Below are 72,089 nucleotides of genomic sequence, written 5' to 3' on the forward strand. Positions count from 1 at the left end.
CCCACCCCCCCAAAAAAACGGCATTAAGGGACCAGTGGATGGAGTTTATTTTTACAGAGCATCAACGGAGCTGTGCAAGTGTTTTTGTTTGTTCCCTGCATTTCGAAGATGCTTGTTTTACAAACAAGGCCCAGTTTGACACCAGATTTGCATATCGTTTATTTCTTAAGGATAATGCAGTCCCAACGAAAAAGGGTCACGATCGTGAGTTGGAACCGCAGGCGGTGAGTAAAACTGCTTCAAATATCTCTGTGTTGTTAACTTAGCTATCGGCGCGTAAGCACATCAAGTAAACAACATGTGATGTTGGCATAAAACTGCACTTTCCGAATGTACACCTTAAAAAAAAAAAAAAAAAAGACGACATAAAGTGGAACTTAGTCATTTTCCAAAACCACTAAGCAAATATATACAGTTTCAATACATACTACATAGAGACGTCCTGCTGTAGTCGTTGATGCTGCTGCTCTTGTTCAATTTCAGCCTCGGGATCTGATTCTGGATCATAAATATGCGCTGAATCTGACTGTTAGCCATGGTTTGTTTTGGATGATGTTTTTTTCCTCACGGTAATATCACAGTTTCCACATGCTCTCAACACAAAAGCCTACTCGCGCTCGTAATTCTTTAGATCCGCCCACACGTCACGCCTCCAGTAGCACGGGTTTTTCCGGGAAAAAAATGGTACAGACTACTTTCTCTTATAAATATAATAAAACTAAAGACTTTTTGGAGTTATGAAGGATGCAGTACTACTCTATAGGTACTCAAGATTAACAGGATATTGAGTGAAAACGAGCATTTCACCCCCCCCCCCCCTTTAATAAAAGACGTAGTCAGCAAGACGATGAACATTATTAATATTATTCATTAATAATTATTATATGATGCAGTCACACTTGTAGGTCAGCATCATCTCTTCTCAGGTGTTCTGGATCCAGACTGGAGCTTGTGTAAATCCTAGTTACATCCCGTGGCAAAACATAGAAACAAAATAGAGACATCATTAGCATAGCTGCTGATCCAACCAAGAAAAATTAGTTTAACCCAAGCTAATGAATAAGAATGCACATTTGCGCAGTGCGTTGCACAGTGCGTTTTTCTCAGATGCAACTACACTCACAATTTAAAGAGATACATTATTCGAATGCTTGGTGAAAGTGGTGCATTTTTTATCTAGATTTAAACAGAGATAGTGTGTCTGAACCCCGAACATTATCAGGAAGGCTATTCCAGAGTTTGGGAGCCAAATGTGAGAAAGATCTACCTCCTTTAGTGGACTTTGCTATCAAAGTCAAAGTCACCTTTATTTATATAGCGCTTTAAACAAAATACATTGCGTCAAAGCAACTGAACAGCATTCATTAGGAAAACAGTGTGTCAATAATGCAAAATAATAGTTAAAGGCAGTTCCCTATCTGTCGGTCACTACGAGTTATGTCGACCGACAAATGGGGTCTCACTTGGGAGGCCAATCATCTCTGATTTTAAGAGAAAACGCCAATGAAATTGGCAAGTGGATTAACACACCTGAGCCACTCCCCGTGCCAACGGGTATAAATAGGGCGACAGGTGCATCCACTCATTAGATTTTTGCTTCGGAGCCGAGTAGTCGATGAAGAAAATCACTACAAAGCCATCATCTTTGTTTTTGCTTAAACTGTTCCTGGTCGGTGTGACGGCGCGTTACAGCGGTGTCCCTGCGAGACGGCGATTCCCCTGGGCGCTTCGGCTAAAAGAGACAGTTCTAAAAGAGCAAATCACAGACGATTCGCGTCTTTTTCAAGATGCCGTTTCGTCCGTGTCCTTCTGGATGCGGTCGTTTCCTGTCTTCGGTTGACGGTCACGAGCGTTGTCTGCAGTGTCTGGGCGTCCAACACGCTGAGGCTGTGCTCGTGGATGATTCATGCGTCTACTGTGGGCGTATGAACATGGCAGAGCTGCGATCGCGTCTCTCACTCCTCAAGGGGAGTGTAGCAGACCCCTCTGTCGCCACCCGTCCCGGTCTCTCTGGCTCGAGCAGAGGGCCGCCGGCTGGCGCTCTGGGAGATCTGAGGATCAAAGTGAGAGCTTCTCCGCCGGGCCACGCCCCACGGACCTCTCACTCCTCACGCAGCGACTGTCCCGTGCAGCTGCCGATTGATTCTGCTGGGCCGTCTAATAGCGGTCCCAGCGTGTCTTTCGGTGCGCCGCCCGAAGACCAGATGTCGATTGCTGCATCGGGGGATGGGTTATCGACCTCTGAGGATGAAGGTTCGGCGGGGCTGCCCCCCTCGGGTGTTGTCGCTGCTGCCGAATCGGACTTGGAGTTGTCGGCCATGCTTGCCCGGGCAGCCGTGAGTATCGGACTGGAGGTGACTACACCGCCCAGTCCCGAGCCCTCACGGCTGGATGATTGGTTTCTCGGTGCGGGACGCGGCTCACAACCTCGTTCTGCTCCGGTGCCTTTCTTCCCGGAGGTGCATGAAGAGGTGACGAAGTCGTGGACGGCCCCTTTCACGGCCAGAAGCCGCTCTTCTCCCTCTTCCATCCTCACCACCCTCGATGGCGGGGCAGCCAGGGGGTACGTAGAGGTTCCCCAGGTGGAGAGGGCGGTTGCGGTGCACTTGTGCCCACAAAACGCCGCCACTTGGAGGAATCGTCCGCGTCTCCCGTCCAAGGCCTGTAAGCTGACGGCCGCACTCGCTGCCAAGGCTTACAGTGCTGCGGGCCAAGCTGCCTCTGCCCTGCATGCCATGGCTATCCTGCAGGTACACCAAGCCAAGGCACTCAAAGCCATGCACGAGGGTGGTACCGACCCGGGGTTGATGCAGGAGCTGCGCACGGCGACTGACTTCGCCTTACGGGCAACGAAGGTCACGGCGCGGTCCCTCGGGAAGGCGATGTCCACGCTGGTGGTCCAGGAGCGGCATCTCTGGCTGAACCTGGCTGAGATGAGGGACATGGACAAAGCGCGCTTTCTCGACGCCCCCATCTCCCAGGCAGGCCTGTTCGGCGACACTGTCGAGGACTTTGCCCAGCAGTTCTCGGCGGTACAGAAGCAGACTGAGGCCATTCAGCACATCCTGCCCCGACGTGTCTCTCCGGCTGCCACCGTTCCGTCGCGGGTAGCGCCTCAGCCTGCTCGTCGCCGTGGGCGTCCCCCTGCGTCCTCTACGCCAGCTCCGCCCCGTGCTGAGAGTTCTTCGAGGGCGGTGCATCGAGCCCCGCGCAGGAGAGCGGCGCCCCCCGTGTCACTCCCGGCTGCAAAGTCCTCGAAGAAGTCGACCAAGCGGCCCTGACACGGGCAACTCGGAGATGCGGAGAACTGCTCTTCAGGAGATGGCGAAGACAGCGCCACTCCTTCCCACGGAGGAGGGCCGGGTGGAGAATCTTCAGTTTCTGTTTTGTTCTGTTCCGCCACTGGCCGGAACAATAATTTTCAATAAAAGAGCAAATTCTCCTTCCTCCGAGTTTGTAAGGCTCGTGGGTTGACAATGAGCGACGCACAGCTTCCTCACTCTCACCCACGACGCCCCCTTTCGCCAGCGGCCAAGAGGTCGCGGTTCGGAGACGCAACGCCTCTCCACGCGTCTCTGGCCAGTTCCTCCGGGAACACGGGGAGTGTGGTTGCGATGACCCAGGACGCAGTGCCTTCTGGGCCTTCCGGCACGACTCCCCATCGCTGCACCACTGCGGGTATGTCGACTGTCCCTTTGGTGCCACTTGTACGGTATCTGGGTACGCTGGCTCATCCGGACGGTTCGACTCGGCTATGCGATTCAGTTCGCCCGCCGACCCCCCAAGTTCAATGGCGTTCTCGAGACTTCGGTGGCAGTCCAGGACGCCCCTGTCTTGCGCGAGGAGATTGCTGTCCTCCTGGCGAAGGATGCAATCGAGCCGGTCCCTCCAGCCGAGATGAGGACGGGGTTTTACAGCCCTTACTTCATCGTGCCCAAGAAAAGCGGTGGCCTTCGAGCTATCCTGGATCTGCAAGTCTTGAATCGGGCCCTACACAAGCTCCCGTTCAGGATGTTGACGCAGAAGTGCATTATCAAATGTGTCCAGCCCCAGGACTGGTTTGCAGCGATCGACCTGAAAGACGCGTACTTTCATGTCTCTATCCTCCCTCGTCACAGACCGTTCCTGCGCTTTGCTTTCGAGGGTCAGGCATGGCAGTACAAGGTCCTCCCCTTCGGGCTCTCCCTGTCCCCCCGTGTCTTCACGAAGGTCGCGGAGGGCGCCCTTGCCCCACTCTGGGAAGTGGGCATCAGGATCCTCAACTATCTCGACGACTGGCTCATTATGGCCCGGTCCCGAGAAGAGTTGTGCGATCACAGGGACTTGTCAACCGGGAGAAGAGCAAGCTCTCCCCTGTGCAGAGAATCTCTTATCTCGGCATGGAGTTAGACTCGGTGAGTATGACGGCACGTCTCACCAGCGAGCGTGCCCACTCAGTGCTGAACTGCCTGAGTACCTTCAGAGGCAGGACAGTGGTACCGCTGAAACACTTTCAGAGGCTCCTGGGGCATATGGCATCCGCAGCCGCAGTCACGCCGCTCGGGTTGCTTCATATGAGACCACTTCAGCACTGGTTACACTCCCGAGTCCCGAGATGGGCATGGCGCCACGGTACACATCGTGTCACCATCACACTGATGTGTCGCCGCCTATTCAGTCCTTGGTCGGACCTTGCTTTTCTACGGGCCGGCGTGCCCTTAGAGCAAGTGTCCCGGCACGTTGTTGTCACAACAGATGCCTCCAACTCGGGCTGGGGCGCGACATGCAACGGGCAGGCAGCTTCAGGGTCCTGGACAGGACCTCGACTGCTTTGGCACATCAACTGCCTGGAGTTGCTGGCAGTGCATCTAGCTTTGCGACGGTTTCGTCCGCTAGTGCTGGACAAGCACGTGTTGGTCCGCACGGACAACACTGCGGCTGTTTCGTACATCAACCGACAAGGTGGTTTACGATCACGTCGCATGTCTCAACTCGCCCGTCATCTCCTCCTCTGGAGTCAGACGTGGCTCAAGTCGCTGCGCGCTGTCCACATCCCGGGGGAGCTCAATCGTGCGGCCGACGCGCTCTCACGACAGCTCACTTTCCTCGGGGAATGGCGACTCCACCCCCAGACGGTCCAGCTGATCTGGAGTCGATTCGGGGAAGCCCAGGTAGACCTGTTTGCTTCCCACGAGTCCTCCCACTGCCAGCTGTACTATTCCCTGTCCCAGGCCCCCCTGGGCACAGATGCACTGGCACACAGCTGGCCTCGGGCTTTACGCAAGTATGTGTTTCCCCCAGTGAGCCTGCTCGCACAGACACTGTGCAAGGTCAGGGAGGACGAGGAACAGGTCCTGTTGGTTGCGCCTTACTGGCCCACCCGGACCTGGTTTTCGGAACTCATGCTCCTCGTGACAGCCCCTCCCTGAAGCATCCCCCTGAGGAGAGACCTTCTCTCTCAGGGGCTTGGCACCATTTGGCACCCGCGTCCAGATCTCTGGAACCTCCATGTGTGGCTTCTAGACGGGACGCGGCAGACCTAAGTGATCTGCCCCCAGCGGTGGTAGACACTATCACTCAGGCTAGAGCCCCTTCTACGAGGCAGGCCTATGCTCTGAAGTGGAGTCTGTTCACGAATTGGTGTTCTTCTCACCGAGAAGACCCCCGGAGATGCCCGGTCAAAGTCGTGCTTTCTTTCCTGCAAGGTAGGCTGGAGCGTGGGCTGTCACCCTCCACCCTGAAGGTGTATGTGGCTGCCATTGCAGCACATCACGATGCAGTGGACGGCCGGTCCCTGGGGAGGCATGACCTGATCGTTAGGTTCCTGAGGGGTGCCAGAAGGTTACATCCTCTCAGGACACCCTTGATTCCCTCCTGGGACCTCTCTATTGTCCTGGCGGGACTTCAGAGGGGTCCCTTTGAGCCGCTGGATTCGGTTGAGCTGAAGTTCCTGTCTCTCAAGACAGCGCTCCTGATCGCGCTCACTTCCATCAAGAGGGTCGGGGACCTCCAAGCATTTTCGGTAAGTGAAGAGTGCCTTGTGTTCGGGCCGGCCTACTCTCACGTTGTCCTGAGACCCCGGCCTGGATACGTGCCCAAGGTTCCACTCCCTTCCGAGACCAGGTGGTGAACCTGCAAGCACTGCCCCTGGAGGAGGCAGATCCAGCCTTGTCGTTGCTGTGTCCCGTAAGAGCGCTTCGCATATACGTGGACCGCACCCAGAGCTTCAGAAGCTCTGAGCAGCTCCTGGTCTGCTTTGGAGGTCAGCAGAAGGGGAAGGCTGTCTCTAAGCAGAGGTTGGCCCACTGGATAGTGGACGCCATCGCCTTGGCTTACCATTCCCAAGGCGAGCCGTGCCCCCTGGGGGTGAGGGCCCACTCCACACGGAGTGTGGCCTCTTCCTATGCGTTGGCGCACGGCGCCACTCTGGCAGACATTTGTCGAGCTGCGGGCTGGGCGACACCTAACACCTTTGCGAGGTTTTACAACCTCCGTGTAGAGCCAGTTTCCTCCCGTGTGTTGGGTAACAGGTAATTGGCGGGAAGGGCTGGCTGGGTGTCTCGCTTGCTGCACCATTCCCCCTAACACGGGGATGTGAGCGCCTTCTTCTCCCAGTAGAGTTCCCCGTTTGGCGTACCCTGGTCGAGCATCCTCCAGCACCCTCGGCGTCAGACTTGGCGGAGCAGTCTGTCGCCAGGCCCAGTACTGGCGTTAGCATGCCCGGAGCCGGTCAGCCCCTGTACTGGGCTAGGTGTCCATATGGCTGGGTTCCCTACGGGTAATCCCATGTGTGTATTCTTCCACGGTAAGGTTTCCCTCTTGGCAAACCCATGTCTTCCCTTGACAGATCGCTCTGTCAGTCTCTTCTGGCAGCCGTTCCATCCCTACTCCAAGGTAGGACCTGCCTCAGAGACCCTTTCCATATGTAGTACTGCCCCCTGGGCCAGTCCATATCGGTATTTCCACATGTCACCTCCCTACGGGTAGGATGTGGTCTCCGTAGCGACCTTTCCTAAAGGCTCGCTTCCCCATTGTCTTGCCAGCTGAAAGAACAAATGGGGAAGATTTGAAGCAATCTTTCACTGAAGGTTGGAATCCCTTCCATTTACTTTATGTGGGCGGAACAGCAGCATGGCCTTCTCCAGCAGCGATGTTGTCTCCCTTTGGCCCCTTCGGTACCAAGGTCAGTGAATTTGCGCTGGGGCTTTGGGAAGGTTATGACCTTAAGCGTAGCTTTTGTGGCACGCCAAGGCTTGTCAACAATTGCAGCGCCTCAGGGTTGTGACGAGGTTCAGGTTATGGCGTTTTCCATAGGACCCCATTTGTCGGTCGACATAACTCGTAGTGACCGACAGATAGGGAACGAGGGTTACGTACGTAACCGAGACGTTCATCATTGAATTCAGTGATGTCATCTCTGTTCAGTTAAATAGTGTATGATACGGTCTAAATACTGACTGGAAATCCTCACATATACCATTTTTCTCTAAGAAGGAATATAATTGTGAGGATACCACCTTTTCTAGTATCTTGGACAGAAAAGGGAGATTTGAGATTGGTCTATAATTAACTAGTTCTTTGGGGTCAAGTTGTGGTTTTATTATCCTAGGAACTACCAAAAGTTTTGTGACCTTAGGGAGCATGATGGATTGTAACGTGGTAGAAGGCTAGTTAGGTAAGCAGGAGCTAAACCATTTAGGGCCTTATAGGTAAGTAATGATAATTTGTAACTGATACGGAACTTAATAGGTAGCCAGTGCAGAGACTGTAAAATTGGGGTAATATGATCATATTTTCTTGACCTCGTAAGGATTCTAGCTGCTGCATTTTGGAGTACCTGTAGCTTGTTTATTGAAGAAGCAGGACAACCACCTAGGAGTGCATTACAATAGTCAAGTCTAGAGGTCATGAATGGAAACAGATAACATGTTTCTAAGATGGAAGAATGCAGTTTTTGTAACATAGGAAATATGATTTTCAAAAGACAAATTGCTGTCTAATATAACAACCAGATTTCTGCCTGTAGAGGAAGTAACAGTACATCCGTCTAGTTGCAGATTGTAATCTACAAGATTCTGTGTAGTGTTAATGACCAAATTTAATTGGAGAAAATTATTTGTCATCCAATCTTTTACATTTTTAACACACTCTGTTAGCTTAGATAATTGAGAAGTTTCATCTGGTCTTGTTGAGATATATAGCTGAGTATCATCAGCATAACAGTGGAAGCTAATTCCATATTTTCTAATAATATTACCAAGGGGCAACATGTATATTGAAAATAGAAGGTGACCTAGGATGGATCCTTGTGGCACTCCATATTTTACTGATGATAAATGAGATGACACCCCATTTAAGAAAACAAAATGGTAGCGATCGGACAGGTAGGATCTAAACCATCTTAGAGCCTGCCCTTGAATACCTGTATAGTTTTGTAATCGATCTATGAGTATGTCATGATCTATGGTGTTGAACGCAGCACTAAGATCAAGTAAGACTAGAAATGAGATGCAGCCTTGATCTGATACAAGGAGCAGGTCATTTGTAATTTTAACAAGTGCAGTTTCTGTGCTATGGTGGGGCCTGAAACCTAACTGAAATTCTTCATACAGATCATTTTTGTGCTCAATTGAGCAGACACAACTTTTTCTAAAATTTTAGACATACATGGAAGATTTGAAATAGGCCTATAATTTGCCAGTACACTAGGATCTAGTTTTGGTTTCTTAATAAGAGGCTTGATAACCACCAGCTTGAATGGTTTTGGGACGTGACCTAAAGATAATGACAAGTTAATGATATTGAGAAGCGGTTCTTGACTACAGGTAACAACTCTTTCAGTAATTTAGTGGGTACAGGATCTAATAAACATGTTGTTGGTTTAGATAAAGCACTGCAGTTTATCTTTGGGTGGGATGGATGAAACTGAAGTGTTAGACGCTGTAGAATCTACATTCACTATTGTATTTCTAATGTTACCTATTTTATCAATGAAGAAATTCATAAAGTCATTACTATTAAGCATTGGTGGCATATTTGAATCAGGTGGTGTCTTGTAATTTTTTAATTTAGCCACTGTGTTAAATAAAAACTTTGGATTGCTTTGGTTATTTTCAATGAGCTTGTGTATATGCTCTGCCCTAGCAGTTTTTAGAGACTGTATATAGCTGGAAATACTGTTTTTCCATGCAATTCTAAAAACTTCCAAGTTAGTTTTTCTCCATTTGCGTTCAAGACTACGAGTTACTTTCTTGAGAGAGTGAGTATTACTGTTATACCATGGCACAGTGCGTTTTTCTCTAACCTTTTTCAATTTGATAGGGGCAACAGCTTCTAATGTATAAGAGAAAATAGTGCCCATGTTGTCAGTCATTTCGTCTAACTCATGTGTATTTTTGGTACAAATAGCAGTTGAGATGGAGCAGGCAGGTTATTTGCGAATCTGTCTTTGGTGGCTGGAACAATAGTTCTGCCCAGACGGTAATGCTGAGACATATAGTTAATATCAGTGATATGCAACATGCACGACACAAGGAAATGGTCTGTAATATCATCACTTTGAGGTACAATATCTATAGCAGTAAGATCGATTCCATGAGATATAATTAAATCTAGTGTATGATTAAAACGATGAGTGGGCCCGGTGACATTTTGCTTGACTCCAAAAGAGTTTATTAGGTCAGTAAACGCAAGTCCTAATCTCCCATGATTAGCCCCTTATCAACTGTAACCAGAAGGTCTAAGAGGAAATCTACAAATTCTTTTAGGAATTCTGTATATGGCCCTGGTGGTCTATACACAGTAGCCAGAGCAAGAGATACGTTAGATTTCTTTTGCATATCTGAGAGTGTAACATTTAGCAGAAGTATTTCGAAAGAGTTAAACCTGTATCCTGTTTTCTGGGTAACATTGAGAATATCACTATATATTGTTGCAACACCTCCACCACGACCAGTCTGACGGGGCTCATGCTTATAGTAGTAGTTTGGTGGAGTAGACTCAGTTAGACCAAAATAATCATTTGGTTTTAGCCAGGTTTCAGTCAAGCAGAGTACATCAAAGCTATTATCTGTGATCATTTCATTTACAATAACTTCTTTGGGTGTGAGTGATCTAATATTTATGAGCCCAAACTTTAAAAATTGTTTTTGTTCATTTACTTTACATGTTTCTGGTTTAATCACGATAAGATTTTTCTAGATCCTACATTATATTTATATTTTGACCTCACTATTCGGGGGAACAGACACAGTCTTAATAGTTTTTACAGCGCAAGTACTTTTATCATTTCAATACCATGACTTAGGTGCCCTTGAGCAAGGCATCGAACCCCCAACTGCTCCCCGGGCGCCGCAGCATAAATGGCTGCCCACTGCTCTGGGTGTGTGTTCACAGTGTGTGTGTGTGTGTTCACTGCTCTGTGTTGTGTGCACTTCGGATGGGTTAAATGCAGAGCACGAATTCTGAGTATGGGTCACCATACTTGGCTGAATGTCACGTCACTTTAAGCGGGTGGAACAAAAGTCATCATAATAGTTATTTGAGAATTGTCTTACTAGTCACAAGGAGCGAAGTGTCCTGGAGATGTTGTCAGAGAGCAGCTCCGCTCCGACTCTGCTGGGGTGCAGGCCATCAGCGCAAAACAGCCTAGAACGCTCCCAGAGAAGATTCCAGTCATTAAAAAATAGCAGTTTCTGTTCTTTTACACCATGACAACAACCATTCATTTAAAGCAAAAAGTCTACTGAACCTTTCATGTCCTCGTCGATACGTGCGCAGTGGTCCTGACATGATGATCGTCGCCGCGGACGTCGTGCTGCGAACTGTCTCGATTAGGCTGCTGAAGTCCCTCTTCAGCGTCTCTATCTGCCGCAGTGTCATTAACCCCGGCGCTCTGGGGCTCTCGTCGGCCTTCAGGATCGCGGGTATCTGCACAGAAAGATCGAGAACACGAGCACCAGGGAAACAATGAGTGTGCACTTTACCTTCGATGATCACAGCGTCGCGTCCTGTCTCGCACAGGGGAGCGAAGCGGTTCCGGATGGAGATCTCGAAGACAGGAGGGGGAGAAATAGTCGCCCAGGGCCCAGCTTGCTTCCTCAGCTGTGGATGCACCCAGGGTCCGTTGTGTCCCAGCGCCGGGGTGAAGGACATCTGGGAAGTTTTAATCACTTTCATATTCTTAAAAAACATAGTATATTAAGATTTGAAAACATAATCTTATATTCTAATCTCTGTCTTTTGTTCAAGATAATAAATAGTAATGCAGTTGCTCCATTAAAAAGTTAATTTCACTGAGTTCAGAAATTACATCTCGAGCCACTCGGTCGACTGTTCGGGGCGAGTGTAGAATTCCTCAGTGTAAAACAGCATTTGACAGCTCAGCTTTCTCAATTGTGGCCATTAGACAGTGGAATAAGTTGCCAACAGAGTTGACCACATTTGAACATTTTAACACTTTTTCACATCGGGCCAAAAAGTGGATTCTTCTAAAGCAAACATGTTCACATAATGTATTGTAATTTATGTGTATGTGAGAGTGCATTTGTAAATGAATGTTTGAGGAATGAATGATGTGGTAGTTTAAATGCTTTTTAGGGGTAAATGTATTATTAACATGTGTATTCTATTTGTCATCAGCCTGCCCAGGGACTACAGGTGGAAATTAGCATAAATGCTACAACCTGGTATAATGCATCTCTCCTTTTTAAGGTTAATGTATATTTTATAGTGTCCCTGTTCAAATAAATAAATTAAATAAATATGATACCTCTTTGTTCACTGCTTTGAATAAATGGAAGTCATATAAGTACGATTTAAACCATGCTAATGCACTTCCATTAATGCCAACAAAGTGTTCTAGTCTATGCAAAAGAATGTTGTGGTCAATAGTTTCGAACGATACACTAAGATTCAATAAAACTAACAGAGAGATACAACCACGATAAGATGATAAGAGCAGGTCATTTGTAACTCTAAGGAGAGCAGTCTCAGTACTATGATATGGTCTAAATCCTAATGACAATGAGGAGTCAATAATAGAGATCGCTAATGTGTCATCATCATGACGTATTCCCAGTGGTGAACGCAAAGCATTTTGGGAATCCACGGCACAAACATTAGGTGCTAGACTTCTTTGCATGGAGGGAAGAATGCAGTGTTCAAGATGCCATCTACCTGCTGTGTTATAAACTGCAATAGTCATTCTCACAATAGAAGTGGCATAAAGCTTAAGAACGGAATATCCTTTAATCGTTTTCCAGCGTGGAAAAATAATAGTACAAGCCATGTTTCAGAGGTGACAAAAAGGCGACGAATGGCATAGCAGCGGTAAGGAGGCCAAGATTACCATCGATAGCACTGCACCACACATGATGTTGTGTTCAAAGCATTTTAACAAGTTACAATTACTCTCTGTAAATGTTAACTGTTGACTAGCATGAAATGGCTAGAAAATGAGCTTAAGTTACCAATGTACTAAAGCGTAACGTTAATCAGTTTTAAATGTTGTACATCTTGGCTACATTGCAATTTATTTGGTGACTGTGTTTGCAGTCAAACCTGCCTATGAAATGTTGGAGTGTGATCCTGCTTTGATTACAGGAATAAATTAGTTTCAAATATATTAAAATAGAAAAGTCATTTTAAATTGTCATAATATTTCACAATATTACGTTTGGTTTTTTTATTATTATTATTTTATCCAATAAATGCAGCTTTGGTGAACAGAAAATGCTTCTTTTAAGAAACATTTACAAATCTTACTGACCCCAAAGCTTTGAACGGTAGTGAACAGTATGTTGTGTGTATCCTGTGTATAGATAATCTGGATTCCTTAGGAATAGAGGTTGTGATATGACACAATTTCTTTATATTGTTACTGTCAGACACTACACCTGCACCTGAGATGGAAGGTCCTAAGAACCGGACACTGTCCATTTACATTTAATCATTTAGCAGACGCTTTTATCCAAAGCGACTTACAAATGAGAACAATAGAAGCAGTCAGGTCAACAAGAGAACAACAACAGAATTCAAGTGCCATGACAAGTCTCAGTTAGTCTAGTATAGAACGCATAGCCAGGTGTATATATATATATATATATATATATATATATTTTTTTTTTAATTAAATGAAAAAGACAAGAAAAGGAAAAGTACTGGTGTTAGTAGGTTAAGTGCAGGCGAAAAAGATGAGTCTTTAGATGTTTCTTGAAAATTAGTAAAGACTCCGCTGTACGAATTGAGATTGGGAGGTCATTCCACCAGCTGGGCACAGTCCAGGAAAAGGTCCGTGAGAGTGATTTTGAATGTCCACACCGGTCATGAGACTGAGCTGAAGACTTTGCTGGATAAAATTGTGGTTGTGTGCATTGCTTTGACCAATATGTGTCCAAGTATTGTCGTGAAGGCGTCATGTTAGAATTATACACCATGCTCACATCTAATATGAAAATGTTTTTTGTTTTCCAAAAGTTTTTGCTTTGTCTCTTCTCACATATAATGTTTTTTAGCCACGTCTGTAAATAAAATACACAAAGATTGAATGAAATTCTGCCTCCTTTGTCTGTATTAAGGAAGAATTGTGCAAAATCAGTGTTCTTTGGTTGCAAACAATTACAAATAAATAATAGTAACAACCAACTTAATTTCAGTTTCTTTACAGATGTAACATGTAAATACATTTAGATGAATACATTAACATGTAAATACATTTAGATGAATACATTTACATTTATAAAGATTCAATAGAAATGATGAGAAACTGAAAATGTCTGAGGTAGGTTGTGGGTGATAAGTCACAAAAAAACATGACTCTTCTCAGGCTGGTGCTGCCGAGTCCCACGCAGTCTAAATGGAACCAGTGTATAGGACAGTTCTGATTATCACAAGCAAACATGTCATCAAGCTCTTCAGGCTGTCTGCAAAAGCACCACAACACAGCCTTTTCACATGCCCTTCTTTTGGGCTGGAGGGTGTTACCTTGACCAGTCGCTCTGCTCGTAAGGATCGAGTCCTTTGATTCTCTTTATTTTCTTGTCATATCTCATCTTTGCATTAGGATTTAGTTTTAGGCGGTATGGTCTGACAATGTTTTCTTTAGCCTGCTGCATTTTGTAGGATTATATTCAGTTTTTCACGCAAATTTTTCATTATTTTCATGCCAGAACACTAGCCTGCTATGCCAGACCATGTTAACTGGCCAAAAAATAACCATAATCCTTTGTATTCTGATGACGTTGCCGCCCAGTTGGTCACATGTGTTAGCGATCTCTATAGTCAGAAAAGGATCTATGACTTCTGGAAGCACCTCTTTTAGGAGCTTAGATGGTATAGGGTCTAACATACATGTTGTTGGTTTAGATGATTTAACAAGTTTATGCAATTCTTCCTCTCCTATAGTAGAGAATGAGTGGAACTGTTCCTCAGGGGGTCTATAGTGCACTGTCTGATGTGATACTGTAGCTGACGGCTGAATGGTTGCAATTTTATCTCTAATAGTATCGATTTTAGAAGTAAAGTAATTCATAAAGGCATTACCTCTGTGATGATGGGCAATGTCCTCACAGGTTGATGCTTTATTCTTCGTAAATTTAGCCACTGTATTTAATAAATATCTGGGGTTATGTTTGTTTACTTCTAAAAGAGATGAAAAGTAATCAGATCTAGCAGTTTTTAATGCTTTTCTGTAGAATAGGTTACTTTCCAGGCAAGCAATACGAAATACCTCTAGTCTTGTTTTCCCCCAGCTGCGCTCCATTTTTCGGGCTGCTCTCTTTAGGGTGCGAGTATGCTCATTATACCATGGTGTCAAACTGTTTTCCTTAACCTTCCTTAAGCGTAAAGGAGCAACTGTATTTAAAGTGCTAGAAAAGAGAGAGTCCATAGTTTCTGTTACATCATCAAGTTGTTCTGAGGTTTTGGATATGCTAAGGAATTTGGATACATCAGGAAGATAACTTAAAAAGCAGTCTTTTGTGGTAGAAGTGATGGTTCGTCGATACTTGTAACAAGAAGTAGAATTTACAATTTTGGCTATATGAAGTTTGCACAGAACCAAAAAATGATCTGACATATCATCACTTGGCTGAATAATTTCAACACTATCAACATCAATTCCATGTGACAGTATTAAATCTACAGTATGATTTCTACAATGAGTAGGTCCTAAGACGTGTTGTTTAACCCCAATAGAGTTCAAAATGTCTATAAATGCTGATCCTATTGGGGAAGTCGTGGCCTAATGGTTAGAGAGTTGGACTCCCAATCGAAAGATTGTGAGTTCGAGTCCCGGGCTGGCAGGAATTGTGGGTGGGGGGAGTGCATGTACAGTTCTCCATCCACCTTCAATACCACGACTTAGGTGCCCTTGAGCAAGGCATCGAACCCCCAACTGCTCCCCGGGCGCCGCAGCATAAATGGCTGCCCACTGCTCCGGGTGTGTGTGTACACTGCTCTGTGTGTGTGCACTTCGGATGGGTTAAATGCAGAGCACAAATTCTGAGTATGGGTCACCATACTTGGCTGAATGTCACGTCACTTTCACTAATGCATCTTTTTCATTATCGACATGGATATTAAAATCACCAACTATTAAAACTTTATCTGCAGCCAGAACTAACTCGGATGTAAAATCACCAAACTCTTTAATAAAGTCTGTATGGTGGCCTGGTGGTCTGTGTACAGTAGCCAGTACAAACATAACAGGTGATTTATCATTAACATTTGTTTCTCTGGATAATGTTATATGTAGCACCATTACTTCAAACGAGTTATACTTGAAGCCTGCCCTCCTGAAATCCTGAAAACGTTGTTATAAATTGAAGCAACACGTCTACCTTTGCCTTTTAGACGTGGCTCATGTTTATAACAGTAATTTTGGGGGGTGGACTCATTTAAAATAATGTAATCATCAGGTTTTAGCCAAGTTTCTGTCAAACAGAGCACATCTATATTATGATCAGTATCAAGTCTTAGACAGTGTTCTACGTTATTACAAACTGATTTTTTGGGTCCTATAATTAACACCTCTGGATTTTCTGAATTTAGTAGTAAGAAATTACTCGTCATCCAGTTTTTTATATTGACTATGCATTCCATTAGTTTTTCAAATTGGTGTGTTTCACCGGGCCACGAAGAAATATAGAGCTGAGTATCATCAGCATAACAGTGAAAGCGATAACCATGTTTCCTGATGGTATCTCCCAAAGGTAACATATAAAGCGTCAAGAGTAGCGGCCCTAGTACTGAGCCTTGAGGTACTCCATACTGCACTTGTGATCGATATGATACATCTTCATTCACTGCTATGAACTGATGGCGGTCATATAAGTACGATTTAAACAATGCTAATGCACTTCCACTGATGCCAACAAAGTGTTCAAGTCTATGCAAAAGAATGCTGTGGTCAATTGTGTCAAATGCAGCACTAAGATCCAATAAAACTAATAGAGAGATACACCCACGATCAGATGATAAGAGTAGGTAATTTGTAACTCTAAGGAGAGCAGTCTCAGTACTATGATATGGTCTAAATCCTGACTGGAAATCCTCACATATACCATTTTTCTCTAAGAAGGAATATAATTGTGAGGATACCACCTTTTCTAGTATCTTTTACAGAAAAGGGAGATTCGAGATTGGTCTATAATTAACTAGTTCTTTGGGGTCAAGTTGTGGTTTTTTGATGAGAGGCTTAATAACAGCCAGTTTGAAGGTTTTGGGGACATATCCTAATGACAATGAGGAAATAATAATAGTCAGAAGAGGATCTGTGACTTCTGGAAGCACCTTTTTTAGGAGCTTAGATGGTATAGGGTCTAACATACATGTTGTTGGTTTAGATGATTTAACAAGTTTATACAATTCTTCCTCTCCTATAGTAGAGAATGAGTGGAATTGAGGCGATTTACCATTAACATTTGTTTCTCTGGATAATGTTATATGTAGCACCATTACTTCAAACGAGTTATACTTGAAGCCTGCCCTCCAAGCTTTATCATTTGTTTATCCATATTGAATTTGTTTTTTATTTGTTGAACCTCAATTAAATTGTTAACCTTAACTTGGTTTGGACGTTTTTGTAATTTCTAGTTCGGGGAACAGACACAGTCTCTATAGTGTGATATCTAGGTGAAAGAGTCTCTATGTGCTGAGAATTAACTGACCTCTGTGACAGGAGGCAGCTAGCAGACGGTCGGTTTAGCCAGTCTGCTTCCTGACCTGGGCCCCAGTTAGTCAAGTATGAACACTAAGACTATTTGCCATATTTCTAGAGAGAAGAGTGGCGCCACCCCAGGAGGGATGAAGACCATCTCTTTTCAGCAGGTCAGGTCTGCCCCAAAAGCTCATCCCATTGTCTATGAAACCTATGTTATTCTGCAGACACCACTTAGACATCCAGCCATTGAGTGATGACAATCTGCTATGCATCTCATCACCACGGTAAGCAGGGAGGGGACCAGAGCATATTACAGTGTCTGACATCGTGCTTGCAAGTTCACACACCTCTTTAATGTTATTTTTAGTGATCTCTGACTGGCGAAGACAAATATCATTAGCACCAGCATGAATAACAATCTTACTGTATTTACGTTTAGCATTAGCCAGCACTTTTAAATTTGCCAAGATGTCCGGCGCTCTGGCTCCCGGTAAACATTTGACTATGGTGGCTGGTGTCTCTATATTCACGTTCCGTACAATAGAATCACCAATAACTAGAGCACTTTCTTCAGGTTTCTCAGTGGGTGCATCACTGAGTGGGGAGAACCTGTTTAATGTTTTGATCGGAACAGAAGAGCGGTGTTTTGACCCACGACTATGCTGCCTCACCGTCACCCAGTTGCCCTGCTGCAGGGGCTCTGCTGGAACCGGACAATGTACAGGAGTCCCTGAGCTAGACGCATCCAAAGCCATATCTAGAGCCCTAACATTCTTACTGTCCTCAATTAAAGTTTTAATTCTAAAGTGGCCTGCTATTCTAGAGTTCTTACGTGGTAGTGATGGGATTTATGGCTCTTTGAGGGGATCCGGATCTTCGCGATCCGTTCCTTTCAAAGAGCCGTTCAAAAGAATGGCTCTTTTGGCTCTTTTTAAATATTTAGTCAGTTTTAAGAAGCCAGCTTGGGAGCATCTCAGTTTATCCTGGAAATAATCACTGGGAGGTATTATGAGGTGAGATTTGTAGTCAAATAATTAAAGCTCAGATATCACACACCAATATCTGAGTTTGAATTATTCTGAAATATTGATTATTACCTCATTTCTCATGTGTGGACTATATTCCATAGGGTTGCACAAATCCCTCTGCTTAGACAGTGACATCATTATTTTGATTTACCTTTAGTACAAAGTGTGTGTGTGTGTGTGTGTGTGTGTAAAACTACGTTGACTTATGTTATTCATACAATACCTACTCACAAATAAACATAAAAAACAAAGCCGGCTGCAATGAATTTCTGTGCAAAACAGCTTTTACTACAAACACTTCCACACAAGAACATTGTTATCACACAAGAACATTTTGATAGAAAACTAATTTTTTTTTTAAGTAGATAAAATTAGAATAAATAAAATGGAAATGTCTACATACTACATACTATTACTACTGTAAACTTTGCAAATAGGACATCAGCCCCTTCAAGTCAATGAACAATAACAAAGTGGGCTGCAATGAATGTCTGTGGAAAACAGCTTTTAGTGAAACATTTCTATACAAGTACAGTATCACAAAAGAACATTTTTAATGATTTTAAAATAAGTTTTAAATGAACACAAAATGCAATGTAAATGCATGCACAACTAATAACTAATATCATCACGCTATAAAGGGTTGGCCTGCGCTGGGTGCGCCCCACCCCCTATAACTGTTCTGTCTCCTGGAGGAGCTCATTTGTATGAATCTGTGTGAAACACGTATAGGAAAAAAGAACGATAGAAAGAACGGCTCCTCTCCAGTCGCGACTCGGCTCCCATCGTTCATGTTTATGAGCCGTTCAAAAGAATCGGTTCGTTCGCGAACGTCACAACTCTATTACGTGGCCTGCCTGAACTAACGAGATGCTCAATATATGTTAATCAAGAAACAAACAAAAAAAGACAGAAAATCGCGCACTGCTCTTGACTGAAAAACTTTAGTAGCCCTAAAGATTAACCTAAATCTATTTTTTGAAAGAATAAGAATATGGTAAACATGTTGCTATGTATGCTAAAGAATGCATAAGTAGTCTATATAACCATTGGTATTTCATTAAAAAGAAAACAATGTTCTTGTTCTTTATGAGAATTATAAGGCATGCTGTGTGTCACCGCAGTTAAATCAATGTCTATCATGGTAAAACCTTAATATCAAACCTACATAATATGTTTGGAAGTTTTAGATAAATGCTTAATAATGCACTGTAAAAAACCCATTCGATTTTAGCCGACTAAATTTATGATTGATTTAGTCTATTAAAATGTTATGATATTCAGTCAACTAAAACTAAAAGCAAATAAGGTGACTAAAATACTAAAACTAAATCAAAATTTGTTCTCAAAATTACCACTGCTCCACACTATTGTCTGCTCTGCAACTTTCATAGCCTGCTTGTATTCTGACTTGATTTTATTTGTATGAAGACAGTCTTTCACAATTTAATTGTACTCTAAAAAAAATTCCCTACACCTTGGATCAACACTACAAAAACTACCTTCAAGACAAATAAATTATTTTGTGGTTTGATGCTCCGTATTTGACTTGATGCACAGGACAGATTTGGTGTGATTACAAACAGTACCATATTCATATAGAAATGCATCTGGAAATGTAACTCACAATACTTGACCCAAATATGAATAAGTTCTACACCACATATTGACTGTTGTCTTTAAATTTATATTTAAATCAAGAAAATTAGGCTTGTGACTCTAACACAAAAAGTCAGTTAATAACCATCTATCACAATAGTATACTGCAGCAGCTAATAAATGTTAACATATAAAACATAAATCTAGAGAGTCTAGAGTGTCATAAACATTATAATTTTTTATTTATTTCAAAAGTACAGTAAATTGACAAAGCAATTTCTTCACTGTGGCCTGGATGTGTAACCTAAACTTAATAATACAAACAAGTGCTCACTGTGCTATATTTATGATTTGTCCATATATGAACATGCTGTTTATAACTTTGAGAGTTGTTATATGACCATGAAATAAGATCCGTATGTGCAGTGATCACTGAGGTTTAATTGCCGAAGAAAAGCCTGCCAGATATATGTATATATTTATTTCTTTATTTTATCACTTGGAAGGACTGTCACATTCCATCTTTGGTAATTAAAGAAGAAATAATATGAATGCTAAATGTTCAAAAACAAATAGTTATTGATATGACAGTTGCCCAGAACATAAGTCGTATATTACCATTTATCAAAAGTAAAAACTTTTAGTCATCATATTGTGCCAGTCTTGCTTTCACCTCTAAAATTAAATAGAAGTGACAGCTGACTGCTTCTTCACATCTGAACCAAGTTGCTCCTCTTTGCCAAGATTAAAATAAGATGCAACATTGAAATAAGACCTCAGTGACATCAAATTAAAGATTGTAAACAAACACATACACTCAGCATGAAAGCCTACATTAAAAAGAAGAGACACAACATAAGAAAAACATGGACTGTTAAACTTTTATATCCTATAAGTGTAGTATCCAAATGTCTATGATTAATATGTTATTGCTTTAAAATTAAAACATATCAACATCATGAATTTAAGTAAAGAAAGGCTGTTAAGTTGATCTAAACCATGAGAATAATTAAAATATCACATGCTCCAACAAACCAACGAAACAAAAGAAGGACAACGTGTTGCTATTTTCCACTAGGACTGAGATCCATCATCATAAACCATGTAGAATAACATTACCAAATCCAGCTGAACAGTTCAGCTGAGTCTTCAGTAAAGATACTATATAAATTACAACCTCTGATTGAGGCACAGTTGCCCATCAAAACTGGTGAGTCACTATCTATCCATCTATCTATCTATCTATCTATCTATCTATCTATCTATCTATCTATCTATCTATCTATCTATCTATCTATCTATCTATCTATATGTATGTCTATCAGTCTTTCTATCTATCTATCTATCTATCTATCTATCTATCTATCTATCTATCTATCTATATGTATGTCTATCAGTCTTTCTATCTATCTATCTATCTATCTATCTATCTATCTATCTATCTATCTATCTATCTATCTATCTATCTATCTATCTATATGTCTGTCTATCAGTCTGTCTATCTATATATCTATCTATCTATCTATATGTATGTCTATCAGTCTATCTATCTATCTATCTATCTATCTATCTATCTATCTATCTATCTATCTATATGTATGTCTATCAGTCTATCTATCTCTCTGTCTGTCTGTCTGTCTATCTATCTATCTATCTATCTACCTATATGTCTGTCTGTCTATATATACATATATATATATATATATATTACTAATTAGTATATAGTCTATAGTATATAATTGTTATTTTTCAGAATCCTGAACTTGACAGCTGAGATAAATACAAGGTAAAGAACTTCCCAACTGATGGTGACAATATGATTTGTTTGGCTGTTTGGTTTAACTGATTGGAATGTATTAGGAGAGTTAGAGTTGAAAGTAAGACAATGACAATCAAAAAGTGAATCTAATGAAGTATATCAGCATGGTGATGTCAGTTGTGCTCCACAGTGAAGTACAATCATGGGAGATGGTGAAATGGAGTGTTTCGGCCCGGCGGCCATTTACCTCCGGAAGCCAGAAAGAGAGAGACTCGAGGCTCAGACTGCTCAATTCGATGCCAAAACAGCATTCTTCGTGACAGATCCAGCTGAGATGTACTTGAAAGGTACTCTTGTTAGTATAGAGGCTGGCAAAGCTACTGTCAAAACTGACTGTGGGAAAGTAAGTATCAAATATAAAAAAATAATATTTCATATGTGACTGTGCTTGAGTCTTCAAAGCTTAAAAAAAAGTACATTACAGACTGTCACCGTAAAAGAAGATCAAATCTTCCCAAGGAATCCTCCCAAATTTGACAAAATGGAGGACATGGCCATGATGACCCACCTGAATGAGCCTTCTGTGCTGTTTAACCTCAAAGAGCGTTACGCAGCATGGATGATCTATGTAAGTAAATCATAATTTATTCCTGGAATAGGGCAGCAACATTGTAAAACTGGACGATCTCCATTTCAGACCTACTCTGGTTTGTTCTGTGCCACTGTCAATCCATACAAATGGCTCCCAGTGTACGACGCAATTGTTGTGGCTGGATACAGAGGCAAAAAGAGGATTGAAGCCCCACCTCACATCTTCTCCATCTCTGACAACGCCTACCAGTTCATGCTAACTGGTAAGTGGATTCCAGCAGTTTCAACATATAACAGTTAAAGAGACAATGAAAAATACACTTTATAATAACTAGCATGAAGTATTAGCCTATAATTCATTGTCTATAAATTGCTGTTGTGACAGAGTTCATAGAAAAGCTGAATTAACTCCAAATAGTATCTTTCCATCAAAGGTGACTGATGTTGTTTTTATCCTTAGTTAACAACTTCTTAATAAACGGTACCTAAATGAGGTTTTTAAGCTGAGGAATCTGAGTAGTACATTTCAAATGAATGTTCTATTAGTAAGTGTTTGATAACAACCATTATTTTGCATTATTTTATCTTCTATATGTACTTATATGAATAAATAACTGAAATGTTAACTTTAGGATATAGCCTATTAATCTAATAACACTGTCAAAAACAAACACTTAATAGCTTCAAGTTAATATAGAGTGCTACCTAATATATATTCTGTTAATATTTCACGGTTTAATTTCAGATCGTGAGAACCAGTCTGTCCTGATTACGTGAGTAAATATTCTTCTGCTGAATCTAAACCTGAAGCTTTTTTAGTTATAATTGTAAATCAGTAAAAGATTTATGACTAAATGATGAACTCATATAAATCTCCAGTGGAGAATCTGGAGCAGGAAAGACTGTGAACACAAAACGTGTCATTCAGTACTTTGCAACTGTTGCGATGGCTGGTCCAAAGAAGACAGACTCTGGCCCTGGAAAAATGCAGGTTAGTGAGTATCTATTCTAGACAGTGTTATTGAGGACAGTGTTTGTGATTCACCTCATGACTGCCCACTGTGCTACAATTACGTCTAGGGATCACTGGAGGACCAGATCATTGCAGCCAACCCTCTGCTGGAGGCTTATGGTAACGCCAAGACTATAAGGAACGACAACTCCTCTCGTTTTGTAAGTTGCACCTAAGAATCATCATTAATAACATCATAAATTGTCGATCACAAACAGTTGACCTTTTATCAATGATTTCAATCTAGGGTAAATTCATCAGGATTCACTTTTCGGGCACTGGTAAACTGGCCAAAGCAGATATTGAAACTTGTGAGTCAACACTGTTTTTAGCCAAATATTTTATTTGGAGTCTAAGATGTGGGTTGCTCAATTGAAAACAATGTCTTTTTTTACCACACTCTTCTTGTAAAGATCTGCTAGAAAAGTCAAGGGTAACATTCCAGCTGTCTGCTGAGAGGAGTTACCACATCTTCTACCAGCTCATGACTGGACACAAGCCAGAGCTGCTCGGTGAGAAATCTACAGGATTGTGTGTTTCAGTTATTTCTATGTTTGAGAGCACTGGAAACATTCTGCACATCAATTCTTTACAGAGGCCCTGCTCATCACCACCAACCCTTACGACTATCCGATGATCAGCCAGGGTGAAATCACTGTCAAGAGCATCGATGATGTGGAGGAGTTCATTGCCACAGATGTATGTGGACAGCTGCAATATTATTAGTAGTAGTAGTATTTGAGACTTTTTTGCAAAATTTATGAGCAAGTAAACATCAGAAAAACACAACCTTTAACTGAATACTGCATGACACAGTATAAAGTACTCCAATAAACATGATTTATTTGGTCTGTGTAAAAACAGACTGCTATTGACATTCTGGGCTTCACTGCTGATGAGAAGATCAGCATCTACAAGCTGACAGGTGCGGTGATGCATCATGGGGCCATGAAGTTCAAACAGAAGCAGAGAGAGGAGCAGGCCGAACCTGACGGCAATGAGGGTAAGATCAAATTTGAGCACAAATTAACATATAAACGGTCACTTAAATAGCAACAATAATGCATAAAACTCTGCTTCCCTAGCGGCTGATAAAATCGCCTACCTCATGGGCATCAACTCCGCTGACATGCTGAAAGCTCTGTGTTACCCCAGAGTGAAGGTCGGGAATGAGATGGTGACCAAAGGCCAGACAGTACCACAGGTGATGAATTCATCAACACATTTAACTTGTGGATACAGCGAGAAATATCTCAGACATAGTCATCGTGAGAAGTAAGGATAATAATACATTGACCTTTGAATTTGTCAGGTGAACAATGCAGTCTCTGCACTCTGCAAGTCTGTCTATGAGAAAATGTTCTTGTGGATGGTCGTCCGTATCAATGAGATGTTGAACACGACGAATCCTAGAGAGTACTACATCGGTGTGCTGGACATCGCTGGATTTGAGATCTTTGATGTGAGTATCAGTCATTAATGTCTCTGAAAGGATCAAGACATACAAGATAACAGTCAGTTGCAATAATTGCTTCTGTTGAATTATCAGTATAACAGCTTGGAGCAGCTTTGCATTAACTTCACAAATGAGAAACTGCAACAGTTCTTCAACCACACCATGTTTGTTCTGGAGCAAGAGGAGTACAAGAAAGAAGGCATTGAATGGGCATTCATTGACTTTGGTATGGACTTGGCTACCTGCATTGAGCTCATTGAGAAGGTAAGAGGATATTCAGTAAATTAAAATAACAATCTCACTGTGCCTGTGCTTGAGTGGGAATATTTCTTCAACAGCCAATGGGCATCTTCTCCATTCTTGAAGAGGAGTGCATGTTCCCAAAGGCTACAGACTCAAGCTTCAAAAACAAGCTGCATGATCAGCATCTGGGCAAATGTTCAGCTTTCGAGAAGCCCAAGCCTGGGAAAGGCAAAGCAGAGGCCCACTTCTCTCTGGTGCACTACGCCGGCACTGTGGACTACAACATTACTGGCTGGTTGGAGAAGAACAAGGATCCACTGAACGACTCTGTCGTGCAACTTTACCAAAAGTCAGCACTCAAAGTGCTGGCCTTGCTGTATGTCGCTGTGCCAGAAGGTACAAACATTTGCATTTCCTAAATTCCTTTGTGTTTGAATTATGTACAAGACACCTTCTAATACAAAAACTAAGAAAAAAGAATGAGGTCATCAGAGTGCAACAAACTATGTGATCACAGACTTTGGAGTTTTAAAAAACGAAGTTTGTCTATGCAAGAGAATAGTTAGAATCAACAAGACGCAAATAGAGATTATTGAAGGGCTTAATGGACAGCAACACATGATTAACAAAAAAAACCTCTGTCACTGATATAAAGCAGAGGGAGGTGCAAAGAAAGGAGGCAAGAAGAAGGGTGGTTCCTTCCAGACGGTGTCTGCAGTTTTTAGGGTAAACAGATTCTCTCTCTAATTGAAGTTTGTAAATTTTTCACCATTGCGATTAGATTAATCACAAACTTTCCACAGGAGAACTTGGGTAAACTGATGTCTAACCTGAGGAGCACTCACCCTCACTTTGTGCGCTGCTTGATTCCTAATGAAACCAAGACTCCAGGTAACCTTGATCCTTGAAGACTCAAATAGATCACGGTTTTGAAAAAAAAAAAAGAAAACCTGAACCTTAAGAACATTTGCATTTCAGGTCTGATGGAGAACTTCCTGGTTATCCACCAGCTCAGGTGTAATGGTGTGCTGGAGGGCATCAGAATCTGCACGAAGGGTTTCCCCAGCAGAATCCACTACGGTGACTTTAAGCAGAGGTAATGACATCTTTTTGCAACTTCTTACTTAGAGATGATGTATAACCTAATCTTCACCTCCTAACCTTCCCGTAAATGTCCTCTAGATACAAAGTATTAAATGCTGCTGTCATCCCTGAGGGACAGTTCATTGACAACAAAAAAGCTACAGAGAAACTCTTGGGCTCTATTGATATTGACCACAACCAATACAAATTTGGACACACCAAGGTGAGCTGTTCAGCAAATACACCACGTGGACAAAACTATTTCAACTCTTTCCTTCTCATTTTTTACTCTGCTACAACACAATGACATTGTAGAGAATTCAGTCCTTCCAATTGCCCTGCATCAGTATGAAGAAGGCAGGCCTGAAGCTTTTGAATAGGCGTTGAAGTCTAGGCTTTGTGTCGGTCAAGCCTTATTCCACACAAGATTACACAAAACATTTTTGTACTCCACTTTGTGTACCGGACACTGTCATGCCTCCTCAAACTGTTACATCAAAAAAGAAAGGACAGAATTCTCCCAAATGTCATTCTATACTATAGTATAGGCCATAATATATGTTTTTCCCCACTGGAATTACTGGAACAGCCAATCTCAGTTATTATTAGGGCCATATCCCAGGCCACATCTACTCTGAAAAGCACTTATTGGCTTCTTCAACCCTACAGCACTAATATATTACAAATATTCTTATAGGTGTTCTTTAAAGCTGGTCTGTTGGGTACTCTTGAGGAGATGAGAGATGAAAAACTATCAAGTCTGGTTACCATGACTCAGGCTTTGGCCCGAGGATATGTCATGAGGAAGGAGTTTGTCAAAATGACGGAGAGGAGGTACTTACAATAATGTCTGAAACACAACTGTTTAGTTGCACAGTGTGATAAAGGCTGGTTTACTGATTACAATTTTCACAGGGAGGCAATTTATTCCATCCAATACAACATCCGCTCATTCATGAATGTCAAACATTGGCCATGGATGAAGGTGTACTTCAAGATCAAGCCTCTTCTGAAGAGTGCAGAGAGTGAAAAAGAAATGGCATCAATGAAGGAGAACTTTGAGAAAATGAAAGAAGATTTAACAAAGGCATTAGCTAAAAAGAAGGAGCTTGAGGAGAAAATGGTGTCACTTGTTCAGGAGAAAAACGATCTTCTACTGCAAGTAACTTCTGTGAGTATTTCACCTACATTTATGAACATAAGTAGGGATGCACCGATATGAACATTTTGGCCGATACCCATAACCGATTAATCTTTAAATATGAAAGCCAAGAACTGATATGAACAGAGATATTGTCAAAATCATTAAATATTATCATGATTAAAAGTACTTGGCATTTCCAATTAATGTAGGCCTGTTATTTTCTGTCTAGTAATATTATGTTACTTTTATTATTAAATTAATATTAGAATTAATTTGCTTCACAAAAATTTCATAGTGGATCACTGCATAACTGACACGCTGTGACGCTGTGATAAAAGAAAATGGCTATAAGCATAGGCTACTCTTCACTGAAAATGTTTTAATAATGTCTTTTAAAACAGGTTTATTATAGCCTACAAGTCATAGCCCTACAGCCTGAATAAAATTGTTACACCTCAGTAATACTTTATTAATGAAGCAAAAGAGCAGCTTTATTTTATGCACCGACTTTCAAAAACAACCTGTTCAACAAAAAATAAGTTTCTTTTCATTGTTTTCACTCTGTTCGGGCCCCAAGAGAAACATTAAAGAAATAAATTAAAACAGTTATATATACCACATATTAGAATATTTGTCTCTCTTCATCTCTGAGAGAATACACACTGTTAATACGTCATCAGATGCCGAAAATGTGAACAGATTTTACTTTAACTATCATGGTGAAAGACGTTCACCAGCATAGGTTTGACTTGCACAAAGTTTGCACGTTGCTTGTATGATATCCTGTGGCTCGCCTTCATGGTTTAAAACAGAAGTAGCCTATTTCCAATACTGCAATACACCTGCGCTACAGCTCGAATAGTCAGATGTGTCGTGGACACACTCTGAACGTCCTGAAACACGGCAAATAAACCCAAATAATTCACAACTTTCTTTATTACGGTAATATTCTCTTTATATTATTGTGTTTATGAGATTCCCAATTATAGTTATTAATGTTGTACATTACTGTTCAAGCTGCGTGTGCTGAAGCTGAGGAGCTGAATAAACACCAGTAAATTGAAGTGCTGCCATCTTATTAAACACATGGAACGCATTAAATATTCAGATATTTATACAACATAAATATAATATTACAACATGTATATATATATATATATATATATATATATATATATATATATATATATATATAATCTCATTCATAGTTATCAATGTTGTAAACTGCTGTTTGAGCTGCGTGCACTGAGCTAAAGATTATCACCAGCAAACTGAAGCGCTCTATCAAACCTCTATAGATTATAGCTTAAACAAATGCATTCTATATGAGAAAAATCTGATTTATATGCATAAAATAAACACAATACTACAACGTACAATTGCACAGAAGACTGTTAATTCACAAGCGAACTTAACTGTGCTAGTCACGTGTGTATCCGTTGTGAATGTGCTCTTCCCTTAACAATGCACTAAAATCCAGGCGGACAAAGATTGTGTTACATTATTTTACAGTAGCTAATGATCTCAATATAATATTATAGACTTGCCATGCACATACTGCAGTTCACGGTATTTTCCATTTCGAAGTGATTCAAAGAATATTTCAAGCAATTAAAAACCATCATGGTGAACAGTGCACATCTGGAGTGTCTCTGCAGGAAATAATGCATTATTTATCAGCTCTAAGATAACGGTCAAATTCTCTTACCGGTCCGATAAAAATAACAGAAAAATTCAAATTTATCAGCCAATACCGATATGGTGGATGATGTATTGTGAATCCCTAAGCATGAGTCATTAACTATATCCATTCCAATGAACAGGAATCTGAAAACCTCAATGATGCTGAGGAGAGATGTGAAGGGCTCATCAAAAGCAAGATCCAACTTGAGGGCAAACTCAAAGAGACAACAGAGAGACTAGAGGATGAGGAGGAAATCAATGCCGAACTGACTGCCAAGAAGAGGAAACTGGAGGATGAATGCTCTGAGCTGAAAAAAGACATTGATGACCTGGAGCTCACCTTGGCAAAAGTGGAGAAGGAGAAACATGCAACAGAGAATAAAGTCAGTATATATATACATTCTACAATATGCTCAACCAATCGTAGTTTTCCTCCTTGGAACCAAACTCTTCATATAAACTGCCGGTTATGATTCAGGCTCTTGGTAATGAAACCAGTAATTAATGTTTCTATTTAGGTCAAAAACCTGACAGAGGAGATGGCCTCTCAAGACGAGAGCATCGCCAAGCTGACCAAAGAGAAGAAAGCCCTCCAAGAGGCACACCAGCAGACTCTTGATGACCTTCAGGCAGAGGAAGACAAAGTCAACACTCTGACTAAAGCTAAGACAAAGCTTGAGCAGCAAGTGGACGATGTAAGATGTTTGGCATAGGAATAAGATCATGAATCAATGAGAACTCAAATTTATTGCTCTATATCAGATGTTAATGTTTCAGTTTCTGTAACAATAGCTTGAGGGCTCATTGGAGCAAGAGAAGAAGCTTCGTATGGACCTTGAGAGAGTCAAGAGGAAGCTTGAGGGTGATCTGAAACTGGCCCAAGAGTCCATAATGGACCTGGAGAATGAAAAACAGCAATCAGATGAGAAGATCAAAAAGTGAGTGGCCATCAGATTTTGAACTATACACAATTACACATTTTAAATTAAATAAGTAATTGGCACATTTTACAAGACACTACTTTCAAAACAGGAAGGATTTTGAGATAAGTCAGTTTCTCAGCAAGATTGAGGATGAACAGTCTTTGGGAGCACAGCTTCAGAAGAAGATCAAAGAACTTCAGGTAACACTAGCTCTAATCTTTCTGATGTGAAATGGTCAAGTAGATACATATCTGGAAAAATCCATATTACAGATATCAGTAAAGAAGACTTTTTTTTTTTTATTTAGGCCCGTATCGAGGAGCTGGAAGAGGAAATTGAGGCAGAGCGATCTGCTCGTGCCAAAGTGGAGAAGCAGAGAGCCGATCTTTCTAGGGAACTTGAAGAGATCAGCGAGAGGCTTGAGGAAGCTGGTGGTGCCACTGCTGCTCAGATTGAGATGAACAAGAAGCGTGAAGCCGAATTCCAGAAGATGCGTCGTGATCTGGAGGAGTCCACCTTGCAGCATGAAGCTACAGCTGCAGCCCTCCGAAAGAAGCAGGCAGACAGTGTGGCTGAACTCGGAGAACAGATCGACAACCTCCAGCGGGTCAAGCAGAAGCTGGAGAAGGAGAAGAGTGAATACAAGATGGAGATTGATGATTTGTCAAGCAACATGGAGGCTGTGGCTAAAGCAAAGGTAATGTCACTAGATGATCATTAATAAGTACAAAATCATCTTTACAAACATATTCATATAATCTCTAATCTCTTTAGGGTAATTTAGAGAAGATGTGCCGCACCCTTGAAGACCAGCTGAGTGAAATCAAGGCCAAAAATGATGAAAATAGTCGGCAGTTGAATGACATGAGTGCACAACGAGCAAGACTTCAGACTGAAAATGGTAAGAGACTAAGTTACACTTAAAAAATCTTAAAACAAAATTGAGTTAAAATATTCTGTTATTATATTTCATGCTAATATTTGTAACTTGTTTCTAAGGTGAATTTAGCCGTCAGCTGGAAGAGAAAGAAGCACTTGTTTCACAGTTAACTAGAGGAAAACAGGCTTTTACTCAGCAAATTGAAGATCTCAAAAGACATGTTGAGGAAGAAGTCAAGGTAAAGTTGCAAATAGTAGTGTTTTGATAATCAAATTATTTGTAATGTTTTTTTTTTTTTTTTAAATCCAAGCCATCGTGTAGATAGTAAAGTGTTTAATATCCCAAAGTGTGCCGCCCATAGGCCAAGAACGCTCTGGCCCATGCAGTTCAGTCTGCCCGCCATGACTGTGATTTGCTCAGAGAGCAGTATGAGGAGGAGCAGGAGGCCAAAGCTGAACTCCAGCGGGGAATGTCTAAAGCCAACAGTGAGGTGGCCCAGTGGAGAGCCAAATATGAGACTGATGCCATCCAACGCACTGAAGAGCTTGAGGAATCCAAGTAAATACAGCAAAGAAAAAAGTCTTGAGTACCCTACATTTAATTTCACAAATATTAGTAAGGTTTCATCATCTAACACCACTTTCTTCAGGAAAAAGCTGGCACAGCGTCTGCAGGATGCTGAAGAATCCATTGAGGCAGTGAACTCCAAGTGTGCCTCTCTGGAAAAGACCAAACAGAGACTGCAGAGTGAAGTAGAGGACCTCATGATTGATGGGGAGAGGGCAAACGCACTGGCTGCCAACCTTGACAAGAAGCAGAGAAACTTTGACAAGGTAAGAAAGATGTGGATAATCTTCAAATCTAAACCTTGAACCATGGACTTGGCTAATTAACAATGATTACCTTTCCCCCCAGGTCCTAGCAGAGTGGAAACAGAAGTATGAGGAAAGCCAGGCTGAACTAGAAGCTGCTCAGAAAGAAGCTCGTTCTCTCAGCACTGAGCTTTTCAAAATGAAGAACTCCTATGAAGAAGCTCTTGACCACCTCGAGACCCTGAAGAGGGAGAACAAGAATCTGCAACGTAAATGGCACTTTTATTTTGACAGCAAGGATTTTAAAAAACAGAGATGTCGTCAAAAACAAAAATTGACGTACAATTGATTTTTAAATACTTTCAGAGGAGATTTCTGACCTCTCTGAGCAGCTTGGAGAGACTGGAAAGAGCATTCATGAGATAGAGAAAGCCAAGAAGACAGTGGAGTCTGAGAAAGCAGAGATCCAGACTGCACTAGAAGAAGCTGAGGTGCCATTCCTTTGCTACAACACTAATATCACACCAGTGCTTTGAATAATATTAAAACATTGTATTTATATTGGTTCAAAACCTTAAGTGAATGTAATTATTTCCTTCTTAAACAATCACAAATATACCTGCCATAACTCCGGAGCCATATAGTACGATTTAACAAGTTTAAACAGTAAGTAAATTATTTCCTTTTTCCTTGCAGGGCACCCTGGAGCATGAAGAGTCCAAGATTCTCCGTGTGCAGCTGGAGCTGAACCAGGTGAAGAGCGAGATTGACAGGAAGCTGGCTGAGAAGGATGAGGAGATGGAACAGATCAAGAGGAACAGCCAAAGAGTGTTGGATTCCATGCAGAGCACTCTGGACTCTGAGGTCAGGAGCAGAAATGATGCCCTGAGAGTCAAAAAGAAGATGGAGGGAGATCTGAACGAGATGGAGGTCCAGCTGAGTCATGCCAACCGCCAGGCTGCTGAGGCCCAGAAACAGCTCAGGAACGTCCAAGGACAACTCAAGGTATCTCTCTGTAGAATGAGGAGTTTAAGTGCTTGATCATAGGAATATGACACATGAATTAACTGAAGAATGACATGCAACTAACAAAGAAAGAACATTTCCACAGGATGCCCAACTGCACCTTGATGAAGCTGTCAGAGGACAGGAGGACATGAAGGAGCAGGTGGCCATGGTGGAGCGCAGGAATGGCCTGATGCAAGCAGAGATTGAGGAGCTGAGAGCTGGCCTGGAGCAAACAGAGAGAGGACGCAAAGTGGCGGAGCAGGAGCTGGTGGATGCCAGCGAGCGTGTGGGACTGCTGCACTCACAAGTACAAAAAGATTATTAAATACTAAGAGCAAATTCAGATTACACGATAAATAATTAGTTAAATATACACTAAACTACCTGCTTAAATCCTGCAGAATACGAGTCTTATTAACAGCAAGAAGAAGCTTGAGACTGATCTGGTCCAGGTTCAAGGTGAGGTGGACGATGCAGTCCAGGAGGCCAGGAATGCAGAGGAGAAGGCCAAGAAGGCCATCACTGATGTGCGTTTTTGCATTATGTTACTCTATGCTAATTTAAACAGTTATTTGACTTTGTTTAGTTGCATGTGGTAGCAAAGAGAACATTCATGGAAGCTAATTATATCTATATTGGTTAGCTCGTTTTAATTGGCCTATATTTCAGGCTGCCATGATGGCTGAGGAGCTGAAGAAGGAGCAGGACACCAGTTCTCACCTGGAGAGGATGAAGAAGAACATGGAGGTGACTGTCAAAGACCTGCAGCACCGTCTGGATGAGGCTGAGAGTCTGGCCATGAAGGGTGGAAAGAAGCAGCTCCAGAAACTGGAGTCCAGGGTAAATCACTGGCTAAATACAGTCTTAGGGTGTACTCATAGTAGGAACGGGTGTCTTCTAATGAGCCAGAGTGCGATTATACAATGATTATGGAATCAGATGACACTGATGGAGTAATTTGCAGCTATACTCACAAAGTATTAATAATGTTTATCAACAAGGTGAAAACCAGACCTGTTATGGATCTATATTATTCAATATTCAAATTAACTAAAAACTGCTACTTTTCAAGTAGTAATATATGTTTTTTGTATAAAATATGATAGTAGTGCACACACAGTTAGTAGCTGTCCCATGCTCCAGTGCAGTTAGCAACCACACTACATACATTGGTATAACACCAGAGCCCAACTGAACCATGCTCTGGCTCACCTCTTCAAGTGAGGTACAGAGTGATCACACTAGTCAAAAGAAATTAACTTTGGGGGTGCTCGGGAATGGTTCAGATCGCCTAGTGTGAGTAACCCTTAGATGAACTGGCCATGGCAGAGATTTCACAGTTATAACAATAACTATCTACTGAAGGTGCATGAGTTGGAGGCTGAAGTTGAAGCTGAACAGAGACGTGGTGCAGACGCGGTGAAAGGAGTGCGCAAATATGAAAGGAGAGTGAAGGAGCTCACCTACCAGGTAAAACTACACAATAATTAAACATTTAACATCTTTCATGATTATATACATAGTTTAAACAAGACCATGAACAATTTTACACCCAAAGACTGAGGAAGACAAGAAGAATGTGGCTCGGCTGCAGGACCTGGTAGACAAGCTACAGCTGAAAGTGAAGGCCTATAAACGCCAAGCTGAAGAAGCTGTAAGTCTAATGTAAAATGTCTTGAGTGTGTAGCTTTGACATTTTCTATTCAATACACTCATTGACATGAGTGCAATGCTCTGAAAGGGTTGGATATCTTGTGTAATCCTAACAGGAGGAGCAGGCCAACACTCACCTGTCCAGGTACAGGAAGGTGCAGAATGAGCTGGAGGAGTCTCATGAGCGCGCGGACATCGCCGAGTCCCAGGTCAACAAGCTGAGAACCAAGAGCCGTGAAGCTGGAAAGGTAAAAACAGATGATGATTATACAGAGAACAGTTACTTTTTATACATAAAATCTAAGAAATGTTTTAAACAAAATATTTTCAATTAATTCTATTAATTTATTCATTGTTTGCTTTTTTTAAGACTAAAGCTGAAGAATGAAGACAAGAAACTACACATACAAGCAAGCATATGACTGACTTGTGCTGAGTTCTTCTGTGTCCATTAAATGGCAGAGTTTGACTTTGTTCTTCATTATTTTTCCACTTTCAAACTTCATTACATACTCAATCACTTTTTTAAAAGACAACTCATGAGGCATTATATGACAAAGAACTAAAATGCAGAGTACTGAAACTGGGATAGTGACTTAAGAACCCAAAAATGAAAAGCTAAAAAACTAAACCTGAAACAGCCAGAACTTCATAACAAAAATGTGAACCTATCCTTGTATGAGACTTTGGATGAAAGTGTTTGTTAAGTGCATAAGTGTAAATGTGTTGGGATTACCCAAAAGTCACTGGCAAATAAGACCACAAAATACTCAAGGAGACCAAATAAAATGGGTATATTAATGTACTGTAAAAAAGGCATTACATGAAACCATGACAACAAAGGAAATACCAAAATACAAAGGGAAGGGGAAACATGAACACAAAACAGCCAGCCATATCACCCTGTAGCCCAAGACTGGTTTCCCACTGAAGCTAAGCAAGGTTGAGCTGGTCAATACCTGGATGGGAGACCTGGGAAAAATAGGATGCTGCTGGAAGAGGAGTTAGTGAGGACAACAGGGGGTGCTCACCCTGTGGTCTGTGTGGGTCCTAACACCTCAGTATAGTGACGGACACTATACCATTAAAAGCACCTTTCTTTGGATGAGATGTTAAACCAAGGCCGTGACTCTCTGTGGTCATTAAAAATCCCATGGCACTTTTCATAAAGAGTAGGGGTGTAACCCCGGTGTCCGGGTCAAATTTTCTCCATTAGCCCTTGTCAGTCATGGTCTCCTAATTATCCCATCCACAGAATTGCTCTATCTCTCTCTCTCTTCTCCATGTGTAGCTGGTGTGTGGTGAGCGCACTGGCGCCGATGTACTGTGGCTGCCGTCGCATCATCCAGGCGGATGCTGCACACTGGTGGTGTTTGAGGAGAGACCCCCTCACTTCATCTACAGCGATATCATTGACTTGATTGCAAATAAAAACAGACACTATTTCAACTGAACAGAGATGACATAACTGAATTCAATGATGAACTGCCTTTAACTATAATTTTGCATTATTGAGACACTGTTTTCCTAATGAATGTTGTTCAGTGCTTTGACGCAATGTATTTTGTTTAAAGCACTATATAAATAAAGGTGATTGATTGATTGATTGATTGATTGATGATTGTAAAGCATTTTGGTTGCACAGCTATACACAGTAAAGCACTACATAAATGCTGCATTCATTCATAACAAAAGTTAAAAATAAGTTTTCTTTCAAAATGATGCATTCCAAACCATACCAAAATGTATGAACATTACATGAAGAGCCATTGAGAAAGTTACAACAAGTTTTGATCTTCCTGCCATGCCTGCCAAGTGGTTCATGAAGCTCTCAATAGTTCCAAACAACTCTGTGCTGGCTATATGTTTGAATGTGTTTATTCGGGACAGACAGAAGTTTCACTATATTTGCAGCAATTTCTCGTACTTATGTGCATTGATAACTACACTGACTTCACTTTACAAAACTATTTTATTCTTTCGAGTTATAAAAATACAGCATTGCTAAGTTCTCATAACCCTTTGCAGTTATATGTGACCAAACACCTTACCTGTAACTTTTAATCAATTAAATAATTTTACTATATTTTCATTCAGTTCTATTTAGTTATTGTTTCGAAAAGATTTTTGCAACTAAATGATATGTGCACCCTTGAATGACCAAATAAAATATAACATTCTCTAATTGGTTTATCATTTATATTATTATGTAGCATTTAGGGTAAAAATTGACAAAAACATTTTTAAATTCCAGTGCAAAGAGAAAAATAATATTCATATGTGATGCCATGGTTCAACCACTAGATGCCCATATGGCCATTTAATAAATATAGTCTACATGTATTTAGCAGTAGTCTAATTGCTCAAAAGAGTTTGGCCGGTCATAATTGCTTATTCCCTCAGCATTTAAGCAGGCTCGGGTAAGCCCACTGCTCAAGAAACCATCTCTAAATCCAGCGCTTCTTGAAAACTACAGACCGGTATCCCTTCTTCCTTTGCAAAGACACTTGAGCAAGCTGTATTTAACCAGCTTTCTATGTTCCTTGTACAGAACAACCTCCTGGACAGCAACCAATCTGTCTTCAAAAGTGGCCACTCAACTGAGACTGCTCTGCTCTCGGTTAGAAAGATGGGCATCTCTGGAACAGCACTCCTTTGGGTTAAGTCCTACCTCTCTGACAGATCCTTCAGTGTGTCTTGGAGGGGTGATGTTTCTAAGTCACAACACCTTGCTACTGGGGTTCCTCAAGGCTAAGTACTTGGACCACTTCTCTTCTCCATCTACATGACGTCATTAGGATCTGTCATTCAGAAGCATGGCTTTTCTTATCACTGCTACGCTGATGACACCCAACTCTACTTCTCATTCCAACCAGATGACCCAATGGTAGCTGCAAGCATTTCAGCCTGTCTGAGTGACATTTCTAGCTGGATGAATGACCATCACCTTCAGCTTACGAAGAAAGAACTCCTGGTGATTCCAGCTAACCCATTGCTTCATCACAACTTCTCTATACAGCTGGGTTCGTCAACCATTACTCCTTCAAGGACAGCCAGAATCCTGATGGATCAAAGATGCTACAAAGAATCCTGCAGATTTGCCTTATACAACATTAGGAAGATTAGACCCTTTCTGTCAGAGCAAGCCACCCAACTTCTTGTCCAAGCTCTTGTTCTCTCCAGACTGGACTATTTTAATGCTCTCCTGGCTGTTCCTGCATGTACTGTCAAGCCTCTGCAATTGATCCAGAATGCAGCAGCAAGGACTGTCTTCAATGAGCCAAAAAATAGCTCACGTTACTCCTCTCCTCATCAGGTTAAACTGGCTACCAGTAGCCGCTTGTATCAAATTCAAGGTACTAATGCTTGCCTACAAGACGACCACTGGCACGGCACCAATATACCTAAACTCACTGGTTAAATCTTATGTGCCCTCCAGAAGTTTTCGCTCTGCAAGTGAACGACACCTTGTGGTGCCATCCCAAAAAAGTTCAAAATCACTCTCATGGACCTTTTCCTGGACTGTGCCCAGCTGGTGGAATGACCTCCCAATCTCAATTCGTACAGCTGAGTTTTTACTCATTTTCAAGATACATCTAAAGACTCATCTTTTTCGTCAGCACTTAACCAGCTAATACTAGAACTTTTCCTTCTTTTCTTGTCTTTTCATTTATTTAAAAATAAAAAACAGGCTATGAGTTCTGTACTAGACTAACTGAGACTTGTCATGGCACTTGTATACTGTTGTTGTTCTCTTGTTGACTTGACTGCTTCTATTGTTCTCATTTGTATTTGAGGGAAGGGTGGGTTCGAGAGAACGAGACTAGCAGTGCAGTGTGACGTGGCCCGGTATATATGGATGTTCTTAGAAGTCAGGTGATTGTTTGGGCGTGCCCCAGCCCCGAACTTTAGTTAATACCAATTAACTCCATTTCAAAAGCTAGGACCACGCCACAAACAAACTAAGGAACTGGGGAAGAGTAGAAAGAGGATGAAGGGGTCGAGGGAATGGGATGAAGGTCAGGTTGATCAGGGCGTCTTGAATTGAGGGCTCAGAGAGACTAAGGGTGGGGGTATCATCTCTAGCGTATATTTAGGCCAGACAATGAGGACCCACAAAAGATGGGAAGAGCTGAGTCAAGTGTGAGCTCGGAATGCCCGATCATACAGAGAGGACGCAGAGGCTGATTAGTTCAGGCGTTAACTGGTTAACGCAGGTTCTTGTTTTCGTAAGCCTTTAGAAGTAAGAATGTGTGAGAATGAGATCACAGACAGTGGTTATTCAAAGGAATAGATGATCCCCCAAGTAGGTTTAAATGCATGTGGGGATCTGAAGAAGGAATGACTGTAAGATATTAAGTTGTAGATGGACGGTGGGTCGGTTGATGGAAAAGGAAGCTTTGAGACAGTTCCAGGTGGAGTGGTATCGTGGAGATCATGCTTGGAGCAAGGCAATTACGAATGGCTTCTTGGAAAGCCTATTTGGTGTTTGGTCTGTGGTGTGACCAGCGAGAGATGCATTTATTCCAGAACCAAGTCTAACTTCTGAAATGGGAAACGAGACGAAGAGCCGGTTTATGAGATTAAGGAGTCATGGTATAGGATTGCTTGGAGGAGGAATTGTTGTTGAGTAGATTAGTGGCCTATGCATGAATTGCATAACTGCCAAACATAGTCATCCCTTGTTTATGGTTTCAATTTCTACTGCATAGTCTGAGCAGATTCAGGCTATTCAAACCCCAAGGATGGCTGTTATAATTATGGGATACGTTTCATAATGCTGTGGCGACTGCTCGACTGTGGATTGTAGGAACTGAATTCTGGATGCTGTTCAGAATCGACCCGGCAGCCACCATATTACTGCCGAAGTCTATGATGGATAGGCAAGACTTGGCATTTAGTGGTATTGGCTTTGGTCGGCCAGTTCCGTGGCTTGCTAAGTGAATGGGTATTCTGTGGTTGTGATATAGTTAATGGTTGGAATGAGAGTGTCATTGAGAGAAGATAAGTTGATTTGATTCAGTCTCTTCTGCTGTTGATCAGTCGACCATTTCAGGTTCTTGATAGAACTGTGGAGGTGCTTTGCAAGTCAGTCTGCTGGTGTTATGAGGGCAGGAGTTTCTCGCGTGGCTCTGTCACGGAAGTCGCAGGTGTGAATGAGCCCTAACAGTGGCTGAAGGAAGGGTGGAAAAAAAGATGATGGGATGAAAGGATGTCTTTGAGTGGGGGGGGGGTTGAGGATGAGAGGATATAGGAGGGGGGAGGAGGTAGGGGAAGGTAGGGAGAGAGGAAGGGTGGAAGAAGGGATGTCGGGATGAGAGGATATAGGAGGGGGAGGAGGTAGGGGAAGGTAGGGAGAGGAAGGGTGGAAGAAGGGATGTTGGGATGAGAGGATATAGGAGGGGGAGGAGGTAGGGGAAGGTAGGGAGAGAGGAAGGGTGGAAGGAGGGATGATGGGATGAAAGGATGTTTGTGAGTGGGGTGTGTTGCAAGAAGTAGGGAGGGAGGGGGAGAACAGAAAGAGGTTTGGGAATATAATTGAAGGTTGAAGGAGACTGGTATGTTTGAGCAAACACTATAGCAATGCTCAATAGGTCGCTTTTCACCTGAGGCGCTGGTGGCGATGCTGTTGTAGCTCGTGCACAAGTCTTTAATACATACGAGTCAAGGGGGGAACAATTTAGACTGTTCAATTTGACCAGCCTGCGTGTCTTTGGGCTGTGAGCCATATTACTGATGAAAGGATGTTTGTGAGTGGAGTTTTGTGAACGAAATGTGAGCATAGAGAAGAGAGATCAGGTTGAATGAGTGCAGGTGGAATTACATCTTGCCTGCCGCTAGGGGGCGCTGTGGTTTTATGCTGTGGAGGAGAATTCCTGTGACCGTCACGTGTGATGGAGAGTGGAGTTGCCGGAAGTGCTGAGGGCTCAAAGTTTGTCATGACAGAAGTTTTATTGAAACTAAATATAGTTTAAATAACTGTTTGTCATCTGCACGATTGAATTGGGTACCTTGGATTTAAGTACGTGTTGAAGGTGACCCGTGATCGTCGAGTGTCGTCAGTGACATTGAATCAAACAGCGAGCCGTTCAGACCAGGCAAGTACACCTGTCCTTCGAGAGAACGAGACTAGCAGTGCGGTGTGACGTGGCCCAGTATATATGGATTTCCTTAGAAGTCAGGTGATTGTTTGGGCGTGCCCCAGCCCCGAACTTTAGTTAATACCAATTAACTCCATTTAGCGCCCAAACTCTTGAGTAAACTACCTAACATTGTTCAGGAGGCAGACACACTCAGTCAGTTAGGAAATCTGACCAGTTGCAGCATTTTATGATGCATGTTATACTTAACGTTTATTATTAGATAACAGACAGTTATATTATGATTGCAGTTAGATGATATGAGAAACACCATAATTAGATGCTAGTTGTCATATTTTTTCGTTTTTTGCCATTCTGCAAATTTTCTCTCCTTGTAGGAGGTTCAATAAGTTTAATTGATACGATACATTGTTTCGTTGAATGCAATTGGTTGCCTTGTGTTTTGTTTTCAAACATTATTTTAAACCTTTTTTTTTTTGGTTCAATTCCGAATATGCTTGCCTTTTGTAGAATTATATTACATTGTATAGTAATGTGAATATTATCACTGGGAAGTAAGTAATTAACCTTGTTCATTTAATATATAAAAAATATTAAAGAAAATCAAGTGTTTAATATTGTCTATGCACAAACCTTAAAAAATAAATAAGCAATTATGACCGGACAAACTCTTTTGAGCAACTAAACTAGTGTTAAATACATGTAGACTATATTTATTAAATGGACGTCTAGTGGTTGAACCATGGCATCACATATGAATATTATTTTTCTATTTGCACTGGAATTTAAAAAAGTTTTTGTCCATTTTTACCCTAAACGCTACATAATAATATAAATGATAAACCAATTAGAAAATGTTATATGTTATTTGGTCATTCATGTATCATTTAGTTGCAAAAATCTTTTCGAAACAATAACTAAATAGAACTGAATGAATATACAGTAAAATTGTTTAATTGATTAAAAGTTACAGGTAAGGTGTTGACACATGGCTAAGTTTGGTCACATGGCTGCAAAGGGTTATGAGAACTTTGCAATGCTGTATTTATTCTCCAAAGAACTCCAAAGAATAAAATAGTTTTGTAAAGTGAAGTCAGTATAGTTATCAATCCACATAAGTACGAGAAATTGCTGCAAATATAGTGAAACTGCTGTCTGTCCCGATTAAACACATTCAAACATATAGCCAGCCAGGAGTTGTTTGGAACTATTGAGAGCTTCGTGAAGCACTTGGCAGGCATGGCAGGAAGAACAAAACTTGTTGTAACTTTCTCAATGGCTCTGCATGTAACGTTCATACATTTTGGTATGCTTTGGAATGCATCATTTTGAAAACAAATTTATTTTTAACTTTTGTTATGAATGAAAGGGGCAATTATGTAGTGCTTTACTGTGTATTGCTGTGCACCCAAAGTGCTTTACAATCATCTGAGGGGGTCTTCACCTCAAACACCACCAGTGTGCAGCATCCACCTGGATGATGCGATGGCAGCCACAGTACATTGGCGCCAGTGCGCTCACCACACACCAGCTACAGGTGGAGACGAGAGAGAGATAGAGCCAATTTTGTGGATGGGATAATTAGGAGACCATGACTGACAAGGGCCAATGGAGAAAATTTGACCCGGACACCGGGGTTACACCCCTACTCTTTATGAAAAGTGCCATGGGATTTTGAATGACCACAGAGAGTCACGGCTTTTGGTTTAACATCTCATCCAAAGAAAGGTGCTTTTAATGGTATAGTGTCTCCGTCACTATACTGAGGTGTTAGGACCCACACAGACCACAGGGAGAGCGCCCCCTGTTGTCCTCACTAACTCCTCTTCCAGCAGCATCCTATTTTTCCCAGTGGGAAACCAGTCTTGGGCTACAGGGTGATATGGCTGGCTGTTTTGTGTTCATGTTTCCCCTTCCCTTTGTATTTTGGTATTTCCTTTGTTGTCATGGTTTCATGTAATGCCTTTTTTACAGTACATTAATATACCCATTTTATTTGGTCTCCTTGAGTATTTTGTGGTCTTATTTGCCAGTGACTTTTGGGTAATCCCAACACATTTACACTTATGCACTTAACAAACACTTTCATCCAAAGTCTCATACAAGGATAGGTTCACATTTTTGTTATGAAGTTCTGGCTGTTTCCGGTTTAGTTTTTTAGCTTTTCATTTTTGGGTTCTTAAGTCACTATCCCAGTTTCAGTACTCTGCATTTGAGTTCTTTGTCATATCATGCCTCATGAGTTGTCTTTTAAAAAAGTGATTGAGTATGTAATGAAGTTTGAAAGTGGAAAAATAATGAAGAACAAAGTCAAACTCTGCCATTTAATGGACACAGAAGAACTCAGCACAAGTCAGTCATATGCTTGCTTGTATGTGTAGTTTCTTGTCTTCATTCTTCAGCTTTAGTCTTAAAAAAAGCAAACAATGAATAAATTAATAGAATTAATTGAAAATATTTTGTTTAAAACATTTCTTAGATTTTATGTATAAAAAGTAACTGTTCTCTGTATAATCATCATCTGTTTTTACCTTTCCAGCTTCACGGCTCTTGGTTCTCAGCTTGTTGACCTGGGACTCGGCGATGTCCGCGCGCTCATGAGACTCCTCCAGCTCATTCTGCACCTTCCTGTACCTGGACAGGTGAGTGTTGGCCTGCTCCTCCTGTTAGGATTACACAAGATATCCAACCCTTTCAGAGCATTGCACTCATGTCAATGAGTGTATTGAATAGAAAATGTCAAAGCTACACACTCAAGACATTTTACATTAGACTTACAGCTTCTTCAGCTTGGCGTTTATAGGCCTTCACTTTCAGCTGTAGCTTGTCTACCAGATCCTGCAGCCGAGCCACATTCTTCTTGTCTTCCTCAGTCTTTGGGTGTAAAATTGTTCATGGTCTTGTTTAAACTATGTATATAATCATGAAAGATGTTAAATGTTTAATTATTGTGTAGTTTTACCTGGTAGGTGAGCTCCTTCACTCTCCTTTCATATTTGCGCACTCCTTTCACAGCGTCTGCACCACGTCTCTGTTCAGCTTCAACTTCAGCCTCCAACTCATGCACCTTCAGTAGATAGTTATTGTTATAACTGTGAAATCTCTGCCATGGCCAGTTCATCTAAGGGTTACTCACACTAGGCGATCTGAACCATTCCCGAGCACCCCCAAACTTAATTTCTTTTGACTAGTGTGATCACTCTGTACCTCACTTGAAGAGGTGAGCCAGAGCATGGTTCAGTTGGGCTCTGGTGTTATACCAATGTATGTAGTGTGGTTGCTAACTGCACTGGAGCATGGGACAGCTACTAACTGTGTGTGCACTATTATCATATTTTATACAAAAAACATATATTACTACTTGAAAAGTAGCAGTTTTTAGTTAATTTGAATATTGAATAATATAGATCCATATCAGGTCTGGTTTTCACCTTGTTGATAAACATTATTAATACTTTGTGAGTATAGCTGCAAATTACTCCATCAGTGTCATCTGATTCCATAATCATTGTATAATCGCACTCTGGCTCATTAGAAGACACCCGTTCCTACTATGAGTACACCCTAAGACTGTATTTAGCCAGTGATTTACCCTGGACTCCAGTTTCTGGAGCTGCTTCTTTCCACCCTTCATGGCCAGACTCTCAGCCTCATCCAGACGGTGCTGCAGGTCTTTGACAGTTTCTCTGCTTCTTGTCAAGGTTGGCAGCCAGTGCGTTTGCCCTCTCCCCATCAATCATGAGGTCCTCTACTTCACTCTGCAGTCTCTGTTTGGTCTTTTCCAGAGAGGCACACTTGGAGTTCACTGCCTCAATGGATTCTTCAGCATCCTGCAGACGCTGTGCCAGCTTTTTCCTGAAGAAAGTGGTGTTAGATGATGAAACCTTACTAATATTTGTGAAATTAAATGTAGGGTACTCAAGACTTTTTTCTTTGCTGTACTTACTTGGATTCCTCAAGCTCTTCAGTGCGTTGGATGGCATCAGTCTCATATTTGGCTCTCCACTGGGCCACCTCACTGTTGGCTTTAGACATTCCCCGCTGGAGTTCAGCTTTGGCCTCCTGCTCCTCCTCATACTGCTCTCTGAGCAAATCACAGTCATGGCGGGCAGACTGAACTGCATGGGCCAGAGCGTTCTTGGCCTATGGGCGGCACACTTTGGGATATTAAACACTTTACTATCTACACGATGGCTTGGATTTAAAAAAAAAAAAAAAAACATTACAAATAATTTGATTATCAAAACACTACTATTTGCAACTTTACCTTGACTTCTTCCTCAACATGTCTTTTGAGATCTTCAATTTGCTGAGTAAAAGCCTGTTTTCCTCTAGTTAACTGTGAAACAAGTGCTTCTTTCTCTTCCAGCTGACGGCTAAATTCACCTTAGAAACAAGTTACAAATATTAGCATGAAATATAATAACAGAATATTTTAACTCAATTTTGTTTTAAGATTTTTTAAATGTAGCTTAGTCTCTTACCATTTTCAGTCTGAAGTCTTGCTCGTTGTGCACTCATGTCATTCAACTGCCGACTATTTTCATCATTTTTGGCCTTGATTTCACTCAGCTGGTCTTCAAGGGTGCGGCACATCTTCTCTAAATTACCCTAAAGAGATTAGAGATTATATGAATATGTTTGTAAAGATGATTTTGTACTTATTAATGATCATCTAGTGACATTACCTTTGCTTTAGCCACAGCCTCCATGTTGCTTGACAAATCATCAATCTCCATCTTGTATTCACTCTTTTCCTTCTCCAGCTTCTGCTTGACCCGCTGGAGGTTGTCGATCTGTTCTCCGAGTTCAGCCACACTGTCTGCCTGCTTCTTTCGGAGGGCTGCAGCTGTAGCTTCATGCTGCAAGGTGGACTCCTCCAGATCACGACGCATCTTCTGGAATTCGGCTTCACGCTTCTTGTTCATCTCAATCTGAGCAGCAGTGGCACCACCAGCTTCCTCAAGCCTCTCGCTGATCTCTTCAAGTTCCCTAGAAAGATCGGCTCTCTGCTTCTCCACTTTGGCACGAGCAGATCGCTCTGCCTCAATTTCCTCTTCCAGCTCCTCGATACGGGCCTAAATAAAAAAAAAAGTCTTCTTTACTGATATCTGTAATATGGATTTTTCCAGATATGTATCTACTTGACCATTTCACATCAGAAAGATTAGAGCTAGTGTTACCTGAAGTTCTTTGATCTTCTTCTGAAGCTGTGCTCCCAAAGACTGTTCATCCTCAATCTTGCTGAGAAACTGACTTATCTCAAAATCCTTCCTGTTTTGAAAGTAGTGTCTTGTAAAATGTGCCAATTACTTATTTAATTTAAAATGTGTAATTGTGTAAAGTTCAAAATCTGATGGCCACTCACTTTTTGATCTTCTCATCTGATTGCTGTTTTTCATTCTCCAGGTCCATTATGGACTCTTGGGCCAGTTTCAGATCACCCTCAAGCTTCCTCTTGACTCTCTCAAGGTCCATACGAAGCTTCTTCTCTTGCTCCAATGAGCCCTCAAGCTATTGTTACAGAAACTGAAACATTAACATCTGATATAGAGCAATAAATTTGAGTTCTCATTGATTCATGGTCTTATTCCTATGCCAAACATCTTACATCGTCCACTTGCTGCTCAAGCTTTGTCTTAGCTTTAGTCAGAGTGTTGACTTTGTCTTCCTCTGCCTGAAGGTCATCAAGAGTCTGCTGGTGTGCCTCTTGGAGGGCTTTCTTCTCTTTGGTCAGCTTGGCGATGCTCTCGTCTTGAGAGGCCATCTCCTCTGTCAGGTTTTTGACCTAAATAGAAACATTAATTACTGGTTTCATTACCAAGAGCCTGAATCATAACCGGCAGTTTATATGAAGAGTTTGGTTCCAAGGAGGAAAACTACGATTGGTTGAGCATATTGTAGAATGTATATATATACTGACTTTATTCTCTGTTGCATGTTTCTCCTTCTCCACTTTTGCCAAGGTGAGCTCCAGGTCATCAATGTCTTTTTTCAGCTCAGAGCATTCATCCTCCAGTTTCCTCTTCTTGGCAGTCAGTTCGGCATTGATTTCCTCCTCATCCTCTAGTCTCTCTGTTGTCTCTTTGAGTTTGCCCTCAAGTTGGATCTTGCTTTTGATGAGCCCTTCACATCTCTCCTCAGCATCATTGAGGTTTTCAGATTCCTGTTCATTGGAATGGATATAGTTAATGACTCATGCTTAGGGATTCACAATATATCATCCACCATATCGGTATTGGCTGATAAATTTGAATTTTTCTGTTATTTTTATCGGACCGGTAAGAGAATTTGACCGTTATCTTAGAGCTGATAAATAATGCATTATTTCCTGCAGAGACACTCCAGATGTGCACTGTTCACCATGATGGTTTTTAATTGCGAAATAGAAAATACAGTGAACTGCAGTATGTGCATGGCAAGTCTATAATATTATATTGAGATCATTAGCTACTGTAAAATAATGTAACACAATCTTTGTCCGCCTGGATTTTAGTGCATTGTTAAGGGAAGAGCACATTCACAACGGATACACACGTGACTAGCACAGTTAAGTTCGCTTGTGAATTAACAGTCTTCTGTGCAATTGTACATTGTAGTATTGTGTTTATTTTATGCATATAAATCAGATTATGCATATAAATATATATATACATGTTGTAATATTATATTTATGTTGTATAAATATCTGAATATTTAATGCGTTCCATGTGTTTAATAAGATGGCAGCACTTCAATTTACTGGTGTTTATTCAGCTCCTCAGCTTCAGCACACGCAGCTTGAACAATAATGCACAACATTAATAACTATAATTGGGAATCTCATAAACACAATAATATAAAGAGAATATTACCGTAATAAAGAAAGTTGTGAATTATTTGGGTTTATTTGCCGTGTTTCAGGACGTTCAGAGTGTGTCCACGACACATCTGACTATTCGAGCTGTAGCGCAGGTGTATTGCAGTATTGGAAATAGGCTACTTCTGTTTTAAACCATGAAGGCGAGCCACAGGATATCATACAAGCAACGTGCAAACTTTGTGCAAGTCAAACCTATGCTGGTGAACGTCTTTCACCATGATAGTTAAAGTAAAATCTGTTCACATTTTCGGCATCTGATGACGTATTAACAGTGCGTATTCTCTCAGAGATGAAGAGAGACAAATATTCTAATATGTGGTATATATAACTGTTTTAATTTATTTCTTTAATGTTTCTCTTGGGGCCCGAACAGAGTGAAAACAATGAAAAGAAACTTATTTTTTGTTGAACAGGTTGTTTTTGAAAGTCGGTGCATAAAATAAAGCTGCTCTTTTGCTTCATTAATAAAGTATTACTGAGGTGTAACAATTTTATTCAGGCTGTAGGGCTATGACTTGTAGGCTATAATAAACCTGTTTTAAAAGACATTATTAAAACATTTTCAGTGAAGAGTAGCCTATGCTTATAGCCATTTTCTTTTATCACAGCGTCACAGCGTGTCAGTTATGCAGTGATCCACTATGAAATTTTTGTGAAGCAAATTAATTCTAATATTAATTTAATAATAAAAGTAACATAATATTACTAGACAGAAAATAACAGGCCTACATTAATTGGAAATGCCAAGTACTTTTAATCATGATAATATTTAATGATTTTGACAATATCTCTGTTCATGTCAGTTCTTGGCTTTCATATTTAAAGATTAATCGGTTATGGGTATCGGCCAAAATGTTCATATCGGTGCATCCCTACTTATGTTCATAAATGTAGGTGAAATACTCACAGAAGTTACTTGCAGTAAAAGATCGTTTTTCTCCTGAACAAGTGACACCATTTTCTCCTCAAGCTCCTTCTTTTTAGCTAATGCCTTTGTTAAATCTTCTTTCATTTTATCAAAGTTCTCTTTCATTGATGCCATTTCTTTTTCACTCTCTGCACTCTTCAGAAGAGGCTTGATCTTGAAGTACACCTTCATCCATGGCCAATGTTTGACATTCATGAATGAGCGGATGTTGTATTGGATGGAATAAATTGCCTCCCTGTGAAAATTGTAATCAGTAAACCAGCCTTTATCACACTGTGCAACTAAACAGTTGTGTTTCAGACATTATTGTAAGTACCTCCTCTCCGTCATTTTGACATACTCCTTCCTCATGACATATCCTCGGGCCAAAGCCTGAGTCATGGTAACCAGACTTGATAGTTTTTCATCTCTCATCTCCTCAAGAGTACCCAACAGACCAGCTTTAAAGAACACCTACAAGAACATTTGTAATATATTAGTGCTGTAGGGTTGAAGAAGCCAATAAGTGCTTTTCAGAGTAGATGTGGCCTGATGACATTTGGGAGAATTCTGTCCTTTCTTTTTTGATGTAACAGTTTGAGGAGGCATGAGAGTGTCCGGTACACAAAGTGGAGTACAAAAATGTTTTGTGTAATCTTGTGTGGAATAAGGCTTGACCGACACAAAGCCTAGACTTGAACGCCTATTCAAAAGCTTCAGGCCTGCCTTCTTCATACTGATGCAGGGCAATTGGAAGGAAGAATTCTCTACAATGTCATTGTGTTGTAGCAGAGTAAAAAATGAGAAGGAAAGAGTTGAAATAGTTTTGTCCACGTGGTGTATTTGCTGAACAGCTCACCTTGGTGTGTCCAAATTTGTATTGGTTGTGGTCAATATCAATAGAGCCCAAGAGTTTCTCTGTAGCTTTTTTGTTGTCAATGAACTGTCCCTCAGGGATGACAGCAGCATTTAATACTTTGTATCTAGAGGACATTTACGGGAAGGTTAGGAGGTGAAGATTAGGTTATACATCATCTCTAAGTAAGAAGTTGCAAAAAGATGTCATTACCTCTGCTTAAAGTCACCGTAGTGGATTCTGCTGGGGAAACCCTTCGTGCAGATTCTGATGCCCTCCAGCACACCATTACACCTGAGCTGGTGGATAACCAGGAAGTTCTCCATCAGACCTGAAATGCAAATGTTCTTAAGGTTCAGGTTTTCTTTTTTTTTTTTCAAAACCGTGATCTATTTGAGTCTTCAAGGATCAAGGTTACCTGGAGTCTTGGTTTCATTAGGAATCAAGCAGCGCACAAAGTGAGGGTGAGTGCTCCTCAGGTTAGACATCAGTTTACCCAAGTTCTCCTGTGGAAAGTTTGTGATTAATCTAATCGCAATGGTGAAAAATTTACAAACTTCAATTAGAGAGAGAATCTGTTTACCCTAAAAACTGCAGACACCGTCTGGAAGGAACCACCCTTCTTCTTGCCTCCTTTCTTTGCACCTCCCTCTGCTTTATATCAGTGACAGAGGTTTTTTTTGTTAATCATGTGTTGCTGTCCATTAAGCCCTTCAATAATCTCTATTTGCGTCTTGTTGATTCTAACTATTCTCTTGCATAGACAAACTTCGTTTTTTAAAACTCCAAAGTCTGTGATCACATAGTTTGTTGCACTCTGATGACCTCATTCTTTTTTCTTAGTTTTTGTATAAGAAGGTGTCTTGTACATAATTCAAACACAAAGGAATTTAGGAAATGCAAATGTTTGTACCTTCTGGCACAGCGACATACAGCAAGGCCAGCACTTTGAGTGCTGACTTTTGGTAAAGTTGCACGACAGAGTCGTTCAGTGGATCCTTGTTCTTCTCCAACCAGCCAGTAATGTTGTAGTCCACAGTGCCGGCGTAGTGCACCAGAGAGAAGTGGGCCTCTGCTTTGCCTTTCCCAGGCTTGGGCTTCTCGAAAGCTGAACATTTGCCCAGATGCTGATCATGCAGCTTGTTTTTGAAGCTTGAGTCTGTAGCCTTTGGGAACATGCACTCCTCTTCAAGAATGGAGAAGATACCCATTGGCTGTTGAAGAAATATTCCCACTCAAGCACAGGCACAGTGAGATTGTTATTTTAATTTACTGAATATCCTCTTACCTTCTCAATGAGCTCAATGCAGGTAGCCAAGTCCATACCAAAGTCAATGAATGCCCATTCAATGCCTTCTTTCTTGTACTCCTCTTGCTCCAGAACAAACATGGTGTGGTTGAAGAACTGTTGCAGTTTCTCATTTGTGAAGTTAATGCAAAGCTGCTCCAAGCTGTTATACTGATAATTCAACAGAAGCAATTATTGCAACTGACTGTTATCTTGTATGTCTTGATCCTTTCAGAGACATTAATGACTGATACTCACATCAAAGATCTCAAATCCAGCGATGTCCAGCACACCGATGTAGTACTCTCTAGGATTCGTCGTGTTCAACATCTCATTGATACGGACGACCATCCACAAGAACATTTTCTCATAGACAGACTTGCAGAGTGCAGAGACTGCATTGTTCACCTGACAAATTCAAAGGTCAATGTATTATTATCCTTACTTCTCACGATGACTATGTCTGAGATATTTCTCGCTGTATCCACAAGTTAAATGTGTTGATGAATTCATCACCTGTGGTACTGTCTGGCCTTTGGTCACCATCTCATTCCCGACCTTCACTCTGGGGTAACACAGAGCTTTCAGCATGTCAGCGGAGTTGATGCCCATGAGGTAGGCGATTTTATCAGCCGCTAGGGAAGCAGAGTTTTATGCATTATTGTTGCTATTTAAGTGACCGTTTATATGTTAATTTGTGCTCAAATTTGATCTTACCCTCATTGCCGTCAGGTTCGGCCTGCTCCTCTCTCTGCTTCTGTTTGAACTTCATGGCCCCATGATGCATCACCGCACCTGTCAGCTTGTAGATGCTGATCTTCTCATCAGCAGTGAAGCCCAGAATGTCAATAGCAGTCTGTTTTTACACAGACCAAATAAATCATGTTTATTGGAGTACTTTATACTGTGTCATGCAGTATTCAGTTAAAGGTTGTGTTTTTCTGATGTTTACTTGCTCATAAATTTTGCAAAAAAGTCTCAAATACTACTACTACTAATAATATTGCAGCTGTCCACATACATCTGTGGCAATGAACTCCTACACATCATCGATGCTCTTGACAGTGATTTCACCCTGGCTGATCATCGGATAGTCGTAAGGGTTGGTGGTGATGAGCAGGGCCTCTGTAAAGAATTGATGTGCAGAATGTTTCCAGTGCTCTCAAACATAGAAATAACTGAAACACACAATCCTGTAGATTTCTCACCGAGCAGCTCTGGCTTGTGTCCAGTCATGAGCTGGTAGAAGATGTGGTAACTCCTCTCAGCAGACAGCTGGAATGTTACCCTTGACTTTTCTAGCAGATCTTTACAAGAAGAGTGTGGTAAAAAAAGACATTGTTTTCAATTGAGCAACCCACATCTTAGACTCCAAATAAAATATTTGGCTAAAAACAGTGTTGACTCACAAGTTTCAATATCTGCTTTGGCCAGTTTACCAGTGCCCGAAAAGTGAATCCTGATGAATTTACCCTAGATTGAAATCATTGATAAAAGGTCAACTGTTTGTGATCGACAATTTATGATGTTATTAATGATGATTCTTAGGTGCAACTTACAAAACGAGAGGAGTTGTCGTTCCTTATAGTCTTGGCGTTACCATAAGCCTCCAGCAGAGGGTTGGCTGCAATGATCTGGTCCTCCAGTGATCCCTAGACGTAATTGTAGCACAGTGGGCAGTCATGAGGTGAATCACAAACACTGTCCTCAATAACACTGTCTAGAATAGATACTCACTAACCTGCATTTTTCCAGGGCCAGAGTCTGTCTTCTTTGGACCAGCCATCGCAACAGTTGCAAAGTACTGAATGACACGTTTTGTGTTCACAGTCTTTCCTGCTCCAGATTCTCCACTGGAGATTTATATGAGTTCATCATTTAGTCATAAATCTTTTACTGATTTACAATTATAACTAAAAAAGCTTCAGGTTTAGATTCAGCAGAAGAATATTTACTCACGTAATCAGGACAGACTGGTTCTCACGATCTGAAATTAAACCGTGAAATATTAACAGAATATATATTAGGTACCACTCTATATCAACTTGAAGCTATTAAGTGTTTGTTTTTTGACAGTGTTATTAGATTAATAGGCTATATCCTAAAGTTAACATTTCAGTTATTTATTCATATAAGTACATATAGAAGACAAAATAATGCAAAATAATGGTTGTTATCAAACACTTACTAATTGAACATTCATTTGAAATGTACTACTCAGTTAACTAAGGATAAAAACAACATCAGTCACCTTTGATGGAAAGATACTATTTGGAGTTAATTCAGCTTTTCTATGAACTCTGTCACAACAGCAATTTATAGACAATGAATTATAGGCTAATACTTCATGCTAGTTATTATAAAGTGTATTTTTCATTGTCTCTTTAACTGTTATATGTTGAAACTGCTGGAATCCACTTACCAGTGAGCATGAACTGGTAGGCGTTGTCAGAGATGGAGAAGATGTGAGGTGGGGCTTCAATCCTCTTTTTGCCTCTGTATCCAGCCACAACAATTGCGTCGTACACTGGGAGCCATTTGTATGGATTGACAGTGGCACAGAACAAACCAGAGTAGGTCTGAAATGGAGATCGTCCAGTTTTACAATGTTGCTGCCCTATTCCAGGAATAAATTATGATTTACTTACATAGATCATCCATGCTGCGTAACGCTCTTTGAGGTTAAACAGCACAGAAGGCTCATTCAGGTGGGTCATCATGGCCATGTCCTCCATTTTGTCAAATTTGGGAGGATTCCTTGGGAAGATTTGATCTTCTTTTACGGTGACAGTCTGTAATGTACTTTTTTTTAAGCTTTGAAGACTCAAGCACAGTCACATATGAAATATTATTTTTTTATATTTGATACTTACTTTCCCACAGTCAGTTTTGACAGTAGCTTTGCCAGCCTCTATACTAACAAGAGTACCTTTCAAGTACATCTCAGCTGGATCTGTCACGAAGAATGCTGTTTTGGCATCGAATTGAGCAGTCTGAGCCTCGAGTCTCTCTCTTTCTGGCTTCCGGAGGTAAATGGCCGCCGGGCCGAAACACTCCATTTCACCATCTCCCATGATTGTACTTCACTGTGGAGCACAACTGACATCACCATGCTGATATACTTCATTAGATTCACTTTTTGATTGTCATTGTCTTACTTTCAACTCTAACTCTCCTAATACATTCCAATCAGTTAAACCAAACAGCCAAACAAATCATATTGTCACCATCAGTTGGGAAGTTCTTTACCTTGTATTTATCTCAGCTGTCAAGTTCAGGATTCTGAAAAATAACAATTATATACTATAGACTATATACTAATTAGTAATATACATATATATATATATATATATATATATATATATATACATATATATATATATATATATATATATATATATATATATATATATATAATAGATATATAGACAGACAGACATATAGGTAGATAGACAGATAGATAGATAGATAGATAGTTAGATAGATAGACAGACAGACACAGAGATAGATAGACTGATAGACATACATATAGATAGATAGATAGATAGATAGACAGACTGATAGACAGACATATAGATAGATAGATAGATAGATAGATAGATAGACAGACAGACAGAGAGATACATAGACTGATAGACATATAGATAGATAGATAGATAGATAGATAGATAGATAGATAGATAGATAGATAGACAGACTGATAGACATACATATAGATAGATAGATAGATAGATAGATAGATAGATAGATAGATAGATAGATAGATAGATAGATAGACTGACTGATAGACAGACATATAGATAGATAGATAGATAGATAGATAGATAGATAGATAGATAGATAGATAGAAAGACTGATAGACATAGATAGATAGATAGATAGATAGATAGATAGTGACTCACCAGTTTTGATGGGCAACTGTGCCTCAATCAGAGGTTGTAATTTATATAGTATCTTTACTGAAGACTCAGCTGAACTGTTCAGCTGGATTTGGTAATGTTATTCTACATGGTTTATGATGATGCATCTCAGTCCTAGTGGAAAATAGCAACACGTTGTCCTTCTTTTGTTTCGTTGGTTTGTTGGAGCATGTGATATTTTAATTATTCTCATGGTTTAGATCAACTTAACAGCCTTTCTATACTTAAATTCATGATGTTGATATGTTTTAATTTTAAAGCAAGAACATCATAGATATCATTTCATAGACATTTGGATAATATACTTGTATGACATAAAAGTTTAACAGTCCATGTTTTTCTTATTTTTTGTCTCTTTTTAATGTAGGCCTTCTTGTTGAGTGTATGTTTGTTTACAATCTTTAATTTGATGTCACTGAGGTCTTATTTCAATGTTGCATCTTATTTTAATCTTGGCAAAGAGGAGCAACTTGGTTCAGATGTAAAGAAGCAGTCAGCTGTCACTTCTATTTAATTTTAGAGGTGAAAGCAAGACTGGCACAATATGATGACTAAAAGTTTTTACTTTTGATAAATGGTAATATACGACTTATGTTCTGGGCAACTGTCATATTAATAACTATTTGTTTTTGAACATTTAGCATTTATATTATTTCCTCTTTGAAAACCAAAGATGGACTGTGACAGTTCCTCCAAATTAATAAATAAATATATACATATATCTGGCAGACTTTTCTTGGGCAATTAAACCTCAGTAATCACTGCACATACGGATCTTATTTCATGGTCATATAACAACTCTCAAAGTTATAAACAGCATGTTCATATATGGACAAATTATAAATATAGCACAGTGAGAGCTCTTGTTTGTATTAAGTTTAGGTTACACATCCAGGCCATGGTGAAGACTTATTTGACCTGTCATGACATTACTGTAAGATTTCTCAGTATGTGAACTGCTTTTTCAATTGACTGTACTTTTGAAATAAATAAACAAATAATTAAAAGTAATAATGTTTATGACTTGCTCTAAACTCTATATGTTAACATTCATTAGCTGCTGCAGTATACTATTGTAATATATTGTTCTTAACTGACTTTGTCTTAAGAATTTTGCTTGATTTTAATATAAATTTACAGACAACAGTCACCATACTCAGAAGTCTTTGGCCCAAAGATGAATAAGTACTACACACTTATTCATCTTTGGGACAATTGCTTCTGAGTATGGTGAGTTGCATTTCCAGATAAATTTCTTTATGAATATGGTACTGTTTGTTATCATACCACATCAAGTCAAATTCGAATCACAAAATCATTTACTTTTCTTGAATGTAGTTTTTGCATTGTTGACCCAGGATGTAGGGAAGTTTTTTAGTACAATTATAAGAGACAATCTTCATACAAGTAAAATCACATCAGAATACAAGCAGGCTATAAAAGTTGCAGAGCAGACAATAGTCTGGAGCAGTGTTCATTTTGACCAAATTTAGATTTTGTTTTAGTCATATTTTAGTCATCTTAATTGTTTTTAGTGTCAGTATAGTTTTAGTTGACTAAATATCATAAAATCTTAGTCGACTAAATCAACCATGAATTTAGTCAGTGAAAATCGAATGGGTTTAGTTACAGTGCATTTATAAAGCATTTCTCTAAAACGTCCAAACATATTATGTACACTGTTAAAAATGTATTGTATTTTTACAGGAAACTCCTGGCAACTAATTGCCGTGAATTTACAGCAAACAATATACAAGAAATATACTGTTGATTTAACACAATAAAATTCAGTGTTTATACAGCAGTGGTGCTGTGAATACAGTAGCATTAATACAATAAAATGTTGTATTTTGTATTGTTGTCGTTCAATCCTCAACAGTGGTGACAATCCCGAAAAAAAATTGCAGCAATGCATGCTGGGAGCCATGAACATGTTTTAGCAAAAAGTTAGCATAAACCATATTTGTTCCCTATTAAACATCAGCGTATGAATCACAACAGTGTTTCAAACTATTTATTTTTATATCAGTTGGGTCTTTTAAACCATTTTAGTACAGTCAGTTGGTTGTTATTAAAACTAACTTGTTGATCTGCTTTATAATTGCAGAAATGTTTTCTGAAAACAAATGCAACTGCAGAAAAAAGTATTGCAGCAAAAGTTGAGGGTTTAGAGCACAACTGAAGCAAACCTTGATCTCTATGATGGTGATCTCAAAAAAACATTTTAATTAAGACATCAACATCTTAACCTCTGTGAATTATGAATAAGAACTTCTGTAGATGCATGACAGGAAAAAATTCATTCTGGTTAGTATTACTACAAGTGAAGCTGGTAATGCTGTTTGTGGAGTTGTTTATTCAGATCTTGAGAGATTTAAAGTCTTGTATCTTCAGTTCACCTAAGACTGTGGCTGAAGAAAGTTGTAGTTTGTGTTCTTATTTCTCTTTCTTTCTTGCTTGATCACAGCAGGTGTTTGAATGACTGAGAGAATGTTGCAGGAACATTTTACTAACCTTAAAATAACATTATACTAATATGGAAACTGGACCTTTTTATGTTCTTGGAATGTTACAAATCAACTTTCCTAGAATGTTGAATTTTTAAATCAAAATTAAGTTAAAAGAATGTTTGAGAAACATCATACCTTTTAAAAAGTTTCTTTTAAGGTTAAGAAAACTGGACTTTTTATGTTAGAAAGAATATGAAAGTACCAGTTTTAATGCTATCCCACAATGCTTTGTGGTGTCTGTAAAATAATGCTTCTACAGTGTAGTTACAATAATATTACAGGACTGTCCATCAATTTCCCATCATGCATTTGCATTTACAATAAAAACCATGAATACAGTGTATTGTTGTAAAATATATTGTAAAATTACATCAGTTGCTAACAGTGTAGGTTTGATATTAAGGTTTTATCATGATAGACATTTCTTGTATTTGGCAGTTTGGTAGTTTAGACAATAGTTTCAATTTGGCTCAAGTAGATTCAATTAGGTTGATAACCTTCATTGCAAAAAAAAAAAAAAAACAAGAAAAGGATATATCATTACTTCTGATGAAATGATAACAACTGTGAACAAATACAATTTAAATCAATTTTACAAATTACAATTGTTCATTTATATTTTTAGCTTATTTTCTCTTCTTATGTAAGCATAACATTTTACGTGAACAGTTTAAGCAAACATATGAGATATGGAAGCTTTAGCATAAGTTCTGCCAGGAAGACTCGTTAGAAGAATTGTTAGCGTCACCTATTACCTTTTCAATTGTCCAATCGCATTCTAATAATAGAAGTATAAAAGAACCTGTGCTTACACTTGTCTGAGTTTGCAGATGCTGAACGCTTCACTCAGTTGCTCGCATTCAGTTGCCGACCAAAAAATGTCTTAAAACTCGCAATATATTTGCGAATACTCTGACTCTGACAATGAAATCGTCTTGCCATCTCCTGTTACCGCTCGCCGAAGTTCGCGTTTACAGTGCCGCACTTCACCATGGGCTCAGTGGTCTTCGGAAGATATATACAAAGCTCTCGAAAACGCCGGAATACCAATAAGCCAAGGTCTCTCAAGAGAAGATATACTTTCTCTCGCCTATAACACGCTAGGCTATCCCCCGGTTCCTAACCAAACAACTCCAAAACCTTCAACATCGACAACTCAGACAAAACAGTACGGAAGGAAAAGAACGGCTAAATCATCTTCACCCGTTCCCGCAAAAAGAACATCACAACCTGCCAGAGCACCATCTCCACCTCATCGATCTCATCGAATCCACCGATACGAATTTCCATCAAATCTCTGCTGTTCAAAATCTCTCCAAAACAGTCAAAGAACTACAATCAAAAATGACTAACCTCGAACATTCTTTTACCAGTTCCCACTCAAGTACAGATCCGGCAATACACTCCTCAGCTATTCCACAATCTCGTCCTCCTCCTTCTGGAATTAGTAACTATCAGAGCATGCCATCGACTTCAGCTTCCTCGCCACCTTCTCAGCTCACTATCCAGACGCCTTTTCAAAATGTCTCCACTTCACCGGCTTCCTCAAACTTCAACCTTTCCACAGCAACTCCAGCACAAGCATTCGGTAGTCGTTTTGTTCCACCAGCCGACGCAACAGTGTCTAACCATTTAAGAAGCAATATCATCCAAGGTAAGGACATCAATCTTGCTATCTTACTGCTTCCTTCACCTGCTGCCGACAGGAAAATGGTTGACTGTGGTGACGTGGCAGTACTTCTTAAAACTTCCGATCCCCGTTTACAACGAAATCTCTCGTTTGGCGAATTCATCATTGCATTCAGTATTTATAGAGACATTCTGTGTCAAACCTACCCTGAGAGAAGGGAAGAGCTAGATCTTTATCTATCAATGATGGCGGACTTCAGTCAAAGATATGGGGGAACTCTATTTTACGAGTACCGAGTGCCTCCTTTATCTCACTTTTTAATTCAAGACTAGACTGGTCAGTTAACGAAACCGAACGGATCATCCGCCATTTCGGAGGCCAAAAAAGCTTAACTTGCGCCATTTGCAGTGCTCACGGTCACAAGGCTTCATTTTGCCCTAAAGCGTTTGCTAGTAACGATCCAGCTGCTGTCCACGGTCCTGAAAATGTAAGCCTCTCTTCAAACTCCAGAGGTAGCTCTACTACGGCAGAATTCAAAAACGTACCTCTGTTTTCAATTTAATGAGGCCGTTTGTTCTCTTCCTAATTGCAAATTTGCTCATATTTGTAGTGTTGCAAGGATCCACACCCGAAATCTGTCTGTCCACGTCGGTACAAACCTGCACCCTGAGGGAAAGCCCTAATTCAAAATATTTTTTGAATAAACACCCATCTACTTCTATTAATATTCCCAACCTTTCAAGCTACCTCTCTTCTCACCCCGATCCGGTATTTGTTGATTATTTAATCACCGGTTTGTCCCAAGGGTTTCGGGTGGGTGTCCTCTCTCCTCTTTCTGCCTCTTTTGTTGAAAAAAATTTGCAATCTGCTAGACACGAACCTGATGTGGTTTCAGTTCTTTTAGATAAAGAGGTTAATAAAGGATATGTTATCGGCCCCTTCACTTCTCCTCCTTTTTCTCCTTTTCGGATTAATGCCATCGGCATTGCAACTCGCAAATATTCCGGTAAAAAACGTCTAATCTTTGATATGTCTTCTCCACATTCCTCCAACATATCTAGCGTTAACGAAAACATTCCCCTAACACCTTTTTCTCTTCATTACGCTACGGTGGATAACGCCATCCAGTTAATTAAATTAGCTGGTCCTGGCGCTTGGTTAGCCAAAGCTGATATTACCGACGCTTTTAAAATTATGCCAATTCACCCATCTGATTGGCCGTATTTTGGAGTGAAATGGAACTCAAAATTCTACTTTGCTGTGAGGCTCACGTTCGGTTGTAGAAGTAGCCCGCATATTTTCAACAGTCTCTCAGAAGCTCTGTGTTGGATTCTACTGAACGTCTGTAAGCTTCCTTTCATTTTGCATTTTCTAGATGATTTTTTGCTAGTCGACTTTCCATCTTCACAATCTTCCATCCTTAGTATTCTTAAACAAATATTTAGCGACGTCGGTGTTCCACTCTCTGCCGAAAAAACATTAGGCCCTTCTACTTCGTTAGAATTCTTAGGCATTTCCCTTGACACAGTCAAAATGCAAGCTTCCTTGCCACAAGAGAAACTCCTAAGGATCAGGTCGTTTCTGGAATCTTTTTCCTCTCTACGCTGCGTCACGAAACGAGACATGCTCTCTCTGCTCGGTCACCTCAATTTAGGTAAGTAGAGATCCCAGAACCAACGGCCAAAGGGCATCGGACTGGGTTGTGCACTGTCCATCCCACCCATGGTCACCAAGCAGGCTCCACTTTCATACTGGCCACACCAGAGTGTCCCATCACCCAGTATAGGGCTCTAACAGTCAGGGCTCTAATGTCCCGGGCTCTATTACCCAGGGCCTAAGTGGTTAAGGTCAGGGTTGGTTTTTGGGAGGAGATTTTAAACTATATACAAGTACACAAGCCTTTTATCGCGACGTTTCGACAGCTTTCTGTGTCTTCTTCAGGCATGACTTGTGTAAAATAAATGTTTTTGTCTCTGAGCTCAATTTAATTTTTTAATTTTATTTCTAAACACCATGTATGTGGTGGAGCAAAAAATCAACTGTCATCCTCTTCTCACTCGGGAGCTGTGTGTGCAGCTTCTTATACCCCGAGCAGGGCCTAGGCTCCTCCCCTCTGTTTATTTTTGAATTTTTAAATTTTTCTAATTTTTCAGAGCCTTTTCTTTGAATATATCAAGCACTTTCAAGTGCATTTTTTGAATTCAAGCACTCTTTCATCTTCCCTTACACTCTTATAAGTTTACTTTTTTTGTTTTAGTGTACACTGTTTTGTGTTACTAACTTCACAGACCCATTTATTTATGTTTCACTTTCACACATTTATTTGTGTTTTTAGCACCCCTTTGTTTTATTTTACAACACATTTGTTTGTGTTATGTATCACTCACGGCACCCCCATTGTCTTTTCCACCTCAACTGTGCTTTCATTCAAAAAAACACACCTTTTTGTGCTATGATACATCCCTCTTTCTAGCTCACTACTGTACATTTTTGTGTATCACATTTAAACCAACTATATACAAATTCTGTTTACATGACTCTTAACCCACATGTATCTTTTTTGATTTTTTACAGATGGAGACATCCAGTATGGTTTTCCGTAAAGGGAGACCAGCGAGGCCCAGAGAGAGAGGCACGGGCTGAGTTAGGTAAGTAGAGATCCCAGAACCAACGCCCAAAGGGCATCGGACTGGGTTGTGCACTGTCCATCCCACCCATGGTCACCAAGCAAGCTCCACTTTCATACTGGCCACACCAGAGTGTCCCATCACCCAGTACAGGGCTCGAACAGTCAGGGCTCTAATGTCCCGGGCTCTATTACCCAGGGCCTAAGTGGTTAAGGTCAGGGTTGGTTTTTGGGAGGAGATTTTAAACTATATACAAGTACACAAGCCTTTTATCGCGACGTTTCGACAGCTTTCTGTGTCTTCTTCAGGCATGACTTGTGTAAAATAAATGTTTTTTTCTCTGAGCTCAATTTAATTTTTTTATTTTATTTCTAAACACCATGTATGTGGTGGAGCAAAAAATCAACTGTCATCCTCTTCTCACTCGGGAGCTGTGTGTGCAGCTTCTTATACCCCGAGCAGGGCCTAGGCTCCTCCCCTCTGTTTATTTTTGAATTTTTAAATTTTTCTAATTTTTCAGAGCCTTTTCTTTGAATATATCAAGCACTTTTAAGTGCATTTTTTGAATTCCAGCACTCTTTCATCTTCCCTTACACTCTTATAAGTTTACTTTTTTTGTTTTAGTGTACACTTTTTTGTGTTACTAACTTCACAGACCCATTTATTTATGTTTCACTTTCACACACTTATTTGTGTTTTTAGCACCCCTTTGTTTTACTTTACAACACATTTGTTTGTGTTATGTATCACTCACGGCACCCCCATTGTCTTTTCAACCTCAACTGTGCTTTCATTCAAAAAAATACACCTTTTTGTGCTATGATACATCCCTCTTTCTAGCTCACTACTGTACATTTTTGTGTATCACATTTAAACCAACTATATACAAATTCTGTTTAGATGACTCTTAACCAATATATATCTTTTTTGATTTTTTACAGATGGAGACATCCAGTATGGTTTTCCGTAAAGGGAGACCAGCGAGGCCCAGAGAGAGAGGCACGGGCTGAGTTAGGTAAGTAGAGATCCCAGAACCAACGCCCAAAGGGCATCGGACTGGGTTGTGCACTGTCCATCCCACCCATGGTCACCAAGCAGGCTCCACTTTCATACTGGCCACACCAGAGTGTCCCATCACCCAGTATAGGGCTCGAACAGTCAGGGCTCTAATGTCCCGGGCTCTATTACCCAGGGCCTAAGTGGTTAAGGTCAGGGTTGGTTTTTGGGAGGAGATTTTAAACTATATACAAGTACACAAGCCTTTTATCGCGACGTTTCGACAGCTTTCTGTGTCTTCTTCAGGCATGACTTGTGTAAAATAAATGTTTTTTTTCTCTGAGCTCAATTTAATTTTTTTATTTTATTTCTAAACACCATGTATGTGGTGGAGCAAAAAATCAACTGTCATCCTCTTCTCACTCGGGAGCTGTGTGTGCAGCTTCTTATACCCCGAGCAGGGCCTAGGCTCCTCCCCTCTGTTTATTTTTGAATTTTTAAATTTTTTCTAATTTTTCAGAGCCTTTTCTTTGAATATATCAAGCACTTTTAAGTGCATTTTTTGAATTCCAGCACTCTTTCATCTTCCCTTACACTCTTATAAGTTTACTTTTTTTGTTTTAGTGTACACTTTTTTGTGTTACTAACTTCACAGACCCATTTATTTATGTTTAGGGTTAGGGTTAGGGTTAGGGTATATAGGGTAAAATGCGAAATTGCACCCCCCTAGGGTTAGGGTTAGGTTAGGGTTAGGGTATATAGGGTAAAATGCGAAATTGCACCCCCCTATAGGGTGGGGTGCACTTCGTTTCTATAGGTCCTAGAGGGCTGAAATTCGGTATATATACTATTTAGAGGGCGCCCGATCGTTTGCACTTAGTTTGGTAGCTCTAGCGCCACCAGGTGCTGAGATATGGTATTGCACCCCCAGTTGTTTTGCAGTTAGAGGTCTGAAATTTGGTGTCTATACTAATTAGAGGACGCCCAGTCGATTGCACTTGGTTTCATCGCTCTAGCTTCTCCAGGGGCCGAGATATGGTACTGCACCCTTACTTGAGTTTCGCAGTGCTAGGGTTGAGTTTCGCCTTGCTAGGGTTAGGGGAATGAAACGTCCAAGGTCCAGACCTGAGGTCTGAACCTGGTTGTGCACGGTCCATCCGTCCACTGACCACTAAAGACCGATCCAAGCCAGACCGAGTCCATGAGTCAATGCAAAAAAATCCAAAATGGGGCTAAAATATTTGTGGTTATTTCCACTAGGTTTGCACAACAAAATGGGTGTTAAGGTTAGGTGTTGTGTGGTGCAGTACATCTTTGAAAAAACTCGACATCTGTATGGATGGAGGAAATCGTTCTAAACCCCCAAGAGAGTAATCAGTAATTTAATTATACACAACTCAACATCGTTTTGGATGGAGGAATACGTTTCTGTGACTTCAAGAGATCTCAACATCGTCTGGATGGAGAAAACAATTTTTGGAACCTTCTAGAAAATTTCTGTGGCTCTCTACATCATACACCACACTGATGGAGGCCTTAAAGTGGACTGTTCAAGCCTTATCGCGACGTTTCGGAATTTATTTTCCTTCTTCAGGCTAGCTCGAACACAAAATGAAAGGTTCCAGTCACTCAGTCTTATTTATACTGTTTCTGAGGGGGGCGTGTCTGCACACACACACGTTCTAACACTAAATATCGGCACTTTTTGGTGCGTCATGATCCATTTTGGTGTGATTTACCATTTTGCTGTACTGATATTTCACATCAACTCACTAAAACAAGGCCCGACAAGGACCAGCCCAAAGCTCAGAGACGAAGGCACTGGCTGGTTAGGGGAATGAAACGTCCAAGGTCCAGACCTGAGGTCTGAACCTGGTTGTGCACGGTCCATCCGTCCACTGACCACTAAAGACCGATCCAAGCCAGACCGAGTCCATGAGTCAATGCAAAAAAATCCAAAATGGGGCTAAAATATTTGTGGTTATTTCCACTAGGTTTGCACAACAAAATGGGTGTTAAGGTTAGGTGTTGTGTGGTGCAGTACATCTTTGAAAAAACTCGACATCTGTATGGATGGAGGAAATCGTTCTAAACCCCCAAGAGAGTAATCAGTAATTTAATTATACACAACTCAACATCGTTTTGGATGGAGGAATACGTTTCTGTGACTTCAAGAGATCTCAACATCGTCTGGATGGAGAAAACAATTTTTGGAACCTTCTAGAAAATTTCTGTGGCTCTCTACATCATACACCACACTGATGGAGGCCTTAAAGTGGACTGTTCAAGCCTTATCGCGACGTTTCGGAATTTATTTTCCTTCTTCAGGCTAGCTCGAACACAAAATGAAAGGTTCCAGTCACTCAGTCTTATTTATACTGTTTCTGAGGGGGGCGTGTCTGCACACACACACGTTCTAACACTAAATATCGGCACTTTTTGGTGCGTCATGATCCATTTTGGTGTGATTTACCATTTTGCTGTACTGATATTTCACATCAACTCACTAAAACAAGGCCCGACAAGGACCAGCCCAAAGCTCAGAGACGAAGGCACTGGCTGGTTAGGGGAATGAAACGTCCAAGGTCCAGACCTGAGGTCTGAACCTGGTTGTGCACGGTCCATCCGTCCACTGACCACTAAAGACCGATCCAAGCCAGACCGAGTCCATGAGTCAATGCAAAAAAATCCAAAATGGGGCTAAAATATTTGTGGTTATTTCCACTAGGTTTGCACAGCAAAATGGGTGTTAAGGTTAGGTGTTGTGTGGTGCAGTACATCTTTGAAAAAACTCGACATCTGTATGGATGGAGGAAATCGTTCTAAACCCCCAAGAGAGTAATCAGTAATTTAATTATACACAACTCAACATCGTTTTGGATGGAGGAATACGTTTCTGTGACTTCAAGAGATCTCAACATCGTCTGGATGGAGAAAACAATTTTTGGAACCTTCTAGAAAATTTCTGTGGCTCTCTACATCATACACCACACTGATGGAGGCCTTAAAGTGGACTGTTCAAGCCTTATCGCGACGTTTCGGAATTTATTTTCCTTCTTCAGGCTAGCTCGAACACAAAATGAAAGGTTCCAGTCACTCAGTCTTATTTATACTGTTTCTGAGGGGGGCGTGTCTGCACACACACACGTTCTAACACTAAATATCGGCACTTTTTGGTGCGTCATGATCCATTTTGGTGTGATTTACCATTTTGCTGTACTGATATTTCACATCAACTCACTAAAACAAGGCCCGACAAGGACCAGCCCAAAGCTCAGAGACAAAGGCACTGGCTGGTTAGGGGAATGAAACGTCCAAGGTCCAGACCTGAGGTCTGAACCTGGTTGTGCACGGTCCATCCGTCCACTGACCACTAAAGACCGATCCAAGCCAGACCGAGTCCATGAGTCAATGCAAAAAAATCCAAAATGGGGCTAAAATATTTGTGGTTATTTCCACTAGGTTTGCACAACAAAATGGGTGTTAAGGTTAGGTGTTGTGTGGTGCAGTACATCTTTGAAAAAACTCGACATCTGTATGGATGGAGGAAATCGTTCTAAACCCCCAAGAGAGTAATCAGTAATTTAATTATACACAACTCAACATCGTTTTGGATGGAGGAATACGTTTCTGTGACTTCAAGAGATCTCAACATCGTCTGGATGGAGAAAACAATTTTTGGAACCTTCTAGAAAATTTCTGTGGCTCTCTACATCATACACCACACTGATGGAGGCCTTAAAGTGGACTGTTCAAGCCTTATCGCGACGTTTCGGAATTTATTTTCCTTCTTCAGGCTAGCTCGAACACAAAATGAAAGGTTCCAGTCACTCAGTCTTATTTATACTGTTTCTGAGGGGGGCGTGTCTGCACACACACACGTTCTAACACTAAATATCGGCACTTTTTGGTGCGTCATGATCCATTTTGGTGTGATTTACCATTTTGCTGTACTGATATTTCACATCAACTCACTAAAACAAGGCCCGACAAGGACCAGCCCAAAGCTCAGAGACGAAGGCACTGGCTGGTTAGGGGAATGAAACGTCCAAGGTCCAGACCTGAGGTCTGAACCTGGTTGTGCACGGTCCATCCGTCCACTGACCACTAAAGACCGATCCAAGCCAGACCGAGTCCATGAGTCAATGCAAAAAATCCAAAATGGGGCTAAAATATTTGTGGTTATTTCCACTAGGTTTGCACAACAAAATGGGTGTTAAGGTTAGGTGTTGTGTGGTGCAGTACATCTTTGAAAAAACTCGACATCTGTATGGATGGAGGAAATCGTTCTAAACCCCCAAGAGAGTAATCAGTAATTTAATTATACACAACTCAACATCGTTTTGGATGGAGGAATACGTTTCTGTGACTTCAAGAGATCTCAACATCGTCTGGATGGAGAAAACAATTTTTGGAACCTTCTAGAAAATTTCTGTGGCTCTCTACATCATACACCACACTGATGGAGGCCTTAAAGTGGACTGTTCAAGCCTTATCGCGACGTTTCGGAATTTATTTTCCTTCTTCAGGCTAGCTCGAACACAAAATGAAAGGTTCCAGTCACTCAGTCTTATTTATACTGTTTCTGAGGGGGGCGTGTCTGCACACACACACGTTCTAACACTAAATATCGGCACTTTTTGGTGCGTCATGATCCATTTTGGTGTGATTTACCATTTTGCTGTACTGATATTTCACATCAACTCACTAAAACAAGGCCCGACAAGGACCAGCCCAAAGCTCAGAGACGAAGGCACTGGCTGGTTAGGGGAATGAAACGTCCAAGGTCCAGACCTGAGGTCTGAACCTGGTTGTGCACGGTCCATCCGTCCACTGACCACTAAAGACCGATCCAAGCCAGACCGAGTCCATGAGTCAATGCAAAAAAATCCAAAATGGGGCTAAAATATTTGTGGTTAGGGTTAGGTTTGGAAAAGTACAACAGCTCCCCCCAACCTAGCCCTCGTCTAGGCCGGTTTGGGATAGGGAGACTGAGGGAAAGGTGCACGGGCCCACGCTTGTCAGACTATACCATATCGCATGAGATCATCTCCGGTCTAGGAGCTGTGCTTGTCTAAGCATTGGGCCTAAAAAAGTGAAAGTTATGTTTTTGGTTAAATTTAGGCTCTGAATTTTTTCACCCTTAAGTTTCACAGTGCTCGAGTTGAACCGGCTGGGTTCATAATTGCTGAGGTTATGGCGGTTAGCTTGAGAGTGCAGTTTGTTCCAGCACTCAATCTAGATCTAAGTAGATATGAGAACACAAAGTTCTTGACTGAACTTGTTCCAGATCGGCGAACCAGACCACAACTCGAAGGTCGCAGACCGGTAATCCCGACCCAGCATCGTGCTCTACCAAAAAGTATTGTTTCAGCCAGACTGCCATGTTATCAAAGACGGTTAATGTCATAGTTAAATTATAATCATTGGGTCTGTGATTGTTAAGTTTAGGGTGTGTTTTAGTTCAGCCTTAAATTTAGCTGTGTTAGAATTACACCGACTAGGTTTTTAAACCGCTGGGTCTGTGACGGTTAAGTTTAGGGTGTGGTTTGGTTCAGCCTTAAATTTAGCTGTGTTAGAATTACACCGACTAGGTTTTTAAACCGCTGGGTCTGTGACGGTTAAGTTTAGGGTGTGGTTTGGTTCAGCCTTAAATTTAGCTGTGTTAGAATTAAACCGGCTAGGTTTTTAAACCGCTGGGTCTGTGACGGTTAAGTTTAGGGTGTGGTTTGGTTCAGCCTTAAATTTAGCAGTACTCACCAGACCACAGCTCGAAATTCAGAGTCCGACGATCCCGACCCAGCATCGCGTTCCGCCATGAAGTCCTGTTTCAGCCAGACTGCCTTGTCCCAAAGACGGTAAGTGTCATCGTTAGACTATAAACACTGGGTCTATGATGGTTAAGTTTAGGGTGTGTTTTAGTTCAGCCTTAAATTTAGCTGTGTTAGAATTAAACCGGCTAGGTTTTTAAACCGCTGGGTCTGTGACGGTTAAGTTTAGGGTGTGGTTTGGTTCAGCCTTAAATTTAGCAGTACTCACCAGACCACAGCTCGAAATTCAGAGTCCGACGATCCCGACCCAGCATCGCGTTCCGTCATGAAGTCCAGTTTCAGCCAGACTGCCATGTTATCAAAGACGGTTAATGTCATAGTTAAATTATAATCGTTGGGTCTGTGATGGTTAAGTTTAGGGGTGTGGTTTGGTCCAGCCTTAAAAATAGCAGTCCTCGAGTTGAACCGGCTAGGTTTTTAAATGCTGCGGTTATGGTGGTTAGGTTTAGAGCGCAGTTTGGTCCATCTATAGATTTAACAGTACCCGAGTTGAACCGGTTGGGTTTTTGAAGGCTGCAAGTAGATGTGAGAACACGCCAAGAAGTTTTGTTTCAGGCAAATGCCATGTTTCAAGGACGATATTTGTTATAGTAGGACATTTTGGTCATTATTCTTTCCTGCTCCCCCAAAACAGTTAGAGTGAGGGAAATGTTCAAGACAACCTCTTCAGTAGTGTACCTCAGGATCATCGGGTGTTTCGGCCGTTAAACACTATACACCCTCACGCTGAGGCCGGCTCGCTTGGACGATCAGCCCCAAGCGCGTGTCTTGTATCCAATTGCTATTTGGGCCTGACCAGAGGTTAGGGTTAGGGTTAGGGTTAGGGTTAGGGTTAGGTTAGGTAGAGTTAGGGTTAGGGTTAGGTTTGGAAAAGTACAACAGCTCCCCCCAACCTAGCCCTCGTCTAGGCCGGTTTGGGATAGGGAGACTGAGGGAAAGGTGCACGGGCCCACGCTTGTCAGACTATACCATATCGCATGAGATCATCTCCGGTCTAGGAGCTGTGCTTGTCTAAGCATTGGGCCTAAAAAAGTGAAAGTTATGTTTTTGGTTAAATTTAGGCTCTGAATTTTTTCACCCTTAAGTTTCACAGTGCTCGAGTTGAACCGGCTGGGTTCATAATTGCTGAGGTTATGGCGGTTAGCTTGAGAGTGCAGTTTGTTCCAGCACTCAATCTAGATCTAAGTAGATATGAGAACACAAAGTTCTTGACTGAACTTGTTCCAGATCGGCGAACCAGACCACAACTCGAAGGTCGCAGACCGGTAATCCCGACCCAGCATCGTGCTCTGCCAAAAAGTATTGTTTCAGCCAGACTGCCATGTTATCAAAGACGGTTAATGTCATAGTTAAATTATAATCATTGGGTCTGTGATTGTTAAGTTTAGGGTGTGTTTTAGTTCAGCCTTAAATTTAGCTGAGTTAGAATTACACCGACTAGGTTTGTAAACCGCTGGGTCTGTGACGGTTAAGTTTAGGGTGTGGTTTGGTTCAGCCTTAAATTTAGCTGTGTTAGAATTAAACCGGCTAGGTTTTTAAACCGCTGGGTCTGTGACGGTTAAGTTTAGGGTGTGGTTTGGTTCAGCCTTAAATTTAGCAGTACTCACCAGACCACAGCTCGAAATTCAGAGTCCGACGATCCCGACCCAGCATCGCGTTCCGCCATGAAGTCCTGTTTCAGCCAGACTGCCTTGTCCCAAAGACGGTAAGTGTCATCGTTATACTATAAACACTGGGTCTATGATGGTTAAGTTTAGGGTGTGTTTTAGTTCAGCCTTAGGTTAGGGTTAGGTTAGGTGAAGGAAAATCCAGAATCCGAATCCCGAAGGATTCGAAAACGGTTGTGCACGGTCCTGAGTCCCACCGGCCGCCAAGAGTCACAAGCACACCCCCAAATCACACACAACAGCCAACACTTCCCCACAGAAAGCCAACGCCAGTCTAAAATATTTTTTTAGGCTCTGTAAAAAATCCCAAACCCGGGCTACAGCCACACGGGCTGTTTTTCTCAGGGGTGTGTGAAGAAAAACCGATGGTAGGTTAAGGTTTAGATGTGGTGAGGGGTATATTACTCTAAAAGTACACATCTCAACGTCTGTATGGACGGAGAAGAAAAATTGAATAAACATATATTGTGCTCAGACGCATCACCACCCTAATGATGCCGGCTGTTTATTTTTAAATGTCTTCAAATTTTGTCATTCAGGTCTGTCGCGACGCGTTTCGAACCTTCCCACAGTGTTCTCATCAGGCGAATTCAATGACAAAATGACTCTGACCCAGCTCGCTCCAGCATTTATGTGCCAGGAGGGCGGGGCTTCTCACCTCGCAACCAATAGCAACCGATAACCACCTTCAGCATTGTATGATGCTTCATGAATTGTTTCTTTCACACACTAATAAACTGTATTGTTGTTTTTTAATTTTTTACAGGTACTAGGCGAATAATGTCGATCAGCAGGCACTTGCAGCAGGTAAGTAGGCACCTCTGTGCATAATTCAGGTGAGTACAGGGAACTCGAGGTCCATAGGAACCCGGCACTGGCTTGGTTAGGTGAAGGAAAATCCAGAATCCGAATCCCGAAGGATTCGAAAACGGTTGTGCACGGTCCTGAGTCCCACCGGCCGCCAAGAGTCACAAGCACACCCCCAAATCACACACAACAGCCAACACTTCCCCACAGAAAGCCAACGCCAGTCTAAAATATTTTTTTAGGCTCTGTAAAAAATCCCAAACCCGGGCTACAGCCACACGGGCTGTTTTTCTCAGGGGTGTGTGAAGAAAAACCGATGGTAGGTTAAGGTTTAGATGTGGTGAGGGTTAGGGTTAGGGTTAGGTAAGTAGAGATCCCAGAACCAACGCCCAAAGGGCATCGGACTGGGTTGTGCACTGTCCATCCCACCCATGGTCACCAAGCAGGCTCCACTTTCATACTGGCCACACCAGAGTGTCCCATCACCCAGTATAGGGCTCTAACGGTCAGGGCTCTAATGTCCCGGGCTCTATTACCCAGGGCCTAAGTGGTTAAGGTCAGGGTTGGTTTTTGGGAGGAGATTTTAAACTATATACAAGTACACAAGCCTTTTATCGCGACGTTTCGACAGCTTTCTGTGTCTTCTTCAGGCATGACTTGTGTAAAATAAATGTTTTTTTCTCTGAGCTCAATTTAATTTTTTAATTTTATTTCTAAACACCATGTATGTGGTGGAGCAAAAAATCAACTGTCATCCTCTTCTCACTCGGGAGCTGTGTGTGCAGCTTCTTATACCCCGAGCAGGGCCTAGGCTCCTCCCCTCTGTTTATTTTTGAATTTTTAAATTTTTCTAATTTTTCAGAGCCTTTTCTTTGAATATATCAAGCACTTTTAAGTGCATTTTTTGAATTCCAGCACTCTTTCATCTTCCCTTACACTCTTATAAGTTTACTTTTTTTGTTTTAGTGTACACTTTTTTGTGTTACTAACTTCACAGACCCATTTATTTATGTTTCACTTTCACACACTTATTTGTGTTTTTAGCACCCCTTTGTTTTACTTTACAACACATTTTTTTGTGTTATGTATCGCTCACGGCACCCCCATTGTCTTTTCAACCTCAACTGTGCTTTCATTCAAAAAAATACACCTTTTTGTGCTATGATACATCCCTCTTTCTAGCTCACTACTGTACATTTTTGTGTATCACATTTAAACCAACTATATACAAATTCTGTTTAGATGACTCTTAACCCATATGTATCTTTTTTGATTTTTTACAGATGGAGACATCCAGTATGGTTTTCCGTAAAGGGAGACCAGCGAGGCCCAGAGAGAGAGGCACGGGCTGAGTTAGGTAAGTAGAGATCCCAGAACCAACGCCCAAAGGGCATCGGACTGGGTTGTGCACTGTCCATCCCACCCATGGTCACCAAGCAGGCTCCACTTTCATACTGGCCACACCAGAGTGTCCCATCACCCAGTATAGGGCTCTAACGGTCAGGGCTCTAATGTCCCGGGCTCTATTACCCAGGGCCTAAGTGGTTAAGGTCAGGGTTGGTTTTTGGGAGGAGATTTTAAACTATATACAAGTACACAAGCCTTTTATCGCGACGTTTCGACAGCTTTCTGTGTCTTCTTCAGGCATGACTTGTGTAAAATAAATGTTTTTTTCTCTGAGCTCAATTTAATTTTTTAATTTTATTTCTAAACACCATGTATGTGGTGGAGCAAAAAATCAACTGTCATCCTCTTCTCACTCGGGAGCTGTGTGTGCAGCTTCTTATACCCCGAGCAGGGCCTAGGCTCCTCCCCTCTGTTTATTTTTGAATTTTTAAATTTTTCTAATTTTTCAGAGCCTTTTCTTTGAATATATCAAGCACTTTTAAGTGCATTTTTTGAATTCCAGCACTCTTTCATCTTCCCTTACACTCTTATAAGTTTACTTTTTTTGTTTTAGTGTACACTTTTTTGTGTTACTAACTTCACAGACCCATTTATTTATGTTTCACTTTCACACACTTATTTGTGTTTTTAGCACCCCTTTGTTTTACTTTACAACACATTTTTTTG

At 41.1% G+C, this 72,089-nt stretch overlaps 1 protein-coding gene and 1 pseudogene across 2 annotated transcripts; one reads left to right on the forward strand and one right to left on the reverse strand.

Annotated features, from left to right (window-relative positions):
• Positions 1 to 20,943: 20,943 nt before the first annotated feature.
• On the forward strand, positions 20,944 to 34,483 carry LOC113048344 (myosin heavy chain, fast skeletal muscle-like). Of its 2 annotated transcripts, none has more exons than XM_026210120.1 (41): positions 20,944 to 20,977; positions 21,521 to 21,553; positions 21,717 to 21,929; positions 22,011 to 22,154; positions 22,224 to 22,380; positions 22,863 to 22,890; positions 22,997 to 23,108; positions 23,198 to 23,290; positions 23,377 to 23,440; positions 23,543 to 23,641; positions 23,725 to 23,828; positions 23,994 to 24,132; positions 24,215 to 24,333; positions 24,442 to 24,591; positions 24,679 to 24,849; positions 24,924 to 25,224; positions 25,487 to 25,554; positions 25,632 to 25,719; positions 25,807 to 25,924; positions 26,011 to 26,134; positions 26,609 to 26,745; positions 26,827 to 27,082; positions 28,879 to 29,121; positions 29,257 to 29,433; positions 29,531 to 29,676; positions 29,771 to 29,861; positions 29,969 to 30,358; positions 30,436 to 30,562; positions 30,661 to 30,779; positions 30,903 to 31,099; positions 31,191 to 31,374; positions 31,457 to 31,622; positions 31,720 to 31,844; positions 32,050 to 32,358; positions 32,465 to 32,668; positions 32,763 to 32,888; positions 33,031 to 33,201; positions 33,727 to 33,831; positions 33,920 to 34,015; positions 34,131 to 34,262; positions 34,385 to 34,483. In XM_026210120.1, the coding sequence occupies exons 3-41, from the start codon at positions 21,729 to 21,731 to the stop codon at positions 34,400 to 34,402; spliced, it is 5,799 nt and encodes a 1,932-aa protein (XP_026065905.1). In that variant the 5' UTR covers positions 20,944 to 20,977; positions 21,521 to 21,553; positions 21,717 to 21,728; the 3' UTR covers positions 34,403 to 34,483. The 2 variants fall into 2 exon arrangements, with proteins under 2 accessions (XP_026065905.1, XP_026065904.1); XM_026210119.1 differs by having other exon boundaries at positions 20,945 to 20,977; positions 25,484 to 25,554.
• An 8,456-nt stretch (positions 34,484 to 42,939) lies between these two features.
• Positions 42,940 to 53,347, reverse strand: LOC113048345 (myosin heavy chain, fast skeletal muscle-like; annotated as a pseudogene).
• Positions 53,348 to 72,089: the final 18,742 nt, after the last annotated feature.

Source organism: Carassius auratus, chromosome 29 (genome assembly GCF_003368295.1).
Source record: "Carassius auratus strain Wakin chromosome 29, ASM336829v1, whole genome shotgun sequence".
Taxonomy (NCBI): Eukaryota; Metazoa; Chordata; class Actinopteri; order Cypriniformes; family Cyprinidae; genus Carassius; species Carassius auratus.

Excerpts from the sequence above, each read along its gene's own strand:
- LOC113048344 (XM_026210119.1), top strand. The coding sequence starts at position 21,729 with ATGGGAGATGGTGAAATGGAGTGTTTCGGCCCGGCGGCCATTTACCTC. Across the intron at positions 29,122-29,256 it reads AACATGCAACAGAGAATAAA|GTCAAAAACCTGACAGAGGA; the intron begins GTCAGTATATAT and ends GTTTCTATTTAG. Across the intron at positions 32,889-33,030 it reads CCAAGAAGGCCATCACTGAT|GCTGCCATGATGGCTGAGGA; the intron begins GTGCGTTTTTGC and ends CCTATATTTCAG.